General features: G+C 36.6%; 1 long non-coding RNA gene across 1 annotated transcript; it reads right to left on the bottom strand.

The window, feature by feature from the left end:
• Nucleotides 1–9,570: 9,570 nt before the first annotated feature.
• LOC138710399 (uncharacterized) lies at nt 9,571–49,548 on the bottom strand. The gene is made up of 2 exons (XR_011335220.1): nt 49,343–49,548; nt 9,571–9,698 (listed from the first exon to the last, which is right to left on the bottom strand). It is a non-coding gene; the product is annotated as an uncharacterized lncRNA (long non-coding RNA).
• Nucleotides 49,549–72,089: the final 22,541 nt, after the last annotated feature.

The raw sequence follows: 72,089 nt of genomic DNA on the forward strand, positions 1-72,089 counted from the left end.
TTTTATATTGTCCTCCCATCTACGTCTCGGCCTCCCCAAAGTTCTTTTCCCCTCCGACCTCCCAACCAACACTCTATATGCATTTCTGGATTCGCCCATACGTGCTACATGCCCTGCCGATCTCAAACGTCTGGCTTTAATGTTTCTAGCTAAGGCTAGTATTCATAGTCGACACTTTCGATTAAAGTGTCCTTTGGAAGACGCAAAGTATCACTTTTCCGTTGCACAGTCGACACTTTGGTGCAAAGGAACACTTTGGATGAAAGTGTAGTTCCGGCCACACTTTGAGCCGAAAGTGGCACTTTGTATAAAAATGGCGGACGTCTTGGAAGTTGTCGAATTATTAGAACGTGCGGAAGAGATGGCACAATTAGTGGACAATGTACAAATTAGAGATAGGCCTAAAGACAATCCCGTGGAATTTTATAATGATATAGAATTAAAAAAAAAGGTTCCGATTTGATAAAGAAACTTATTGAGATTGCTTATATTTTCGATGACTGGTTGACAAAAACGAATAATAGACGTTTGCCAGTGCCTCCAATAATACAGTTATTAACTGCATTAAAATTCTATGCTACAGATATGTACCATACATTAATATATATATATATATATATATATATATATATATATATATATATATAATATTATAGTTCAGGTATTTCTGTAGTAACATTCGTATATTTATAACCTCAATTCGATGAAGTGATATGTAGGTAGATATGCCTATATAACCTATTTTTTATTACTGAAACGAATTTTTTAACTTAAATAATATTAAACTAACTTCAATCTAATGTAGGCATAATTATTTTAAATTAGCATTGAGAGACCTCATGTGCTGCCTTCTAAGCAGATTCCATAATTATATTGGGTTTAAAATGATTTTGATTTTTGTTGACTACCTGTATTTTGAGATAAGATTTATCTTGATGTTGATATAATCATTACTGTTTTGATACCGGTAATATATATATTTTCACTCCGGTAAGCAATACATCTATTGTCTCTAGTTCATGTGCAGTCATAACCTCACCATGAAAAGAGATCTCATACTATTAGGCCTATTTTGTTTTGCATTATAGAAACATTTGGCATTCAAAATATTCCTGAAGAGCAGGCAATAATGGAAACGAGAGAGAGAAAATAGTAGTAGTAGTAGTAGTAGTAGTAGTAGTAGTAGTAGTAGTAATAATAATAATAATAATAATAATAATAATAATAATAATAATAATAATAATAATAATAGCAGTAGTAATGTGTTTATCTCATTCTTTTTTTACTTCTATTCACTATTCACGAAAAAGACAAAAATGAAAATAACGGAAATAACACGATATATCAATGAAGCAGATACGTATAAAACCTAACCTAACGATATAAATTTAATGATTATATATATATATATATATATATATATATATATATATATATATATATATATATATATACACACACACACACACACACACACACACACACACACACACACACACACACACACACACACACACACACACAAAACTTAAGGGGAGTATAAATGGCCATTTTGTTGAAAATTTTTAATTTTTGTTTTTTTATGCAGAAACATTATTTGGAATTTGCTCTTTAATTAGGTGTACGATTTATTAAATTTGATTGACTGGAAGTATAATTAATTCTTTTTTTCTTAATTAGCTGCATAGGCCATTTTTAGAATTTCATAAACCATTGGTCAGTTAAAAATTAATATCTCAAGAACCTCAAGGTCTACAAGGCTGTGGTTTGACTTAAATTCTAGTGGAAACATTGCTGCATAAGTTGGTAGGACTTTCATAACAGTTCTGATTCTTGTTTACGTTGTGCATGCGATATTCTTATTGTAACGTGGATAATTTTTTCCTTCTTTGTGTTGTTGTGCTAGTTCACTATTGATCTTGCATATCAATTATTAAAATTGATCATGACAAGAGCAAAAGGAGTGTTCAAAAAAGTAAAAAACAAAGGAAATCGGTATTACAGAACTTATCCTTGTGTGTCAGAGGTTGAGAGTGGGGTTAGAAATCAAAGTTCACCTAGTACTTCAGCTCCACACACTGCGACATTTTCAAGTTCTTCCTCCAAAAAGAAACTTGTGAAATGTGATGAATTATATTCAAGTAAGAGAAGTGCAAATGATAACAGCATTAACATCATTATAGATTTGAGTATTCTCAAATCAGTGTTCAGTGAATTTTCAAGTTGTAGTTTATGTGGAGGGAAAATAAACATCACTGAAGATGCCTCTAAAAGAAATGGGTTAGTTTGTAGCTTGACAGTTTCATGTGAAAATTGTAAAAGCCAGAAACAATTTTTTACTTCAGAAAAGTGCAAAAATAATGAATTATTTGAGTCAAACATAAGATATTTTTATGGATTGAGGTGCATTGGGAAAGGGCCTACTGCTGGGAAAATATTATGTGGTATAATGAATCTGCCACGTCCCACTACAAGCATATCAAAACACAGAGACATTTTACTTTTTGTACTTTTAGAGCTTTTTCGCTAGGTAACAGCACAATATATAGTAAAAAACGAGGTAGCCCATATTACCACTCCTAGCCCATATTTCCACCTTCTCCTCTACCGGTATTCTTCAATGCAATGCCGTTAGAATAGCGTCGAAAGGACTGTAAACTCTATAAACAGGTTTAAATTTTTTAATACGAAGCCTTTACTTTTATGAGTGCCGGTATTCTTCGATGTAATGCCGTTAGGAATAGCGTCGAAAGGACTGTAAACTCTATAAACAGGTTTAAATTTTTTTAATACGAAGCCTTTACTTTTATGAGTGCCGGTATTCTTCAATGTAACAGGCGTAGAAAAAATTGTAAACTGTAAAAATATTTATGATTAAAAATCTACACGGCCTTTTTCTTTTCCAATATCGATACAGTTCTCTTATTAATTTTAACACAAGCAGCAGTTCTCATTACGACTTACGCTAAAGATAAAAGAGGCCTGCCATTATATTTTTCTCTCTCAAAATACTCTCTTACATAACACACCATCTCTCGCGTTTGACTCTTTAACGGGGCACCTTGTCCAATATTCTTTGTTCTCCGCCTGCCTTTTCTTCCCTCCGATATTGCACAAGTCACCTGTTTAGAAAATCTCGCAGAAACTAGAAAACGAACACTTTACTTGTTTTTTTGAAAGATGAGACATGACAGTTAAGCGGCCGAGCTTGGAACTACAGTGCCATGTTGCCAATATGGACTACCACGCTGCCAGCTGATGGAAGCTGACGTTAAAACATTCATTGACAATTGACGCGAAGGTAAGAAAACAATACAAAAATCGACAGAGAATCAAAGACGAAACGTGCCAGTGCTAACATTGTGTGCACAATAAATGTAGCCAAGATATCTATTAAGCACTCGCCATATGGAAACTGTAAGTTTGGCAACTCAACCATTGTTACCATAGCAACAGGCCTACCACGCTATGTGACATTCAGTTGTTTCTCCGATCGCAACGCTCCTGTCATGTCCCATCTTCCAAAAAAACAAGTATAGTCACACACTCCACCAGTAACAACGAAGATAATACGTCTAATATAATTTAAACACAATAATTATCGATACACTAAAACAATAATACAACTAAATAATATTTTTAATTCACACAAAGCACGCGCTAGCCAGCCAACTCAAAGTCATTCCGGGCACTGTATTCACCACTGGGCAGTGGTATTCACGTGCAACTTGTAAACATAGACACGGCAACACTGTACCGTTACCATGGTTACACGTCTTTCGTGATTGGTTGATTTGAATGGTTGTCATGGTGACATGGTAAAGGAGCCATTGGTCAGGTCGGAAGTAGTTTTGGACCTAGAGGAGTAGAATAGATTCTACTCCTCTTGTTTTGGACAGACCATAAATGCAAAACCTTCATTAATAGATGGCATTGAGATCCGACTGGTTCTAGAGTTTCTACGACACATAAATGCCACTTTCAGGTAAGTTCATAATTTATTGTAAAACTTTTTACAAATGTATAATAGCAACACTTATTATTTTGTGCGAGACAACGAATTAGATACTATAGAGAGGACAAAGACCTCAGAAAGTTGAAGACAATTGAACATTGGTCCGCCATGTTTCGGTTAGTCAAAACAAAGGGGCGTGGCTCGGATGTAGTAGGAAATGATTGTGATGAAGTTAGTATTATTGTGAATTGAGTTACATATTAAGACTATGTTAATAAGTAAAAAGTAAAATACACACAAAACTTTACGTTTTATAACAGCTGTAGGCCTATGTTTTATTAGTTTCACTAAATATAGCCCAGATATTAAATGACAAGCTATACTCGATGCAACCAAAGCAAAGCACCTAAAGACGGATGAATTTAATCGGCAGAAGAAAAATAAATAATTTTTTTGACTTCGTCACAAATTTAATTACCTTACAGCTAATCTAACCTAATATGAAATTATGTAATTCAGTGCTCACCAGGTGATATCAAGAGAGACGACGTATGTAACTAATGGTAGTAAAATATAGGAAAGGTAGTGGCGAAAATTTAAAAAAAATATCCAGTAATTAAGTTATTGAGAAAAATTCATTTGAAATTGGAATTAACACAGAGAACTTTTGAAAACTGAAATTATTAAAACTACAAATAATCTCTTAGCATGCAACATAATAATTAAAGAATGACACTAATAGAAAGTTACTCATGATCATAACTCACCACATTTATTGAAACGATAAGATACTTAAGATTAACATTGTTATCAGAAACAACAGGAGCCACAGCTAGGTACACTTCTTTTCGCGTGATGGAGACATCATGTAGTCTAATATAGTTTGAAACAAATATTGTCGCGTGATGGAGACATCGTGTAGTCTAATATAATTTGAAACAAGCATTGATCTCACACGTGTCTCGCAACTAAGCAGAGGCTTTTGCAGAATAAAACTGTTCTTACATTATTTTGAACAATAATGACAAATTGTGTGTGATGCAAGTGCTAACTTTCCTTTTTGGTAACAAAAAGAGCCCTACGCATTAATAAAAAGAAAATTGGAGTAGGCCCTATAAACACAATAAATACTAAACTCTTGATGGTACAAACTTATTAATACAGATACTTCGCTTATGCTCAGTCCGTCTTATCTTATAATTCTCTGCGGCAATGGTACCTGTATTGAGAGGGTTTAATTATCCAGCAACGAATATTATGATTTACGGTACATTTCATTTAAATCCGAGGGAATGAGACATTTTTGGAAATTTTAAAGTCTTAATTATTACTTTTTCATTTATAAATCAGCAAAACCTATAGCGAAATGTTTAAATTAAATATTGATGTATCTGAAAAATATAATACATGTACCAACACGTTACAGTGTACCTTTGATAAGCACTCCTTGCGGAGGCTGGCGGTACTATAGACCATGTTTTTTAGGGGACGATCCATAGTACTGTTGGCCTCCGCAGGGAGCGCTTATCAGAGGTCTTTAGCCTCTCTATAGTATCTAACTCGTTGGTGCGAGATCGTGCGTATTTGCTTGCTTTCCGCACAAAACCAATACGCGGTAAGTGTGAAATACCACATTCAGTATTTCCAACGTAACACACATAACAATTTCCCTCTTCTTACCGCTTAAGCGTCATATTCATTTTACTGCTTTAGGCTTTTAACATATTATTTTAAAGACGTTCAATATAGTAATAATTATAAATTGGAAACTTACCACTGCAATTTCACCTAAATTGCACTGTTAATTATTGTTTTTAAATATTTGCAAAAATTAAGTAAACTCTACAACACCACAAAAGTTACTGCATTTGTAATGCAAGTAACATTAAGGAAGCCGTGAAAAAATCAACAAGATTCCAGACTCATCATAGACTGGGGGGAAAAAAAGACAGACGTATATCACGGCCTGCTGCAGTATAGTAAACATAGAAAACATTTTATAGGAACAATGTTGAAGATAGATATATTTCTTTTCCAAAGTTGCCGTCATTGAACAGAAACCAAGATGGAGATTTCATTGCAACTAATTAGAAATTCCTCTTTCAGGTATGTAATAAACGATCTTCGCACTAAATAATGTACGATACACGAGCGGCATGTTGACGTTTTCATGTTCGAGGAAAAGATTGAAAAAGCGAAACGTAGTTCAGGTCAGCTGTGTCTCAGTCGGTAGTTATTATCCGTGTCTCAGTTGGCACTTATCTAATCATTATCATCAAAGAGTAAGAGGTTTGATTCCCATCATGTAATCTGTAACTTAGGCTGGAGAAAGTTGTCCTGGAGTAGTTCTTTCCAGAACTGAATATACAGATAAGAAACTCTATTTCATTTACATATATAATAATAATAATAATAATAATCCGAGACACGATAGTCCATGAAACACAATGACCGACCTCCCGGCTACTGGCCTCACGTCCACATGCCGATGCTGAGGTGGACGATCATCCAATCAGAATGGAGGTATCGTATGGTTAGCACGATGATCCCCCAGCCGTTATACCTGGCTTTCGTAATCGGATTCCGCTACCCATCGTAGCTCATGTGCATCACGATGCTGGGTGGTCAGCGTTCCCATACACTGACCGAAATTTCATGAGAAAATTTCTTCCCCCATGAGGATTCGAACAGCGCGCATTCCGTAACGCGAGTTCTAAGCAGGATGCCTTGGGCCACGACGCCACGGAGCGGGACTTACATATATAGTAGGAGGAGATACGAGTATTTAAATGTCACGTATAATAAACATAATCACATATGTACCAAGTGTACTATTAAACGAAGAGGGAAAATGTTTGTAACAATTTTCATTTACAAAAAATAGATTATGTAACGTAATAAGTGAACGTTAAATTTTTTATAGAAGAATAAACTACGAGGAGTCAAATTAAAACCTTAAAAATGTAATAAAAATTCGAAATTTTGCGCCATTGTCCTGCAAGTTGGCAGTACTGTTACCACTGCTATTAACAATGACCTACAGATGGCAGTATAGTGCAGACAAGCGAAACGCTATCACAGTATCAGCCGTTGATTTTTGTTCTTTTTTTTTTAAATATAATTGTTTCTGTTTCTTTTATGACTCTTTTAGTAATTAACATTTTTTTTTTTCAAATCATTTTGACCAGCCAGAGGCCGTGTACCGAAGTTTTCTTTGTTTTCCTGTTTCCTTTCATTCTTTTCCTTTTATTTAAACTAATACTAACACAACACCCATGCCCCAGGCGGGACTCGAACCCACAACCCTTCGGAGCAAGCGGTAGAGACAGTCCGTGCCTCTAGCGCTTGCACCACCCAGGCCGGCTAATTCAGCAGTCTAGTATATACAGTCACGAAGCTTGGAATGATTTTTTGCATTTCTCGCGATAGTTGCTAGCCTCTTGGAGCGCTGTGAGTACCAGGCCACTGCCATCCTGATCTAATACAGGCCATAAGGCAGATCATGTGACTCAGCTAGATAGATAGATAGATAGATAGATAGATAGATAGATAGATAGATAGATAGATAGATAGATAGATAGATACAATAATTCGCTTGTTTGCCACATTAACGATTGAAGAGTGTGATACCAAAACTCACTCAGTTCATCTGGCCATTTTTATTATGACTATTACACTCCTACCACGTCATACTACTTTTGACCAATAAAACGGTACGAAAAGACGTATTTCAACCAATCATGGCTGCTTATCGCACAATTTTATCGCGTCCCTAGCATTTGTTTAATTTTATCGCGTCCCTAGCATTTGTTTCTTTGTTTGCCAACATTTGAAACTGCGCTGGTCTGGACGTCAAAAAAAAAAAAAAATATATATATATATATATATATATATATATAAAATTACAAACCACTCCAGTCGATGCACAGCAGTTTCAAATATGACTCGCATTGGCATTCAAGAACAAGAATTAATAAAAATCACTGATCATACCTATGCATCTTCTGAAATCCGATTTACAAATAAATGAAGAGCACCATTCGGAAATCCTGAATAAGTTGAATACACCATGTAGGCCTAAATCAACGAGTTCCACTTCTATTACGCACACGTCCAATATAACATCAATTGAACCACCAACCACATTCAAATTTGAAAATTGTACATTCAATAATTATTCCTTTTAAAATTATTCATTCGGAAATTCTGAATAAGTTGAATACACCGAGTTCCACTTCTATTATGCACACGTCCAATATAACATCAATTGAACCACCAACCACATTCAAATTTGAAAATTGTACATTCAATAATTATTCCTTTTAAAATTATTCATGTTTATTTTTTATGTCATCGTCGTTAATTAAAACACTTGTGTATATTAGTTAGGTTATGTTATAGCTTCTGCTATATGATATTATGGATAGTCACGTATCAGAGATTGTTTAATATTAAGATTTATTGAAAATCATCTGTCAAGTGACGTTGATTACTGGGATTCGGATAATTGAAGTGGAATGTTGCATTTTAATAAAAATGAAACTGAATCAACAAAGCCTTCTTGACTAGTAACATTGCCATCGTGTATATATAATCTTTTCGCTGTAAGAAAAATCCTAATGTAAACAATAGCACGTGACTGAAGTGAGGCTTCATTGGCCACTGTTTGGCGCCATAGATTCTCAGTACGTGTTCCCGCCTACTGTTGTACATTCTGTTTCTTGTTAAACATTTCCCGTTACTCATCCAGTAGGCCTAACCTCACTACTATGCATTCGTTTGCTTAGGAAACATTTACTTTATAATTACTGCATAACTTATTATATACCTTTAAGACTATTTGTTTTTCCGCTTTTGAGAGGGTTTCCACTCTTATGATTAATAACCACACACACCGAGGATACAGAAGCCATACTATGACAACTACGAGCTCAAGTGACGCCAGCTTGTTACAAGAACAGAGTTACCGCGGCGTTACTTTTGGTATTCATCCGCGTTCATTGTACATAATAATATATAAAAATAGTTTTTCTTTTACATAGCATTTTACATATGAATGAAGTTATATGTTTCATCGTATTTAACAACTAGAACTCAATTGTTTTATTTTTAAATGATACAAGATTATGGTTTCGAAATACGAACTATATTTTCCTGCGTCATGTGTTTCGACTAGGAGCCAATCACGGGTATGACAACAACGTGCTTATGTTTACATTAGGATTTTTCTTACAGCGAAAACAGTATAGATCGACAACTTCTCGAGGAGAAGGCATTGCTCACTATTGCCATCTAGCATGCATCTAGCGTAATATTTGTAATGTTGAGATGGTACAATAATACATTTGAAGACAGTTGTATTTTCGTAAGTCAATTAATATTTTATTGTATTGGAGTACTTCGTTGCTTCTAATCTTTATATACTTTCTTCTAATCGTGTAATAGTCAATTAAATCCCACTCGAGTTTTGATTTTCTCTAGATAAATCAAAACGTCTAGTTAGATTACTGTTGATAATACAGAGATTTATTTTTCTTAATTGACAGATTGCTTGTTTATATACTCCTTTCTCATCTTATATGTATTGCATAATACTTAAAAATGAAACAAAACACTTCAGCTCACATTTATTACTTTAAAAATACAAGAGAAAAGGAAGCAATGTTTATGCACTTTATAATTTATTCAGTTACAAAAGTTGTTGCATGATCTAGTCACTTGAACTGTCGCAGAGCGTATGGAACTGAAAAAAAAAGAAAAGTTCCCATAAATACTCATAGCCAATTAGACAAGCATAAAGTGTGAAGATATAAGTATAGTTAGCACCAGTGATTTTAACGTATATGGAAATGTTCTAATGAAAGCTGGGCTGCGAGTTACCTAGGTAACATTGAGATACAGAGATAGTATTATGTTCTGCCAGAGTATGATGTTTGTTTTGGTTTAGAAGACAATTATAGTTACTTCCAAATACCAATAATTATTTTCAGTATGTGTTACTTCCAATATAAATCTGGCATGTTGAATATATATATACACCTTTTAAATTTACATTTTGAAAAAAATAAATAAATAAATAATAAAACTTCATCCATTCCCGATATATCATCTTCTACAGCATTATTAGTCATTTTTGATTTTTATACCTCCAAGACAGATCTAATAATTTTCTCACTGAAAGTGTATATTTTTGTTTTCAATAAGGACACACTATTAGACTTATTTTTTTCTATTTAAATCAAAAACCTTTGATGAATCTTCTGAGACTTGTTGAACTACTTTGGAAATTACTATCATCATCATCATCATCATCATCATCATCATCATCATCATCATCATCATCATTTAATTTTACTAACAATCTCTCTATGGTTGGCACAGACCTCTCTCGCAGATACAAGTTGTGGATAATAATAATAATAATAATAATAATAATAATAATAATAATACCAGGCACAACAGCCCATGAAGGACTATGACCAACCAGCCGACTGCTGGCCTCATGTCCACATGCCGAAGCAGAGGTGGATGATCATCCAACCAGAATGGCGGTATCGTGTGGTTAGCACGATGATCTCCCCAGCCGTTATAGCTGACTTTCGTAACAGAATTTCGCTACCTATTATAGCTCCCCAAGTGCTTCACGATGTTGGGTGGGCACCAGTCCCATATACTGGCCGAAATTTCATGAGAAAATTTCTTCCTCCATGAGGACTCGAACCAGCATGCATTCCGTAACACGAGTCCTAGGCTTAGACCATGATGCCATGTTACAGGATAGTTGTGGATAATATGTTTAATAATTTATTATTTTGTCAAAATCCTCATTTTCTGTAATGTTCTTTGGAACATTCCTGCAGAAAGTCCCTTTCAATCTTTCAATAATTCTTCAAACTGAATCAAATTAAAAGTCATTTGCTTTGCTAGCTCTCTTCTGCACTTTCATATTTTTTTGTAAAATGCTGGTGGAAACATTTCCTTAGTTTATATACAGGACTCTCCTTTCAAAATTTTCCAGTTCAAATAATTATTTATTTCAAATAAATTCAATTTAAACAAAAACGAGTCACTTTAGATATTGAGGGAGAAGTTTAAATCCAGTGTTAATTGCATTTTAGATTTCAGCGCCTCCCACTCTCATCCCCCCTTCGAAATTTCAAATGGCACTCCTATATATTTTGATACTTAAATTTGAAAAAGTACTCAATTGTTTATACACTCATTCATTTGTTTCGTATCTTTTGTTTTCTATCAATGTCTGGCAACCTCAATTGTTTTTAGAAGGCACTAAAAAATTCGCCATTTCCTTGTTGGATCTTTTAATTTCTAAATCTGCAATCATCTTTCATGTCTTTAGTTGCTCCACTTCTTTTACTCATATTGCTTTACGCAGATATATACTAAATTTCGAAGAAAAGGAACCCTAAAATAATAATAATAATAATAATAATAATAATAATAATAATAATAATAATAATAATAATAATAATAATAATAATAATAATAAAAGACAATGAGGAAATATCAAACAAACAGTCTGGCCGACAATGAAATGAAATTACGATTACAAATTCGTATTCTTCAGAACCAGAATGGACAACATGCAGTCTGCCATCCAGGAAAAATCGAAACTATCACAAAACAATATGAACTCCAACCTACCACCTGCCACCCGAAAAAAAAAAAAAAAAGCTAACTAACAACCATCAATAATAACTTCCTAAAAGTCTGGGTCCCCCCACAATGCAGGGTTTTGTAGTTTATAGACCCAGCACCGCTTGTACGGCTTGCACATTAGGTTTCAAAGTGAAGGACAAATGTGAAAATCAGTGGCGCTGCTTATACAGTATATGGCATGCAATGACACATATATCAGGGGTTCACAACCAGAGTGGACCAAGTCCGTTTGGAATAGTTCTGAGAAATTGACCTTAAAGTTCCTAACTCACGCTTAGCAACCTTCATCTTCCACAGGAAATGCTGCCCTCTGTGGAGTAACAAATGAGTTATAGACTTCATTTGTTATGGCAATTTTTAAGCTAAATTTTCTTCATCCGAAATTGTATTAATCCACAAACTGACCACTGGTGGATTGGTCCACTCTGGTTGTGAACCCCTCATAGATAGGAAACAGACAGTTCAAATCAATACAACTATGAAATCTGCATCGACATGGGGAACTATTAATAATGGAATTCCTCAAGGATCAATATTAGGTCCCCTACTTTTTCTAGTGTTTATAAATGATCTTGCCCCCCTAATAAAAGATGTAGGTCATCCCATATTATTTGCAGATGACACAAGTATAGTAATTACAGCCAATAACTCCAACACATTCTAATCTTCAACAGAAAAAATTCTCTTCAAAATATGTGACTGATTCTCAGTCAATAAATTGGTATTAAATTGTAACAAAACTAACATAATTCAATTTAAATCCTGTCCAAATTCAACCTCGCAAATTTCTAGCGCAATAATTAACAATAGATCCCTATTAGAAACAACAACAACCAAATTTCTTGGCTTAAAAATCGATGTGTTAAATTGGAAAAATCATATTAAAGAAATTACCCCCAAACTAAATTCAGCTTGTTTTGCTATTAGATCTATGCAAAAGATAGTACATATCAATACCTTAAAAACAATATACTTTGCATACTTCCACTCGGTAATGAGTTTTGGAATAATATTCTGGGGAAATTCCACAGATAGTAACAATATATTTTATTACAAAAAAGAGTAATTAGAATAATAGTAGGTGCGAAATCTAGGGAGTCGTGTAGGACTATTTTCAAAAAACTACAAATAATGCCCATGGCTTGTCAGTATATCTTTTCATTAATAGTCTTCCTCGTATGTAATCGTGAAAACTTTGTAACTAATTCAACAGTTCATAGCATAAATACACGTCAAAAAAATGACTTTCATACTCCATCGGCAAGTCTATCGTGCTATCAAAAAGGAGTGCATTATATGGCAGTAAAAATTTTTAATAGTCTCCCTATCAATATAAAAAAAATGAAACTCAAAACATAAGATTATTTAGAGCCAAATTAAAGAAGTACCTAATTTCTCACGCCTTCTATTCTGTAGGTGAATTCATGACATTTAATAACACTTCATGAAATTGATACTAAAACTTGTGTTGTACTAGTAGACAATATTGTAAATCTCATCTGTATATATTTCATCTAGACTGTGACTATAAATTAAGACTTTATAATAGTATTAAGTTTTTTGACTTGTTCCATATTCTAGCTGTAAAGCAATGTATGAATACCATGGAATGTTAATAAATACAATACAATACAATACTGTTGAACTTATTGTTAGACACATCCTTACTTCTATACTTATAAGGAGAAGACACGCTCTGTATATCACCGAATGAAATAAGATTGTGTGAGATGAAAGTACAAGACCACCTGGTATGTGTGGCCAATGACCCTCGTTTTGGAAATATTGGTTATTGTTTGTGACATACTTCTGTTAGGTGCCTAATAGGGAAGCATTAGACTATGTAACAGCGTAGCTCATATGGTTAGGTGCTGAGTTGTTATCCAGGAAACCTGAGTTCGAATCTTAACTGGTCCTATATTTTTTTCTTTTAATAATGATTAATAGTGTGATCACAGTAATCTATTTATGTATATATTTCTCAATGTAGTGATCGCTTCATTATGTTTTAAACAAATTACTAATTAACTAACATTGTATTGTAAAGGACAAACAATGAAATATTGCTCATGTAGACAGGTAAGATGTGTCACTGGTGGCTGTTCTGTTTCTGTAGAAGTTATTTCACTTAATTTTGTACATGATTCATTATGATAAATGTCATAAGAACACACAACATACATATTTCCTGCACCATACACAGCAAATGAAAGAAGGTTGTCCACAGTCACACACATTTCTCCGCACTTCTGCTACAAAACAGATATCCTTCACATTCACAAACATTTCTCGTGCGTTTATTAATTTTGACGCATACCACGCATATTTCAACATGGCTTTGAATATAGGAGCTGACAACTGAAAGTGAATTAAGGAGTGAATTTTGAGGGCATCCTCCACTGAAGCAATTTGTCGTCCAGTTTGTAAAACGAAAGAGCCATTTTGCAAATATTTGATCAAAATCTTCACCTGTCTAAAAGAATAAACATCACAGGGTTGGCATAATACAGTACATTTGTGTGAAATCACTTTAAGGCTGCACGTTACTTCATTTTCTTCATTTGTAAATATTTCATAATACAAAGAAGGATTCACCTGCCCTCCCCACGAGTCCAGAATTAGAAGAAATGGCTGCTCTTTCACATATGTCTTCATTACTTTCTCCAAGTATTGCTTATAGAGTTGAAATGTCAGCTTTCCTAATGATGAACATGTTACACATATATTTCCGAATTTAAAAACGAGTTCATCTACTTAACGTTGCACTCTTGGGCCAAATTGTCCTTTTGGTTATAATAATAATAATAATAATAATAATAATAATAATAATAAATAATAATAATAATAATAAATAATAATAATAATAATAATAATAATAATAATAATAATAATAATAATAATAATATCAAGCTTTAAAAAATGAAAAGGCATTAGGATTCGAACTCAGGTTGCCTGGATAACAACTCAGCACCTAACCATATGAGCTACGCTGTTACACAGTCTAATGCTTCCCTATTAGGCACCTAACAGAAGTATGCCACAAACAATAGCCAATATTTCCAAAATGAGGGGTCATTGGCCACCCATACCAGGTATGACTTTAAACAGTACGTCTTGTACTTTCATCTCACACAATCTTATTTCATTCGGTGATATACAGAGCGTGTCCTCTCCTGTTAGTAGCAGAATGAAAATATTACTTCACTGTACAGGATAGTGACAAAAGAAAAATAAAAGGAATATAATTTTTTCATTACACCTACTGTAGAGAACTACATCTTTAGCTTTCCATTGCAATCTGAAATTGAAGACTTGAAATAAAAAAGACTCTAAGTGCCATAATAAGAAATTTTGAAATTGTGTGCAAAATGGGATCTATATGCCAAGCCCTATAATGCATAAAAGGCTCGAACTGCCACAAATGAAAATGTAGTACCAAATGCAATCGACAGATAGCATGCGGTTTAACTGCTGCTGCTGTTAACATATGAAAGGCTCGCGCTTCCTCCTCATGGTTAGATTAAATGGCGGAAGTGGCAGATGTTTGTAAGAGTTAGAATGGAAAGAAACGACGAATTAAAGGAGAAGATATTGTGGCTACAATGAAAAAAAGCTGAAAAATGGAGGAAATGAATACATCAGTTCAAATAATAAACATGTTCCTGCAAAAGCTTGTCCAGCACAGGAGGTAAGTCTCATTACTGATCGCTAACTTACACCCTACCTGGACAGACTGTTTATTCTTGTTCTTTTTGCATGAAAGCAACAATAAGATCTAACTAAATTATGTTGGTTGTGACAACAGAAAAAACTGGTAGACCTAGTGAGGTATAGTGCACAGGGTTCTCCATCTTGCTTTCAGAGTCAGTGTGCATGCAAGTTTAAATGCAAGAATTGAGTTTTTTACGACGCTGTATCAACATCTAGGTTATTTAGCGTCTGAATGAAATGAAGGTGATAATGCCGGTGAAATGAGTCCGGGGTTCAGCACCGAAAGTTACCCAGCATTTGCTCATATTGGGTTGAGGGAAAACCCCAGAAAAAACTAAATGCAAGAACCTGAGCTATGAACACAAGGTCAGGCTGTTTGAAGATTTTTATGACCTGGAAGATATTGAAAAGCGAGGGAGTTACTTGATGGGGCTGATGCAAGTATCACATGTTAAAAGAAGACGTCATGGTACCTATGATGACCCTTCACATAGCAGGAGACAAGCAACTATTGATTACACTGTTCCAGATGGGCAAGGTGACTTAGTGCAAGTTTGCAGAGGAACATTTTCTGAAATATTTTCGTTAACTGAGAAGAAAATCCAGGTATTAACCGAAAAGAAGAAGAATTTGACTGAAATGATACAGTACCTGACAAATGATGATCACAAACAGTTTTACAGAAGCACTACAGAATAAACTTTTACTTTATGAACAAAAAACTATTTTTGTTTCATTTGTTTGTCCTTTTCACTATCTTTTTGCTGATTCTGAAGTATGGAACTTAAGAGCCTTTCATTAAATTTCCACTTCCAGTACGTTTTTCATACTATTACAATATTACTTTTGTAAGTTCCTTTGGACACTAGCTCCATATTATGCTTATCTTTCAAATAAAACACATTAATACTGAAATTATGACCATTAATTACCTAGTATACTTAAAACTCATTTTCCTCAAATTCTTGTTTATTGCACTTAGAGCCTTTTTTATTTCAAGTCTTCAATTCTTTTCTTTAGTTGGTTATTTAACGACGCTGTATCAATTACTAGATTATTTAGCGTTGGTGAGATTGTTGATAGCGAGATGAGGCCGAGGATTAGCCATAGATTATCTAACATACACCTTATGGTTGGGAAAAACCTCGGAAAAAATCCAACCAGGTAATCAGTCCAAGTGGGAATCGAACCCACACCCGAGCACAACTCTATCCTGCCTTAACCAACTGAGCTACACTGGCGGCTGTCTGAAATTCTCCCACTTATTACGAATAATACATATTAATTATTGTTACAAAATGGAACTGTACAATTAACATTACTTTTGTTGTAAGCAAGTGCTTTTCTTCTGGAGAAAAAGGTGGTGGAACTCTGTCTAAAAAATATAACTTAAGGAGAGACGATTACTATTCACTCCATGGGAATTTTGTAGTTTGTAAAATTCTTTTTGTCCAACTGTACGATTGTCAAGGCCTAAGTGGAGTTCAAAGAAAAATTATGTTATTAACACATTTTTTGATTCCATGACGAAAGATAAAACAAAAAGGCCAGAATGGTCTGGCACAGTCTGCCAGAAAAAAAAAAAAAGCACTTATTGTAAGCATATTATTTTCACTAGATTAGGTTAAACTGAGTTTGTTTAAGACCTAAGTTAAAGCTTCAGTTATTACTAGCAACTATTTCCATTGCATATTTACACACTGTAGGCTTTTTGAACATGGCTACTCTCACAATCCTTTTGTAGCATTTTGCATTCTACATTTCGTAACCCAGGAATATGGAGAATTTAAAATGCACTGTTAAAATTACGGACATTGTGGACCCTCACTTCTTCCTTAGCTATACTAGAAATCACCCACTGAGGTTACTAAAAGCATTATGGGAAAGCTGTCATGTCCCACTTTCCAATTCTCAAGCGTAGTCATTCAGGTGCACATTGAAGGACAGTTTGTTGAAATAAGAGGGATTGCTGACTAGAACTATGATTTTCAGTACGTCACTACTATCATCATTTCACGGGATACTGAATGCAGGAATGTCAAGACAATAAACAGATCGATACTACTATCATGTAATACATCAGCCTGTTTTTTTTTAACTAACTGTCTCATTGCGTACTTGCAGATTATGTATAGTATCTAGTATCTAAGATATACAGATATTTAACTCTCCTGTCAGCTGCATTACTGTCTGGTAGCATCACAACACCCATGTCAGAGTCAGAATCATCACAATTGCTGTCACTATTGTCGTCATTGGAAGAATTTTCTAAACTTACGAAGACACGTGAATAATATTCTAACAAACAGTCTGTGTCCCATATATTATACTGCTCAACACTTCTGGTGTGAGAAGTATAGTTTCTCCACTGCTTGAGTGTTACATCATTCACACTAGATTCAACAAGTTTCCGTATCTAGTAATTTTTTTTATATTTTTTTTTTTAATCCACCACCAACAGAAGCAGGCTTCCAATTACAGGCGGCTTACATAGATATATACACAAAATACATAAGAGAAAAAAAAAACAAAACAAACAACACAAACGAAAGAAAGAAAATACATAATGGTTAATAGATGCTATAATGTAATATTGCAGTTAATATAGTGCCAAATGTCAATATAATGATGCAAAATTATTTAAAAACTAGAGTAAAAACATTATAATACACTTCTTCATAATTTAAATATCTAAGGAAATACAATTCTTTTTAATATTGTATGAAATTTTTCAATTGTTAAACTGAAATCCAATTGAGAATCACAGTTTAAAGACAGAGAGTTGTGAGTATTACACATAACAAACAATGGAGAGTTCTTGAAGAAAACAGTTCTAGGAATAGGAATAATAAAAGGTTGCCTATGACGTAATTCTGTTCTTTTTACATTGAACTGAAGGAATTTAAGAAAATCACAGTTATTGAATATACCGTTAACAGTCTTATAGAGTAAAATTTGGCTATTTATTAATTGTCGAGATTTTAAAGTTTTATAATTAAATTAAAAAAGTAACTGATTATATGAAATTTGCTTGTCATAAGACAAGTGATGTCTTTTTTTTTTAAATATAAATAACGTAAAAATCTTTTCTGTATCCTTTCTATTTGCATCTGATGGGACTGGAACTGAGGTGACCATATTACAGACGCATATTCTAGCTTACTTCTAACTTAGAGTTTTATATAGAGTATCAATAATATTTATATATTTTTAATTCTTTTGTATTTCTGATTATAAATCCCAATTTTCTATATGCATCAATTACCACGTGATTTAAGTGCATTTTAAAACATAAGTTGTGTGTAAAATAAATACCCAAATCCTTAAATGATTCTACTCTAGGTAACTTCACAACAATAATTTCATACGAATTTTGAGCAACTGTCTTATTTTTAGAATATGTCATAAAGCAACATTTATTAAGATTTAACAGAAGAAAATTATCGATACTCCATCTATATAGTCTGTCCAAATCATCCTGTAGAACAAAAACGTTTTGTTGTTTGTCAGTGACTTTATACAATTTAACATCATCAGCATATAGTAAACATTTAGTGTGCAAAATCTGTTTAGGTAAGTCATTGATATAAAGTAAAAAGAACAAGGGACCAAGATTAGATCCTTGGTGTACACCTGAAGTTACTGTGAATGGTTTTGATTCTACTTGATTGAATGAAACATACTGCTGCCTGTTTGTAAGATATGACGTTATTAACTGTAAGTATGAAAAAGATAATCCATAACTTGAAAGTTTATTAATTAAAATTTTATGGTCAATTTTATCAAACGCTTTGGAAAAGTCAAGGTTTATCACGTCAAAATTTCTGCGATTATGTAACGTATTAAATGCCTTTTGTGTAAAGTTAATTAGATTTGTTGTGATGAAAGAGAGATGGAACGGAGAAAAATTCTCTCCGGTGCCGGGATTTGAACCCGGGTTTTCAGCTCTACGTGCTGATGCTTTATCCACTAAGCCACGCCGGATACAATCCCGACGCCGTTTAGAATCGTCTCAGATTAAGCTCCATCTCTTGAGTTCCCTCTAGTGGCCGCCCTCTGCACTACGTCATAGATGTCTATGAACGCAGGACCGAAGTCCATACATGTGTTGAGGTGCACTCAAATGAGTGACTGAGGCCGGGATCCGACGGTATGGGCGCCGTCTTAAATCACAAAGTGATTTATTACGCATATCATATATATTTTGATGTACCGAAGTACATATGATATTTCCATGCAGATATTCTGCGTCATCACATGATGAAAGAGAGATGGAACGGAGAAAAATTCTCTCCGGCACCGGGTCACTCATTTGAGTGCACCTCAACACATGTATGGACTTCGGTCCTGCGTTCATAGACATCTATGACGTAGTGCAGAGGGCGGCCACTAGAGGGAACTCAAGAGATGGAGCTTAATCTGAGACGATTCTAAACGGCGTCGGGATTGTATCCGGCGTGGCTTAGTGGATAAAGCATCAGCACGTAGAGCTGAAAACCCGGGTTCAAATCCCGGCGCCGGAGAGAATTTTTCTCCGTTCCATCTCTCTTTCATCATGTGATGACGCAGAATATCAGCATGGAAATATCATATGTACTTCGGTACATCAAAATATATAAAATATATATATATAGATTTGTTGTGGTTAGATATGTTGTTTTCTTGTGCAACTCTTCTTTTAATCCGGTTTAAAACCTTTCCTATAGCATTCAGTTCGCAATGATACCAAGGTAAGTGCAACATTTCATACCCATATTTCTTCAATATTTCGTTGATTACGAATTTGGGCTGTTATAGAGCACTACTTTCAACAATTTTGTCTTAAGAATGGCAGGGTCCCACTGTACACTCTTCCTTGTGAGCCAGACCTGATATTGTTCTTAGTTCAGATTCTTTCAGTTTTCTTAGAATTAATAGATACATTCTGCAGTAAAACTTTGCTCTGTAGTGGAATATTTGGAAGGACCTTCTCTTTGAAATACTTTTCATACATAGGACTGTCCATCTCGACATGGTAATTTCCATCCTTCCCATGACACACCAATTTGGATCTGGGAATGAAGCCATTCTTGATACCAGTTTGAACTAATATGCAGTGGCGGCCGCTCTTTATGTGCTGCAGTGCTGCATTAATTTTCTGTACCTACCATAATCTTATTTATATTTTCTTTATTTCATTTGTGTTACGTGGTCCAATGCACGAAGAATCGGGAACTGCTATTGTCTATAGCTTGTGCGTCGTCTGCAAGTCCCAGTCGGTAATGTGCTGACTTCCTTATCGCAATGAACTGCAGTGAAATGCAGCGAACCTTGCACATGCGCAGAGAGCTTACATTCGCTTGTTGTATGACGTAATCTATGGTTTCCCATTATAAACAGTGTGAACTACAAGCCAAAGCAGCGAATTGAAATGACTCCTTCGCATTGGAGAAACTACAACCAATCACGAGTGAGTGACTGTTTATATAGATGGGTTGCAATCTACAAACAACGCGAACATCACGACATCTCTGAGAAGCAGTCATGTACTATTTGTGAGTGTGTGTCTATTTTACAAGTCGTGATTACAGAATGTAGGGACAACTATTTTATTCTTATGCTAATTATTAAACTTTCCTGTAAAACTGAAACATACTGATTATAACATTTATTATTAGCTTATTTATATGTACTATATTTAATACAATTTAATTAAAAGATACTGTACTCCTATTCTGCTCCTTCAACCTTCCGACAGATGGCTTGAATGCACCGGAATGCTATTTGAATTAAAAATTTTGATTATTGGTGCCGACATGGAGGGATTGAACTCCAAAGTGACTGACAGCAGTGTTTCCAAATGGACGGAAATTCCGTCAAAACTGACGGAATTTCAATGTAGCGGATGGGAAAAGAATGGATTTGACTGGTGACAGATTTTCTGGCGGAAATTACGATTTACATCGTATTTTAACTTTTTTACCTGTTGTCATTTTAAATTGTTTAATTTTTTAGGGAACGTAGACCAACCCAGCACATAAACTGCAGAACTAGAGGCAGATGATGTGAATGAATTATTATTATTTTAATCAAGATGATAATAAAGTTGCGTTACTGTTTGCTTTCATTTTTATATAGATATATTAAGTGGGTCTTGTTTTTTTTTTATTTTAACGGATCCTGACGGATTTCCAGGTGTTAGACTGACAGGGATACAATTTATGTGTTGGGAACACTGTTTGACAGATTCTGCAGCATGAACTTCATACTACTCCACTAGTGAGTAGATCAACCAAATTTTAAGAACATTTTAAAAGTAAATTTCCCATATTGTAGCACACTCTCATTTTCAGCCACGAGCCACCACTGCTAATATGATGCATCCATCTTTCCTTGATCGCAACTTATTCCCTTTAATAATCAATTTCCTTCTTGCTTCTAACTCTGAGATTAATGTTGTGTTGGTCCAAGATTTAGAAGTAGAGGGTAAATGTTTACTCCAAGTTTAATTGTCAGTATGTATATACAATACTTCTGTTTTCAGCTCTATGGTGTTTGACAACATGCAGGTAACTATCAATAATGAATTTCTTTCCAGCTTCATAAATTCAAAACCCATTTAATCAGAACCCTTGTCAATGTGGATATTGCTATACTTGGACAATCATGATCAGCATCGAGTACAAACTTTATATCTATTAGAATGGGTAATCTATTCTGCCTAACAGTGTGGCTTTAGAAAGGCACGATCTACCACAGACCATCTTTTCCAACTGAGGCAGATACTGGAAAAAATTTATGAATATAATATAGTACTGCATCAGCTTTTTACGGAATTCAAGCATGCATATGACAGTATAAACCGAAATCAATTATTTAACGTCATAAGGAATTTAGCATCCCTTCGAAACTGATAAATTTAATTAAAATAACACTACAGAAAACTAATGTCAATCTTCTTAATGTATCCAGCTGTTTGCTGACAACATAAAGTCCATTATAGTCCACTGTAGTCTATTCAGTTGTTGTTTTTCACGAGAAATGAGGGGTATTTTGATCGGTGTTCATTATAGATGCCTGTTCCTAGTAGCCAGAGTTGGGGTGTAGTCAATATATACAGTACTGCAGGGCTGTGTCTTCTGCAACTGGTACTGATGATTTTAACTTACTTCTTTTGTGGTTTATGGATGGACAGTATAGAAGAATGTGTTCCAGATCTTCATCATGATTATTACACCACAGACAAGTAGGATTATCAGAAATGTGAAATCGGTGTAGGTACAATCGAGTGACAATGTGACCTGTTCTCGCCCTTGTTAAAAATGTTTGAACATGTCTGGGCAAGTTTTTGTACATTTCCAGGTCATTTGGTTTCTTTTGTACAGACAGTAAAATTTTCCCTTTGTCAGAAGAGAGCCAATTCTTGATCCATAGGTTTGTAAAATGAGACTTTACTGAAGCAAAAGCATTGGATAGAGATATCACTTGACACAGAAATATCAGAGATATCACAGAAAACTAATAAACAGATACAATTTAATGGAAGAATGTCGGAGAGATTTGAAACTAAGAGTGCATTGAGACAAAGGGATGCCCTGTCAACTTTATTATTTAACTTGGCCTTGGAAAAGTTAGTAAGAAGTATACAGATTAATCCAGGGGGAAGCATCATGAATAGATCCTTACAATATCTGGCATATGCAGATGATCTAGTAATGATAGCTCGGTCCTTATCAGTACTGAAAGAGGCCAATGAACAAAAGCATTTAAGTATTTAGGGCCACTGATCACCTATGACAGGCATGTCAATTGATGCCCACAGGAGCAAGCGCGCGCTTTAGAGCCCAGGAGAGCCTGAGCGCTTTACAGCGGAAAGCAAAGAGACAGACAAAAGAGGTGGTATATGCCACTTGGTCGAGCTATATTCAGGGATGGTCAGCACTGATTCAATAGATAAAGGGAAGAGAACTTATTAAAACTGTATCCATGTTCATTTTTAGATTTGTCTGAGAAGTACAAATGCATTATAAGAATGTAAGTTTTAATTTAATGCTCATTTTTCACAAGTTTGATTTTTTTATTCAAAAGAAATATTTTCTCAACTTTTCGTATAGAAAAGTGAAATTTTCAGGTATAGGCCTATTTATTTAGTAGCCTTACAGAATGTTTTCGTAAATCTAATATACCGTATATAGGTATTACTGAAGATAGTGTATTGAAAATTTTGAAAATATTTGCATGGAAATTGTTTGTAAGGAAATGAATTAACAAAGCAACTACTGTTACATCATAAGCAAAAGATACGTGCCCATGTGTTGTAAAAATGTCAGCTCTATAGCTTCAGCAGATTTCGAGAAAATAATTTAATATTCTGATGATAGGAAGTTGCTCACAAATATCATCTTAAAAGCATAATGCCATAAGAGTTTTGTTATATAATATTAGTTACACTTAAAACAGATACAGTAGGTAACTTTGCTTTGTACTGTAATATTGTTTTGATTAGTTTATTGATTACTTTTGTAAGGCTAAAGATACCATCAATATAAATTCCAACTTTTCATGTCATACTCAATCTTTCTCTTTGGAATATCACTTTCTTTGTGAATGATGTGTTTCATCCACTTAATACAGTATAATATTATACTACTATGGAATTTAAGTGAATATTCCTTCTTAACTCTCTATTATGTTATTAAGATTTAAAACACAAGTGCAATATTAAGAAATTAGTGTTAGTACTTTTGTTTTACAGGCAATATAGATAACATCAAACAGAAAGAAGCCATATAAAAATAATGACATAAAATTTCACGTTCCGTTTGAAGTTTGTGCACCACTGTTTTCTTAATCCAACAGGTTGCTTATTCATATACACAACCCTTCCTCTTTCCATACTTAGCGCTTGCTGCCCGCGCTCAACGTCAAGGTCAGAAAAATGTGCTTGCTTTGACATCACTGACCTATGATAACGACTATAGCAAAGATATAAAAGAGAGAATTGCAGCAGGTAATAGATGTTTCTTTGCTTTGGCAAAAGTAATAAAAACATAGTACCTATCGAAACAAACCAAATTACAAATCTACAACACAGTAATAAAACCTATAGTTATATATGGATGTGAAGTCTGGGTTATGTCGGAAGAAATAAAACTACAGTTGGAAAGATAGAAGAGGAAGAAATTGAGGAAAATTTATGGACCAATAAAAGATAAAGATGGATGGAGAGTAAGGGCAAATAATGAGATAAATCAATTGTATAAGAGACCTAATATAGTAACACAGATAAAAGTTAAAAGAATAGAATGGGCTGGACATATGATCAGAATGGATGGTGATAGAATGATTAAAAAGATGTTTGATAGAAATCCAGGAGGAAGAAGGTACAGAGGAAGGCCGAGGTTAAGGTGGTTGGACTGTTTGGAGGAGGACCTGACTGAGAAGGATGGGAGTAGAGCTGTGGACGGAGCGAGTAGAACTGTTGAGTTACTCGGTTCTATCGGTTTATGTGCTTGGCAGCGGAGCACCGAAGTTACTCGGTTAACCATACTCGTTACTGGCCAGTTCAAATGTTCAAACAGAATTCACGTGTTTTACTTAATTCTAGCAGACAACAACGTAGGTACTGTTGTATTTAAATATTTTCTGCTGCAGGACAAATCATTTTCTTATCCCCAAGGTGGGCTGAAAGGCCTCTTGTATTGAAGAGGAGTTCATCCTATTATATGACCTGTCAAGTGAGCCTAATGAACACTGACAGTCTGAACATATTACTGTACATAATAATAATAATAATAATAATAATAATAATAATAATAATACTATTATTATTATTATTATTATTATTATTATTATTATTATTACTACTAATATTAAAGTCCAGGATAACAGAGAAAGTATGAAATTGAACGGGTTACATCAGCTTCTTGTTTATGCAGATGACATGATATATTAGGAGAAAAAATCACAAAAAATTAGGGAAAACACGGGAATTTTACTTGAAGCAAGTAAAGAGATAGATGTCAAAGTAAATCCCGAAAAGACAAAGTATATGATTATGTCTCGTGACCAGAATATTGTACGAAATGGAAATATAAAAGTTGGAAATTTATCCTTTGAAGAGCTGGAAAAAATTCAAATATCTTGGAGCAACAGTAACAAATATAAATGACACTCGGGAGGAAATTAAACCCAGAATAAATATGGGAAATGCGTTTTATTATTCGGTTGAGAAGCTTTTATCATCCAGTCTGCTCTCAGAAAAGCTGAAGGTTAGAATTTATAAAACAATTATATTACCGGTTCTTCTATATGGTTGTGAAACTTGGACTCTCACTTTCACAGAGGAACAGAGGTTAAAGGTGTTTGAGAATAAGATGTTTAGGAAAATATTTGGGGCTAAGAAGGATGAAGTTGCAGGAGAATGGAGAAAGTTACATAACGTACAACTGCATGCATTTTATTCTTCACTTGATATAATTAGAAACATTAAATCCAGACGTTTGAGATAGGCAGGGCATGTAGCACGTATGGGCGAATCCAGAAATGCATATAGAGTGTTATTTGAGAGGCCGGAGGAAATAAGACCTTTGGGGAGGCCGAGACGTAAATGGGAGGATAATATTAAAATGTATTTGAGGGAGGTGGGATATGATTATAGAGACTGGATTAACCTTGCTCAGAATAGGGACCGATGACAGGTTTATGTGAGGACGGCAATGAACCTCCGGGTTCCTTAAAAGCCATAAGTATTATTATTATTATTATTATTATTATTATTATTACTATTATACTCACCATCATATTACAGTGTTTGATTAATATTAAACTATGTTAAAAAAGGAAGTGCATTATATTTTTCTTCTATTTGTGTTACCTTAGCAGTTATCATTTTATTTGTATTTATTTCTACGAATTATGTTACCTAATTACTTTAATTTATCAATAATATTACTCTTCACCAAAGAGAACATGGTTGTATTGAAGGCTAGTAATGTTATAAAATAAATAAACATTATGTTCTTCAGTTTAAGATTCCATGTTTTATTGATTATTTTATCCACTTTCTGTAGTAGTAAATAATTCTGTGTGTTATTTTTAAGTGTTTTAGGCAGCGCTTCATGGAGCCCATTTCTTTCTATCTTCTTTTTTACTTAGCTTCAGCGTTTAACGTTTATCTCACATGTTAATTTATTTGCTGTCGTCTGTCATATATAACAACACTAAAAGTTAAATAGGCCTTTCATACAAAATAACTCTGCAAATAGTTGTAATCACGCAAATGAAATTTGCAACCGCCATTTTGCAATGAAGAGAAGCACTTTTTTCTCATCAATTGGCAAAGTGAAAGTTCTTTACTACAATGCTTTTAAAACACGCTTGCTTTCACTTTCAAAGCACGTTCTAAAATCGACTCAAATCTAAATTTTAAATCTGCCGCCACAAATTTGTACTCGGTTTCAACAAGTAATGACGTCACAGTAACTGCTCCAAACCGAACCGCTCCATCCCCAGCCCTAGATGGGAGTTAGAAGATGGAGGAAGAAGGCAGAAAATAGAGAGGAATGGGCTGTCATCGTTAAGGAAGCACTAGCTAAACTCTAAGAGCTGCATGCCAGTAGAAGAAGAAGAACCTATTCTGCCTGTAAAAGCAATGCACTTGCCTCCTAACATCAGACTGATTTAATGAACGTTTTTTTCGTTTTCCTTCTTTTAATGAAAACTCGCACAAATGATGTGCATGAAATGCTATGTGCCAGAAATCATCTATGCACGATAATATAAACAGACCTTTAATGTTATAATAAATAGTAATGTATTCAAACAAAATGCTGGTGACAATAAAACTTTCATTAATAGCTCACAGCTGACAAGAGTGACCTTATCTTACACTACACTTATTCTGGCTTTTCATTAATTAAAATTGAAATACTTAAAAAATTAACAACGGATTTTTATAGAAAAAAGTGGGCACCAACAAAGCACAGCTCCTTTGCAGAATGCACTCACCAAGAAAAAAGTTATGAAATTTCTCTAGCCTCAGGGAGATATTTCAAAGAGGACACTGTACCAGAATGGTTGAGCATTTAAAAAGTTGTTTAGAAGCGAGTGAAGACGACATCTTTTATGTAGTCCACACGAGAAATAATGAGACACACCTAATCATTAATTTATCTTCTACAGCTTACACTTAATACAAGAACGTGGCTAAATCAAGGATTCATTATGAACCTCAAGAGCAAATTTGAACAAATGTGGATTATATACAAATGTCGCCAAAACAATTCCACAATAGAGTAAATGAACAAAGCAGAATTTTGTATCTTAACGTATAACTCAAGAAAAATGTTTTATTCATTTTATACATTTCAATACTGACAGTTTTGATATTACTAGGATTGGGGAATCAGACTGGGCTGGATGTGCACAGCGAATTTTTGCCCTTGGTACATACACTATCGACTTCTATGCACCAAGAGATATCTGATAAGGCACTGAGACTCAAAGAAATGGTGTTTGCGACAGAAAACCTTTGTTTCACCAGCGCCAATCAACTTCTAATAATAATCTTTCATGTCTTGCATAAAAGCCAAGAAAGATAATTTCCAATAAGCTTGGCTTGACTTTTTGAGGGCTGGACCCAGAATAGATCCATGCACTTCGGCTTATTGTGCGTGCTATATATATATATATATATATATATATATATATATATATATACAAAGACTGTCCAAGTCCGAAATTTGGCCCAGGTGACATTCGTGAATCCGATGCTGACAAGTACGCCATCCTTACTCAGCCCTGACAGACCCAGGTCCCATTCCTAGACGAGCATAAATGATAAGTCTCAAGGCTCCGAGTCCCACTGCTTTAAACACCCATAGTTACTGTCATCCTCTGAGGAGTTTAGTGCTGAGAGGAATGCGGTTCCTACTACTCTAGCACGGTACTGAAGTGGGAGGGAACAGTGACAGCGGCAGTCTGGAAGGAGGTACAATCATACTGAAAACATTCGCCCAATTTACGAAAGCAGTATACCTGTTAGTTTTCTAACGTATTTTTGGCGAGATAGAGATACAACCATTTGTACTTACGTGTTCAGAGAAGGAAGGTATTGTAGAAATTTTTATTTATTTATTTATTTATTTATTTATTTATTTATTTATTTATTTATTTATTCTGATGAAGTTAAGGCCATCACATCACCAGAAATACAAACACAATGAAATAAATAAAAAGAAAAATCATAATACAACTTCAATAATATAAATGAAAAGAAGAATCATACTATAAAATTTAGTGATTAGTAGAACTGAATTTAATTTGTAAAGTATTCAATTTAAATATATTGTACTGCTGAACTCACTTGAGAAGTAAAACTACTTGATTTCTATTTTAAGATATCACCAACAAATGATTTTCGCATGACATTATAGGAGTCTGTTTTTCACAATACTAATCACACATATTCTAAAATTCCAATAGAATAAAACCAAAAACTTTTCCACAGCATGTTTCCTTAAAAATGACTTGTAACGGTGAAATATTAATATGAGTAATTCATATAATATTAACATAGCTAACATCAGGGAGATGTTTGAGCAAAAATTGCAACAATATATTTAATATATTAATAACAAAACCATATAGGCTTAGGTAAACAATATGTATATGAAATATTCACACACTACTACAAACTGAAGACTGCATATTTTTTAACGATTAATACTTCCCACTCTGCTCGGCTTGGCTGTAGCAACAAAAGAATCTATCTGCAACCCTCCGCACCGATGGCAAGAGTACCTCAGGTCCCAGCGCTAAACTCGTCGAAGGAAGACAGTACCACAACAAGACCTTCGTCCCAACCTATTTTAACTACTGCTGATGATAGATGAAATGTGGGATAATGAAGAGTGTCAGTGGAATGATAAAGACAAGAACACTCTACAACATCTACTTTGACCACCACAAATTCCATCACGATCTGGCAGAGATTCGAACCCGGGTCCTCTGGATGCAAGACCAGCTCACTAGCACTATACCACCACAAATAAAATCTTTTTCAATGAGTAGTGCATGTTTATTTTCCTTTGATACAAGAAAAGTGAAGGGCTTTTCCTATTTAAAAAAAAGTCTTCATACATGATTCCTACATACTGACAGAATCTGCTTGAGAAGTATGGAGGGGATTCGAAAAAACAATTTCCTGATGTTGATATTCCAAGTCGTTCAGCTGCTCATCGTCAATTACCCAAATTTTGTGAAACTCGAAATTCTATAGACAAAAATACCTAACCATACATACCAAGTGATTATCAGACAACTTTGGACATTGTATTTAGACTAGAAAATTCTACTAAGAAATCTATTACGGAACTTTCTCAAAAACATACATTTTCAGCAGTGGCGGCTCGTGGGTATTGAATTAAGGGGGGCTGCATACAAAAATAAACCAAGCAACTTACTTTATTGAAAGATTAGTTCCATGTGCCTTATCTTGTAAGTTGTGTTTAAATGAGATAGGCTCATGTCAGTAGATTTACTGGCATTTAAAAGAATCCTGCGGACAAAATTCCGGCACACCGGCGACGCTGATATAACCCCTGCAGTTGCGAGTGTCGTTAAATAAACCATAATTTAATTTTTTATATGCAGATTTGAACCTTAGAAATATCTAACTGGCGATGTTGTAGTTGGTTGTATAATATATATACATGATACATCAATAAATGAAAAAAATAACTGAGCCAGAAATTGAATTCAGGATATTCAAGAGTACGCACCAGGGCGCTTGCCTCATTTATTGTGATGTTAGATGTTTCAGATTCCATTATGGTTTGAAAACATTCTAGCAATGGCTCCTTCTTCTCATGAACAACATTTACTGTTCTTATTTTAAATCCATCTTGTTGTCCCAGCTGATGGAAATGTCTTTGAAACACATTAATCTAATACAAACTGTGTGGAGATCGAGAGAAGAAAGCAGGGATACTGGATAAATTATCAAAAAATATGCGAGCCTTTATATTTTGTTTAGCGGCTCTTTCCATTATGAGATTCAACTGATGGGCACTTAATTTCACGTTTCTCCTGAATTATTGAGGTACTGAACTGAATAGACTGTAAATATTGTACAGAATTAAACATTGTTGCACTTGATGTATTCACAACATTAAAGAAAATGTAGGCTATTTAAAACTGCGCGCTACTGACGAACTGCTGCAAATTTTGCAGCGCCTGGAAACTCTGGATTCACGGCCAGAGGCAGCAGGGAGGAGGGGTAAAACTAAGGCACAAAGCATCCGAGACGAGACTGGCAGCTCCAGGGGAGGAAGTGGCTTCATCCTATAATCCTTGTCTCTGGTTTCGCTCTGGCAGCACCAGGGGAGAAAGTGACTTCACTAACGATTGCGTGCATGTCATTGAGAACGAAATTTTTAAAAAAATTCGAGCTGCTAAATAGAGACTGTATAATAACATTTAATGTATTTCACAACATAAAACGAGACAAGAGCCACAAATGTCTGGGGGTGCTGCAGCTCCGCAGCCCCTCTTCGAAAGCCGCCCCTGATTTTCAGTGCAGAAGGCAGCAAATATTAAAATTAAAACCCTGTAAGTTATGTTCACAATCAAGAGACAGATCCAATCCTTATTTTCTTCTCAGATGATCCTTAGTTTCATATGTGACCTCCACGATCCTCTGACCTTACATCCTGTGACTATTATCTCTAGGGCACACTGAAGAAAAGAGTGTACACAATAAACTCACACAACCTAAGCCAGTATTAAACTTATACAGAAAAGGTATGAGGACAATTTCAACACTTTTTTCTACAAATCAGATGTGTAGAACACTTTCTAATACATCATCACTGTAAATAGCCATGACAGATGTCTACAGGTGTGCAGAGGACGTGCAGCGGACTCAACCCAAGTTGATGAACCAGCACAATACCGCTCACTAATGGTAGTAGCAATTAAATTATATTTACGCTTTAACAATGAGTAACTTTTGTTCATATATTTTTCTGTTTTCGCATTTTTTTGTTATTAACATATATTATGCTGTAATAACTTTAGCCCTTATGGTGATATATTTAAAGCTAACCTCAAAATCGTTTACAATTTTTTGCATTAACTTAGAATACCAAAAAATAAGGAAATATATGTTCTTCATACTCATGATTTGTATTCAGAATTCTTTTCAAGTGAAAGGGTTAGCCTCTATAACACCATGATAATGACTACAGCCCAGATCCATATGCAAAATCCGTATTACATGCAAACTAATTTGACATAAGAAATATGGTTTTCGTCGATTATTGTATGACTAAGGAGCGGATTCCTATGTAAATAAATATTCTTTTTGCGTGTCATGAAATACAATTAACAAAGTTAAACATTTCGAATATTAAGTTTCAAGTTTAAAACCCGAATTTTATTTCACATAAAAACACATATTTTCACAAAAAAATTATGTAAATACATATTTTCAGAAAATATATTATAAACACATAAATCTTGGAATCTTTTTACTTAAATATTTTTTTTACAAGAACTTTTAAATATTTTAAAACTAAATCAATTATATCACTCAGAAGTACGTTATCTTTTTTAAGAATTCTTGGTTGCTTCGTGTTTCTAAGTGCTGTGTGGTGTATCCGTGATCCATTTTTGTAATAGTTTTGCCTCAAGTTCTGAGAAGTGCTAGGCAGCATATCAGTGTTATTATTAGAGAATAAATTAACATGGACAAGGAGGAGAGATCTTGCAACACATAATTAGGAATGTTTATTGTTGATGAAGATGATTTCATTCCATGCTTTGTTTGTGAAACACAACAGATAAAAGCTCGAGTATGAACATTATTTAATTTAAACAAATCTCTCGCCTCCTGCTCATGTCTATCAAGTAAGGCAATATATCTTGTTGTGATTACCTGTTATCGGGCTTCGTCAATTGATATCCTTCAAGATATACTGAAAGATGGTTATTTAAAAAACGATTTGGCTTTCCTATTAGCAAATTTAAGCTTTTTGTGTGACACCATAAAAAAACTCGAAACATTCAGAAACCTGTTGTCTGAAACAGGGAGGTGCATGCCGTGAAAATTAAACTAGACTCGCTACTAGGTACAGAAGTACAAGTTCTAAGGGACAAATTCCAGAATGTGTTTGGGAAAAACAGTGGATATAAAAAAATGTGTAAAGTTGCTCAAGTATTGGAGGATGTGCCTGTAGGTGAAATTGACGGTGTATGTGTTTGTGACATTCCTCTCTTCAATATGCATGTCTGACGTCCTGTGATGTGGAAAGATCGTTTTCGCAGTATAAGTCGTTGTTCTGAGATAATCGGCATGCATTTGTGATGGAGAATTTGGAGATTACCTTATTTGTTCACTGCAATTCTCGGCCAACTACTAGCACTCAAGTGTGGTTGGTGAGTACCTAGTAACATTTTTTTTTTCAAGCTAAGTAAGGTATTTTTGTCACATTAAAAAAAAAATATTTTTAGCAAATATTTTCCTACTTTTTAGCAATAAAAAATAAATATATTTAAATTTTTTAGCACATAAAAATCTGCTCCCTAGTTATGACAATAGTAATCGTAATCACTTAATACATTTGTTAATGCAAATGATAGCATAACTTTAAGATTTTTTTACATTGCATGTATATTTCCCCTATTTCGGTATAAAATTTATATATTCTAATGTAGGGACTACTTATATTTTCTTTTGTAATGTAAAAAATGGCATATTCAGCAATTCTTAGAAGCTTAATGAATAATTAAGAAAGTGGGCCTATTCATGCCCTGTAGAAATGCGGTATTATGCTTAGTTCATTTGTTTTAGTACCACATAAATCAGTCTATCTGAAACAATAACAAAAATGGAAGCACAGTTTTTGCCTCTGCTAGAGACCTCGGCCTTAGTTCAAATTTTTTTTTATGCCCTCACCCCTGAAACATACGGATTTTGCAAAAAAAAAAAAAAAAAGACTTCACTGCTTGCCAGTCCACAGCAAACAGCGGATCAGTATTCAAGTATGCAGAGGGAGTTCGGCAGTGAAGAAATATTGTAGTAGAGGCATTGACACCGACATCACAAAACAGTTTGACTATAATTATATGTGTACAAAACCGCCTTTGCTTATCATAAAATAAATAAATTTTCATTAACGTTTTCGATACTTGTGTATCATCTTCAGATGTGAAATGTTAGATTAATATGATGAAAACCTTGCCTATTAGATGGAACTTAATGTGGTAATTTTCGGGTCATATTAGTGTGATTGCTTGGACTTAACTTAGGTTGATCTATGATATACATGCTATGTTAGGTTAAATCACTGCGAGTCATATGATATGATCTAAAATATAAAATAAAACTGTTTAAGAATTGTAACCACTATTAGCGTAGTTATTGAAATGTGAACACTTTGTACAAACACTTTAAAAGTTTAAATCACTTTGAACATGTGTTGGCTGTATTTGCCGATTTAAATCACTGCAAGTCATGTGATATGATCTAAAATATATAAAAATAAAACTGTTTAAGAATTGTAACCACTATTAGAGTAGTCATTGAAATGTGAACACCTTGTAAAATCACTTTGAAAGATTATAATCACGTTGAACATATGTTGGCTGTATTTGCCGATTTAAAGTTCGTTGAATAGGGCAGTTTCTGTTGATCTTGATGTTTGACGTTGAACTAAAGCACAGTGTCGTTTTGTCACTAACATGTTTATATTTTGTTAAAATGGGTGTTGTTAAGACGTTTCATCCAATTGTAGTTGATGAAATTGATGTAAATCATACTGATACAATATGGAGGTTGTCAGGTCCATAACCTGACAACCTCCATATTGTATCAGTAATATATCTATGATTTATATCAACTTCATCAACTACAATTGGATGAAACGTCTTAACAACACGCATTTTAACAAAATATAAACATGTTAGTGACAAAACGACACTGCGCTTTAGTTCAACGTCAAACATCAAGATCAACAGAAACTGCCCTATTCAACTAATTTTAAATCGGCAAATACAGCCAACATATGTTCAACGTGATTATAATCTTTCAAAGTGATTTTACAAAGTGTTCACATTTCAATAACTACGCTAATAGTGGTTACAATTCTTAAACAGTTTTATTTTATATTTTAGATCATATCATATGACTCGCAGTGATTTAACCTAACATAGCATGTATATCATAGATCAACCTAAGTTAAGTCCAAGCAATCACACTAATATGACCCGAAAATTACCACATTAAGTTCCATCTAATAGGCAAGGTTTTCATCATATTAATCTAACATTTCACATCTGAAGATGATACACAAGTATCGAAAACGTTAATGAAAATTTATTTATTTTATGATAAGCAAAGGCGGTTTTGTACACATTTAATTGTAGTCAAACATTAATAGCTTATCGGCAAACTTCAACATGAAATTGATCACATAACAGTGTAATAATGGCGAATACTGAAGAAAATAGTCAAGCAGTAGTAAACCTTGAAGCAAACATTGAAGAGATCTACAAGAAGTTGGAAACTCTACAGAAGGAAAACGACCTAATGAAAAGTAAGGTGAAATATCTAGAAGAAGATCAGAGAAGAGAGACCTTAATATTTTTTGGAATCGAGGAAAAGAAGAAACAGGTATTGGAAACATAGAAACTGTAATGAAAGTGTGCTGGGATTGGTTCAGGATTGATGTGAGTGATGGACAAATAAAAGAAGCATACAGAATTGGGAAAAATGGAAATAGACCTATACTAGTTAAATTCTCAAGTATAATGGCAAAAGAAAAATTTTGGGTTAACGAAAGTACTTAAAAAACTCAAATATTAGACTGGAACATGATTTGGAATATGAAGTAAGATGCAGGAGAAGAATATTGATTCCTTCTATGAAGGCTGCAAGAAAAAATGGTTATTTCGCTAGATTATACATAGACAAATTAAAGATAAATGGGGAGATGTTTGATGTGGAATTTTGTTTGGATAATTTGAACCATGCAGAGATAGGGACAATGAAAGAGGAAATAAGGAACATTATAGTAAAACATACGATCAGAGAACTATTTGGAAAATTAGAAGGTGGAGAGGTCCACACATGAAAGAATAGCAAGTGATGGAATGAACCAGTCAGCAAATCACATGAACCACAAAGAGAGGCCAGCGACCAGAGTAATGCAAAGCGCAGCAACAGCAGCAGACGAGAATGTCAACAAGCGATTGAGGAAGAAACAAGAGACTTGCACTAAAATAATGATGACGGCATCACGTAGACAGAGGTGAACAGGACAGTGTACAAGAGCTGAGAACAGCAAAAAGAGTTCAGTGAATCCAGCTGGAAGAACAAATATGGGTCAGCAATTGCAAAAGGGATCGAGAGATGAAGAAGAAACTAAGATAAGAAGTCAAGATTCTGCAAGAACTGGAAGGGATGAAGTAACATTAGCAACACCGAATACAGCAGTGGCCGGCATGTTCCGTGCTCTGTGATGTCATACTACGGAGTCACCTTGCTCTTTGCTCGGCAATCTCTGCTTACTGAACACAGCGTGGAGAGAAGGTTCAACTGAACAGTGGTGGTATGGCGCCTATGCACTGACAGAGAGCGATCCATTCTTCTGAGATAGTATGGGAACAGCACAATTACATTTGTAACTGTACAACTGTGATAAATCAATGTAACAAAATATTTTGGTTTGTAATCAATTTAATAGGCCTATACTTACAATAACATGAAATTCATAATATAGCCAGTTACAGAAGCTTTTGCATATATAAACGAAGCTCCGAAACTGCTATAAACATACAAAATTAGAAATAAATACTTTAAGCCAGTGATCGGAAGAATCATTGATGTCATCCCTCAGAACAATCGTGCTCTCTTTTAAGAACATCGGCATCCAGAGCTCTGAGGGCGAAGAATAGCTTCAACACTGAACTCTACAGTGACGACCTATAGGCCTACATCTAATTTCGTGCATATGATTATTTTATACAATTTTTCTCGCTTTTGTTTTCTTTTGGAGACAAAAATGGTTTTTATATTAAACATTTCTTAGTGCATTTTGGGAAAGCCATTGATTAATTCCCAATATACTCAGTCGGTTTAAGAGAGCAGTGTATTATGATAACAAATGGTTGAAATAATTTTAGTTTTGTCCTTTAAATGTGTATAAATTTGATCCGAAGAAATGTAACTTTTCGTTCTGCAAAAGAAAATTTACAATGTTACATTTATTCGGATCAAATTTCTGCACATCTAAAGGACAAAACTAAAATTCTTTCAATCAATTATTACTCATAATACACCACTCTCTTAAACTGACTGAGCATATTGGGGAATTAAACCAATGGCTTTCACGAAAACCCTATGAAATATTTCATATAGAATAACTTTTATCCCGATAAGGAAGTAAAAACGAGCCAAATTGTATTTAACTTGTTTGTTGAAATATTTCAAAGAAAAAGCCCCTGAAATTAATGGCATTACATACAAGTCATCCTGTATAGATACAATAAAATGTATGAATAAAATTAGAACTTAACCAATTCCCCTGAACCACTTATTATTATACAACTGTAATAGCTTGCCGCTGAGCGATTGCTGTGCTCCTCTTCAGGTGCTCATCTAGCCTGACCTTGCTCCGACGTCACAAATGCACAACCTGCCGACCACTGGAATAGAGGTATGTCAGTGAGAAGAAGTAAGGGACAGAAAAGTTATAACTTAAGAGGTTGGTGCAGAAGTGACATAACATGGGAAAGTGATAAAGTGAAAATAGTATGCATGAGGGACAAAACTTAGGAAAGAGATAAAGTGAAAAGAGTGATGGTGACAGAAAAGGCAGTAAGGCAAGGGAATAATAGTGAAAAAGGATAAGATACAAGTAAAACGAGGGAGTGATAATAAGTAAGTAGTGATGCAAATAAACCTAATAAAGTGGGAATGGAAATGTAATGAACCTGTAGAAACTACTTCGTCTGAAAATGTACTGAAAATAGTGAATAATCCACATCTTATTAGCACTGCTGAGGAGTACTTCATAGTAAAAAACCATAATCACAATATACAGCTGCTTAACGAACAAATACCAAATTTACATAACCCCCTATACCGTATTACAGAATAATTGTTTATCGACTAGTTCAGCCTGTCACTTCCTTCCGTACTCCATTCATAGAAAATTCAATAGCTCAGTCTACCATGTAACGTCAAGCTGAGAAGACCGCAATCATCTGAAAACCTCCACTGTACATCTTTCGTAAGTATTAACTTTTAAAGCCCCTTCAGGCTTTAATCACTTAACTTCTCTTCAAAATTTTAAGACATATTTTTGATTAATTTTTTTCAGATATTATGCCTCTCACCACGGCGAATAGACCGAGAGTTTCTTTTACATCCACTTCACTACAGTCTTGTAATATATTGAACTTTATAAAGAACAAGCCTTAGCCTTCAGTTTTACACAATAATAATTTTAAACGATTTTAATGTTACAGCTCAGGCACACTGCCTGTCTTTTTAATATATTGTATAAATTATAATTATATCCACTGGAAGGCTTTCTATCTGAATGTTAATTTAATGCCATGAACGCCATTTAACCTCTTTAAGAAATGTATGCATGATTAGACTATTTATTTGTGTATTATAGATGTGTTTAAATATTTTTCACCATGTTCAAATGTTTGTTTTGTTAGTAAACTATCACCTGAAGATGAGTCGAAAGTAAGTCGAAAATATTCGTGACGTATATTAATATTGAATCTTGATGTAACAGAATACATTTCTGCCATCTTAACATGATAAGTGATTGATTGAAAATAAAAACTAATTTATATGATATTATTTCACAAACTTATCTGAACTCAATATGACTTTTAAATTAAAAAAAAAAAAAAATTGAAAATGTACAGATTAGATTAATGGGAATAAGTGGGTCAGTGAACCTTAATGATTCAAGTGAATAAATACGTTGACAACTATGGAAGAATTCAACTTAATGTAAGCAATGTGGGAACAATTAATAAGGAATTGAGAGAAGGGATTGTTAGTTAGGTTAGGTTAGTAAGAATAAGATAGACAACTGTGAAAGGAAGAAGTAAGGAGAAAATGAAGGGAGGGAAACAGAGTTCAGAGACATGACAGAAAAGTGATCAGGGTCATTTATATGTAGTAGCCAGATGTTTAAAAAAGTGTAAGCAGAATATGTATCCCAGGAATTGATGGCACTGTATGCAGAAATGTGAAGGGCCATCACGACTGATGTAAGCTGGTGGAACAGTGGCGGTTTCTTGGGGGAAGGAAGGGAGGAACGTCCTCCTCACATTTTTCTTCTTTTGAAAGTAAATACGAAATGAAATATAGGCCTATGGCTTGAAATTCGAGGAAGATTCGATAATTTTTAAGTTCACAGCTATAAGAAAACCTCGATTGATCGAGTTTTAAACGACGCGCACTCAAGTCTGCTACAAAACTGTGAGAAAGATGCGAGATTGTTTGTATGGAGGAAAGTCAATCCTTTCCTCCTTTACTGCTGTTAACACACATACATAACAGCACACTAGCGGCGAGAGACAGAAGCAGAGTTTTAAAGCAGGTAAATGAACGGAGAGGGAGGAGATCCTCCTCTGAATCAGCGCATGGGCGGGAAATAGAAACTGACTGGCCTTGCAGCAAGCTCGCTACCGTTGCCATCTAACGATGCTGCATTCAACCAGCCTTTAACACATCTAGGAGGAGGCACAATAAAAACAGTTTTAACACAAAGCTATGAAAGATACTATATTAACTTTTTTTTTAATTATAAAACAAAATATATTATTCATTGCACTTCATGTAAGCTACTATTCATGGTTTGAAACTTTCAAGGATATCTGAAAGATGAAATTAGATTTATATAAAACAAAGAGGAAGTAGTTCTACGTTAGTATCGCAGATCTTTTTGGCCCCTGAAATTCACTTCCATTCATTGTCTACTAGACAGAACAACAGCCAAGTTGTCAGTTTTGTACACATATATTTGAAATTGAAAGTACTCCAAACTTTTTTTAATATAAAAAATTAATCGGCCACCGGCAGCTTGGAACAATAATGGTAGTATGACTTTACAAGAACTGACATTCTTCAAAAGCATGTGATACTGAACTTGTAAAATGTACATGTGACTACACAGACCACGTGGGTGGGTGCAGTGTTCTCGCTTTCCTAATAGATTATTTCCCATTCCCACTTCTGAAAAACGGTTCTGGTTATGTGTTAGTAGCTAGTCTCTTCCAACACGTGTGATGCTTTAGTGTGCGCGAAAAATGCTAGAAGTTTGTGAATTTCCTTGTAACTGTTAATTTGTGCAATTATCCAACAATGAATGGAAGTGAAAACATATTTTGGACAATTTAGGAAACTCAGTTTACAAGAACAGATTATTGCTATACAAAAGAGAAGGCCAACTCTAACACTACCTGGTCTTACATGTATGCATGTAGACTAATTTGTAGTATGTTTCATTCAAGAAGGTGTCATTTTGCGCTGTTAACTTCTTTCCTCCTCTCAAGAAATATGCAGGAGCCGCCACTGTAGTGGAATAAATGTATTTAAATAAGTGCTTGCAAAAATTCTGTTCGTAAGATAGCAAAATCGTTATGTAGTGAAACAGCTGTTAGTTGGGAGACCGGAGGGAAAAAGACCTTTAGGAAGGCCGAGACGTAGATGGGAGGATAATATTAAAATGTAGATTCATTTTCCGGGCTGAGAGGCCGTGGTCTATTAGTTGGTTTTATACCAGACGTTTCGTCTGCAACTGCGGCAGACATCTTCAGTGGAGTGGTATCCGAGGTCGCAAGACTCTTCTCGGCGTACCTGAGGCAACTGATCCTGTGTCTGGTTGTGCGGGCGTATTTATAGTGCGGCTCGCGGGCCGAGGCCTGTTGTCGCTGCGGTCCGCGCCGCTTTGTTCGCTGCTCCCGTTCTGGGTTCCGTCCTTTTGTTGTAATGGCTTCTTATCTGTTCTGTTTAGGACCGGGTACCAACACTTGTTTAGCTTTACGCCTTCTTCCTTGCGATTAAAGTTGTTGTTATGTTTATGTATTTCGATCGCTTCTCTATGTAGGCGGGGGAAGAAGTGCGTCGTCGTGCTCAAGATGTCCGTGTCCTTGAATCTTATGTTGTGATCGCCCTCTTGATAGGCATGTGCTGCCACTGCCGATTTGTCGATCTGTCCTAGGCGGCAATTCCTATTATGTTCTGTCAGTCTCGTCCTGACGCTTCGCTGTGTAGTACCGATGTAGACCTTCCCGCACGAACACGGAATCCTGTAAACTCCGGCGGACAGCAGCTTATCTCGTTTGTCCTTGGATGACCTCAGCATGTTCCGGATTTGCTTGGTCGGCAGGAAGGTCGTTTCCACATCATGACGCTTCAGCACCCTGCTGATACGGTCCGTCACATTCCTTAAGTAGGGTAGGAAGACCGTGCCCTTCTTAGTCGCTCGTTCCTGTGACCGCATCGACGGTGTTACCCTGGGGCGCATGGCTCTCTTTATCTCCGGCCTTGAGTAGCCATTGGCCATGAGTGCTGTCGATACATGGCTCAGCTCCCGTTGGATGTGTCGTGGCTCGGCTACCCGCCTGGCCCTGTTGATCAGGGTTTTCATCATGGCCCGTTTCTGATCAACAGGGCCAGGCGGGTAGCCGAGCCACGACACATCCAACGGGAGCTGAGCCATGTATCGACAGCACTCATGGCCAATGGCTACTCAAGGCCGGAGATAAAGAGAGCCATGCGCCCCAGGGTAACACCGTCGATGCGGTCACAGGAACGAGCGACTAAGAAGGGCACTGTCTTCCTACCCTACTTAAGGAATGTGACGGACCGTATCAGCAGGGTGCTGAAGCGTCATGATGTGGAAACGACCTTCCTGCCGACCAAGCAAATCCGGAACATGCTGAGGTCATCCAAGGACAAACGAGATAAGCTGCTGTCCGCCGGAGTTTACAGGATACCGTGTTCGTGCGGGAAGGTCTACATCGGTACTACACAGCGAAGCGTCAGGACGAGACTGACAGAACATAATAGGAATTGCCGCCTAGGACAGATCGACAAATCGGCAGTGGCAGCACATGCCTATCAAGAGGGCGATCACAACATAAGATTCAAGGACACGGACATCTTGAGCACGACGACGCACTTCTTCCCCCGCCTACATAGAGAAGCGATCGAAATACATAAACATAACAACAACTTTAATCGCAAGGAAGAAGGCGTAAAGCTAAACAAGTGTTGGTACCCGGTCCTAAACAGAACAGATAAGAAGCCACTACAACAAAAGGACGGAACCCAGAACGGGAGCAGTGAACAAAGCGGCGCGGACCGCAGCGACAACAGGCCTCGGCCCGCGAGCCGCACTATAAATACGCCCGCACAACCAGACACAGGATCAGTTGCCTCAGGTACGCCGAGAAGAGTCTTGCGACCTCGGATACCACTCCACTGAAGATGTCTGCCGCAGTTGCAGACGAAACGTCTGGTATAAAACCAACTAATAGACCACGGCCTCTCAGCCCGGAAAATGAATCTACATCTATAGACTCCGGCCGTGAAAGCCTACACTGCAATATTAAAATGAATTTGAGGGAGGTGAAATATGATGATAGAGACTGGATTAATCTTGCATGGGATAGGGACCGATGGCGGGCTTATGTGAGGGCGGCAATGAACCTTCGGGTTCCTTAAAAGCCATTTGTAAGTAAGTAAGTAAGTGAAACAGCAGAATTAGGAAAGGAGTTGACACAAGAATAAATACTGAATTTATTCCATGCACCACTGACTTATTCTGCTGTGGAGAGGACATTCTCAGTGTACAAAAATCTATTTTCGGATATATGCATAGGAGCTTCATCATGGAAAACATGAAGATGATATTAATTAATCATTTCCTGCCATTTTCAGTTTTAATGTGGGCGATGTATAGAACTGTATAGGCCTACGTAAGTAATATAGTGAAATTGATTCTAGTTGTTTAATCGTATTTTATTGCAATGTACAAATCTCTTCACTTTCCTTCTTCCTCTTTCTACTTTTCTGTTTCTAGTGCTGACCTACTATCGTCCTCCAGTGGCTTAAGGAGGGAAAGCTGGTAATCAACAATGGACCCGTTGACCAACAGCAGGTGTGGTCCTCCAGACATTGTGGGGGTTGTGTGTGAATGAAGTAGCCACCAAAACGTTAAAATAGGTGTTCACTTAAATTGGCTACAACTTGCCATTTAACCACTCCAATATGAAATGAGTACCATTAAGGTAAAATTATCCGGAGATAAAATAGTCCCCCAATCGGATATCCGGGCGGCAGGGTTGCCAGATGTCCCAATTTGGCGGGACATGTCCCAATTTCCATATAAAAATCCCAAGTCCCACTTCGATTTGAGGCGGGATGCAGAAAGTCCCTCCTTCAGAAAATTAACATCACTTGTGTAATTTTCTCATTACCTAGTAACTATTTTCTTCTAGGTCTAAATAGTTACATTAAATTTAAATTAATTTTCGTAACAATGTAGGCCTACATTTGCACATTGGAAAAAACAAATATTTCGGCAAGTGTAAGGTTTGTGACAGCGAATTCAGTGGTGAATATGATATTATTTCTTAACATTTAAAAAGAGACTTTCATCAGAAATGCCTGGTACAGAAAATGCTAAAGTTCAGTGATAAATATGTATATAAACTCTTAAAATGTACACTGTATGTCAAACGGTGGGCTTGGGGCACTAATATACTGTCACAAAATAAATACGAATTTAAATTTCAATACATTTTATGCCATTCTAATCAATTAATAAACATTGAAATTTAATGTATTTTGTGACATGTGATGATATCTTTTGGAATTTGCGCTTTACAATTATTAATAATAAACAGCTTGGAAAATCTATGAGACAGAACTACTGTTAAGTCATTATGTTAATAATTTGGCATAACATATTATTGTCACAAGTCTTCAGAAAGATGCGAGAGGAACGTGATGTATAAGTACAAAATAATACTGTAAGTTAGCCAGATAAATATTGTTTTCACAGTACGTTTTCTTATTAAAATTCATATTAGTCACTTCAACTGCACGCAGACAGATAATTTTTATTCCTTTTTTTTTTTTTTTTTTTTTTTTTTTTTTTTTTAACAAAACGTAAGTGATGCATATAAAGAAGAAAGTATGTCCCTCCTTGGTGTATCTAAAATCTGGCAACCCTTCCGGGTGGGGACTACTTTAATGGTACAGAATCAACTAAACATCTTACAATGGAATGCTGGTGGTATAACATCAGCTAAGAAGACTGAACTAGCCAATATACTTTCAGATAATAATGTAGATATCTTCATTGTTCAAGAAACAAACCTTAATGCTGACCAATTAAAATATTTTGATTTTAAAGATTTTAGTACGAAACTGTTACCCAAAGGTAGACAGATCAGTAGGGAATTCTCGCAGGTATATCAAAGAAATTAATTACAAATTTTCAAATCATAAAAGAAATGGATAATCAAGACAAATTAGAACTAATAAGAATTGAAGTATGGAAAAATCAACAACATTTCAAAATCTACAGTGCCTATAACCCACCTATTAATCCTCTTGATCTAAATTTGTTTGATATACAACCTAAAACTATCATAATTGGTGACTTTAACGCTCACTCCCAACTTTGGGGCTACAATAATGTAAACCAACCTGGAAAAATGATCATGGATCTCCTAAATACTACAACTGCAGAAATTGTCTACAGAAAAGAAGATCCTCCTACTTTCATACATTATTCTGGTTCTGGCACAAATCCAGACTTATTACTTGTAACATCAGATATCCATCACGAAACCAAGAAAAAAATAATTGAAGACCCTGGATCTGGCCATAGAGCCATCATTGCTTCTATCCATCTCCACCAAAACCGAAGAAAAGAAACTACAATAACAAAACAACATGGAATTTTAAGTAAGCAGATTGGAAACTATTTACAACAGAACTAGACGAACACCTCAGGCTCAACACACCCCTAATGGAAAATACAAACTCAGATAGATTGAACAAATATTTCTGTGAATCTATTCTTAAAATTCCAAAAAAGCACATTCCACGAGGCAAATATTAATTACAGAACCAATAGCGTTAAAACATATAAATTTCTGAAGAATATCTCCAATACACAGGAAAATAGTAGCCAACCTATTATTCATAATAACAAAACGCTAACAGATAGTAGAGATATAGCAAAAGCATTTAATAAACACTACTCAAACTCTCACAGATTACATCCCAATATAAAAAAAAAACCGACAAATTTATCAAAAGAGAATTACATAAAAATAATAAAAACAATATTACTAGTAATATCACAAAACCTGAAATATTTCATCAAAATTTTACTTCCAAAGAATTAACTATAGCTATACAAAATTTAAAAACCAAGAAATCTCCTGGCCCCGACAACATTCATTCCGAATTTTTTAAGCATCTGGGAGAAAAAGCCAAATCTGTACTTTTATCCATTTTCAATTTATCACGGAACACCTCAATTCCCGCAGCTTGTAAAAAAGCAATCATTGTACCAATTCACAAAAAAGGGAAACCTATTCATGATGTTAATAGTTATCGACCAATAGCACTATTAAGCATGATAGCAAAAACTATGGAGTCAATGATCTCCAACAGATTAACTTGGTATTTAGAATCCCAAAATCTTTTATCACCAAGACAAGCCAGCTTTCGATAACTACACTCTACTAATGAACAAGTCATACACCTCAGCCAAGAAATAAAAGACAGTTTTAACAAGAAAGAAGATACCTTGGCAATATTTATTGACTTTCAGTTAGCATATGACTCTGTTTGGAGAAATAAATTATTACTAAAACTCCAGAAATTAGGTATCTCCAGCAATATGTTCAGATGGATATCAGAATTCCTTAGTCAAAGATTCATTGCCACTAAATTCAATAACTCGCTTTCTACTTACAGACAAACATATAGAGGTCTATCTCAGGGCACTGTCCTCAGCACAACTTTATTCAATATTTATATAAATGACTTACCCTACCTATTAGAGGAATCAAACATGAAAACAGCACTATTTGCAGATGATATAGTTTTGTAGACTTCCGGATCTTACAGACATAGAGACAAAATTCAAAATTCTGCTCTTAAAGCTCTAAATCAACTACATGAATGGAATACATCAAATTTGATGACACTCAATTTAAGCAAAAGTAACTACCAAATATTTTCACTTGGTAAAAAATAAAGAGAATTCAATACCGGTATCCAATACAATGGCCTACACCTTCCTAGGACTTATGAATTCAAATATCTTGGAGTTATTTTCGATAGTAAGTTAACATGGAGCAAACATTTGAAATTACATTTCTGAAAAAGCTCGTCAAAGATTCTCCCTTCTAAAAAGACTAGCAGGAAAGAAATGTGGATGCTCTAGAAATACTTTGAACACTACATACAAAATGTTTATACAGCCAGTGCTGACATACTGCGGAGAAATTTTAATTACTTCACCTTCCATAAACGAAATAGAATATGTTCAAAACCAAGCTCTCAGGCTCGTTACTGGTGGAATCAAAATAACTCCAATATATTCTATGAGATTTCTCACTAATATTAACAGCATCAAAATGACAATAGAAGAAAAAGCACTGATTCAATATGAAAACTTATCAGATTACCAGGAAACAATTGGCATTCATACAGTCCTCTCTGTAGATCAAAAACTCAAAAAAGTTTCATATCCATGGTTCAAGAATTAAAACAGAAAATCAATATCCCGAATTTAAAATAAAACTTACAAATTAAACCAAACCCTTTAACTCTATTAAATATAGAGTATAATCTAAATTAAACACAAGAAATACTGAAATCAGAAGTAAACACTGAAATAATGAAACAATTGTCTTTAGAGACAATTAATATTAGGTACCCTCCACAAAACTGGCTTCATTTATACACCAACGGATCCTTGATCTCCAGAGAACAAGGTGCCGGTGCAGGTGTCATGTGCTGTCTCTTCTCAGTTTATAGATCTCTTGGATATGGAACAACAAGTTTTGATGGAGAAATCATTGCAATAAGTGAAAGTCTCAGGAATCTTCTATGCCACATCAATAAATTTAAGAATGCAGTTATATTGTCAGACTCCAAAGCAGCTATTCTATCAATAGTCTCTAAATACACACCTTCATCTCTAACAGCAGAAATAACTAAAATGCTCTCTCAATTAATAGCCTATCACTCAATAAAAGAATTGTATCCCAATGGGTACCATCCCATTGTGGAATCCTGGGAAACGAGAATGCGGATGCTTTAGCAAAGAAGGGCAGCACTGCTACTTACAGACTTGTTAGTAAATCTATGTATTACTCTGTGAAGAGATTTATTAAAACTACATACTTGATAATACAATCTCAAGGAAAAAAAAAATGGAACTCTCTGCATCATAAAATCCACAGCTAATTCCCGATTTACCACGAAAATCGTCTATCTGGATTTAGATTGGCAACAGGCCATGACTGTTTGACCAAACACCTGCATAGAATTTGAATATATCAGTCCCCTAACTGCCCATTGTGCAACTCAAACCAAGAAATGGATTCGGAACACCTCAAAATCTGTGCTTCAGTGGCTGATCATGATAATATCTTTGAAAAATATTGAAGTGCAAGAGGTCAAATGAATTTATTGTCAAACGCTTGGCATTAGAAAACAACAACAACAAATTTAAAAAAAATTGTGGCTGCATTGAGGTTTAAAAAACTGTTATCTTTTTACTCCATTCAAAAGTAAGAACATATAGGAGCATAATTTTTCGAAATTTATATTGCATATATTCTAAGATTTTACAATTGCTTAATACAATGCAACAGATAGCAAATCAATAAATGCAATCTCGAACAAAAATAGAAGTCTACATTATTAAGATTCAGAATTGGATACTTCAAGTCAATGAAAATAGTCACTGAAGTAAAAGCTTTTCCTCTCTGGTCTAGAGAAGAACCAACACCTACACAGCTGTTTAAATGTCAGCCTAATTAAAAATAACATTGAAACAAAAAGGTCAAACACCTATAAATCTATTTAAAAATATAGTCTTTTGAAAAACGTTTGAGGCAAAGGAAACAACATGAAAATTAGAATGCATAACGCTAAAAAGTAATATGAGACTAGCTGTGTTTGTCACGTAGTAAGTTACGAAAGTTGAGTTGAACTTACTGAATAAAATAAATTTAGAGGGGATCATCGACCCATATTAGCTATAAACAGGAACCAGTCTAATTTCATCTCATAAATCAATAAGTACTTGAACCCGGATTTATATGCATAAAGTCTGAAATATGTATGTAAATACGTTGTATAAGAGCTTTCATTATTTTTCTTAACTAATATTCTTGACATTTAAGTGCATTTCCAAATATGTCAGAAGTTTTAGGAGTATCTAGGTGGATAACAAGGACCCCCTCACTAAAAAGACACTATATAGTATAGCATGGAAAAGAGGGGTTTGGGTAAGATAGTGGCAATCTTAGACACTCGTCAATATATGTAAGGCATACCAAAAGTCTAACTTAACCTAACCTAACCTAACCTAACCTGTAATTGATTCGACCTTGTGAAAACTCGCCTTTTCTCTGTGATCAGTAAAGAAATGTACGAAAATGAAATGTGCTGCAGCTGTCACCTATCCCTTCCCCCTCAATGGAGCGATCCCTCCTGCACCAACCTCTTCGCCAGCCACAGCACATATTCATTCATTCATTCATTCAGTGTTTTGCCCAAGGGAGATCTTTCACTGCAAACCCAGCTTCCTCCAATCTTTCCTATTTTCTGCCTTCCTCTTTGTCTCCTCATATGATCCATATATCTTAACGTCGTCTATCATCTGATATATTCTTCTGTCCCGAATTCTTCTCCCGTTTACCATCCCTTCTAGTGCATCCTTCAGTAGGCACTTTCTTCTGTTAGTGACCCCACCATCCGTTTTTCTCTTCCTGATCAGTTTCAGTAACATTCCTTCTTCGCCCACTCTTTCCAACACAGCTTCATTTCTTATTATCTGTCCATTTCACACATTCCATTCTCCTTCATATCGACATTTGAAGTGCTTCTATTCGCTTCTCTTTACTTCGTCGTAATTTCACAGCAAACGTTCCACCCTTATTTCGGTGCGAAATTGGTGCCTGCACACAATTTTTCGGATAACTTTCAGAACACGGATTCCTTCTTTCCATCTTAGGCTACTTCAAAATTCGTCCATACCTGTGCAGTAACTGTCAGCGCGTCTGGCCGCGAAACCAGGTGGCCCGGGTTCGACTCCCGGTCGGGTCGAGTTACCTGGTTGAGGTTTTTTGCGAAGTTTTCCCTCAACTCAATACGAGCAAATGCTGGGTAACTTTAGGTGCTGGACCCCAGACTCATTTCACCGGCATTATCACCTTAATTTCATTCAGACGCTAAATAACTTAGGTGTTGATACAGCGTCGTAAAATAACCTAATAAAAATAAAAAAAAAATACTTCAAAATTCCAACCTTGGGCACATAAAAATAAATTATTGGCACTGAAAAGTGCCTTTTCGTAAGCATGAAGATGCGCATTTGACAAACGCAGGCAAAGCTGCTCTTTTTAGTATTTTAAGATATAATTAAGTATCAGTGAGGAATCTGTATACTGAAATTTTCCCCCAATATAAACACGTCTCTCTTGTCCGTAATTTTAAAGGACTTTAGTCCCTTTTCTATGGCTGATAATTTTGCTCTCAATATTGAAATATTATCAGCATTTCTAATTTGGTAATTTTTGCCAAACCAGTAACTAATAAATTATAGCTGCTATGATCGGCTTCCTACCACGCTATCACTCTCATCTTTTCTCAATTCCACTGGTTCCATCGTCAAGATAGGTTAACATCGCCTTTAGAGCAATGAAACTAGACCTTACCTGATCTTATTAGAGCAACTAATAACACAAATGTTGCTACATTTGCCATTACATTTTCCCTAGCTTTCTTTTTCTCTTCTGCGGGATCCATCCTATCAGGTTGTGCCTGTATTCTAATCATATTTAAATCTCACAAACCAACAATACTTCGCAATTACTCAATACCAATATACATTACACTGTATTTATCCAACAAGCAGTGTCGCCAACTCGATTCTTAAAAACCCGCTAAAATATAATGCACAAACTGCTAAATTACTATATTAGCAATGCAAAATGTTTATTTTACCGCTGTGTGTTAAAACGTTCGCTAAATCCCCATAAGGACGTCCGAGATAAGAATAATATAAGTTTTTATAAATTTTACCCGCTAAACTAACAATCAAAAACGCTAGATCTAGCTGGAAAACTGCTAAATTGGCAACCCTGCCAACCAAAAATAAAAAAATACATATCACAAAAAAAAACTGTACCGCATGTATCACATTGTACTGTACAACGAGCACAGAATAATATTTCTTAGAATTCACTTTTTCCTTTAAATTAAATTTTTCAAAATTTGAACATTTTCACACATATTATTTCATAATTCCACAACCATTAGGGGCAGAATTCTGAAATGTTGTACAATGATTTAACATGCATTTATACAAAAGGAGACTACAATAATGTCCATTTATTTGAAAATAGAAAAATTTAACTTATTAAAATAAACAACTCTACATGTCTGAGAGTAGTCTACTTTTCATAAATAAGTGTTTATTACATGCAGGAAAAATATTAAAGATGTCAGAGAGCCCATTACAATGTTATAATTACAAAATGTAACTGCAGATTTTTTTTTTTTTTTTTCATACTTTGATAAAACTGGTTTGAAAAATATTATTAGTAACCTTTTTTTTTTTTTTTTTTTACACTTTTATCAGATATTTAAGTTCTAATAAGTCTTGTTGTGGTACCCTGTAATTTTTATCCAATTGTGAGTTCATTTTCTTACAAAATTTCAGAAATTTAGAGCCTGCATTTTTTGATAATTTTTGTGGTCGTTCACGTACCTATATCCTTACATAGGTTATTTTTATTTACGACGCTTTATCAACATCTTAGGTTATTTAGCGTCTGAATAAGATGAATGTGATAATGCCAGTGAAAGGAATCCAAGGTCCAACACTGAAAGCTACCCAGCATTTGCTCATATTGGTTAAGGGAAAACCCTCAACAAGATAACTTGCACCAACCGGGAATCGAACCCGAGCCACCTGGTTTACGGCCAGACGCGCTAACCGTTACTCCACATGTGGACATTACAGTACTGGTAGTGTATAATAAAATTATCGAATGTGAATGTGAGGCCAACAGCCAGCTGGTCTGTCTGGGCCCTTCCAGGGCTGTGGCACCACAATAATAATAATAATAATAATAATAATAATAATAATAATAATAATAATAATAATAATTACCCTATTATTGTATGTGAGTGTTCAAGTACAGTATGTTCTTTCATGTCCTTCCAGTCAAAATACTAACAATATGGCCTACCCGAGAGTTCTGCGGAATTTTGGATGCGAGTGTCGAAATACAATTTTAATATTTTATTGCTATTAGTTTTTCACTGGGTTTGAAACGGAATTGTAGCCTATTGGTTTTATCCGTATTTAGTTTAAGTCCATTACTAGTGAACCATTTATTTGGTTTATCATTTGTCTTCGAAACAGACCTGCTTTTTATAAGCTACAGCTCATCGTCTTCTTGTATAAGCAGTAAGGACACAAGGAGCAGAAATAAAGAATATTACACAATTTTGTTCATTAAGAAAGCACTCAAAACATACAAGATTTTTTATTCAGAAAATATATTAATTACACATTAAATGAAAGGAAAACATACTTTTCAATAACTCCAAATATAATAATAATAATAATAATAATAATAATAATAATAATAATAATAATAATAATAATAATAATAATAATAATAATAATAATAATAATAATTCATTTTGTTCAATAGACCAATGGAAAGAACATGTCGAAAAGATGGATAACACTAGATGGCTAGACAAATTTTTGCCTATGTAGGCCCACAGTACCAAGACGAAGGAGAAATTTGGGAAAACCACAAAATGCTGGCATGAGACCTTAATGAATCCACTAGGGTCTAACATGTGAGGTCCAGGGCATCATGATGATGATTAAACGTTTATGTCTTAAACTAAGGTTTATTAACATTGTACCATCAATTACTTAGATAGCTTAACTTCCTATATCACATTATTTATTAAATTCCTACATGTCAGAGATGGTCCCTTGCATGAATTTTAAATTAGGCAGAAACTATTTCATAGCTTCATGGCATGCTAAGTGGTTTACTAGCATCCACTTTTTATACTTTCGTTGAACTTTTATATTACAGTAGAATAAACACAATGTTACAATATTGTTCAGTTCTACAATAGCTTTAACTATAAAGTGTTATTCTTTAGACCTATATTAAGTACGAGTAGTAAGGTTACAGGCTGTTTGTTCTTGAAATTTCACAGTAGCCTAGTCTTTATTTATAATTTGTGAAATAAAAAACATTTAATTTACATTTAACTTGTAAACTACCATATGTCCCACTGTATGATAATATGTTTTTATAATACTGGTACTGTACCGGTATCTTGTTGATGAATAGTCCGATTTTTCCACATAAGAATGATGTGGAGTTAACAGACATTTGATAATTGCATGAAAATTGTATACAAAGTATATGATTATGTTCGTGACCAGAATATTGTACGAAATGAAAAATTTAAAAATTGGAGATTAATCCTTCGAAGAGGTGGAAAGATTCAAATATCTTGGAGCAACAGTGACAAATATAAATGACACTCAGGAGGAAATTAAACACAAAATAAATATGGGAAATGCCTCTTATTATTCGGTTGAGAAGCTTTTGTCATTTAGTCTGCTGTCAAAAAATCTGAAAGTCAGAATTCATAAAACAGTTATATTACTAGTTGTGAAACTTGGACTCCCACTTTGAGAGAGGAACAGAGATTAAAGATGTTTGTGAATAAGGTTCTTAGGAAAATATTTTGGGCTAAAAGGGATGAAGTTACAGGAGAATGTACAAAGTTACACAATGCAGAACTGCACGCATTGTATTCTTCACCTGACATAATTAGGAACATTAAATCCAGATGTTTGAGATGGGCAAGGCATGTAGCACGTATGGGCAAATCCAAAAGTGCATATAGAATGTTAGTTGGGAGGCCAGAAGGAAAAAAATCTTTGGGGAGGCCGAGACATAGATGGGAGGATAATATTAAAATGGATTTGAGGGAGATGGGATATGATGATTGAGATTGGATTAATCTTACTCAGGATAGGGACCTAAATCAGCAATCACGAACATCTCATAAGAAACTGGGAACTAATTTCTAACACATACGTCATCCATCACTGTTATCACTAGCCAACAGTATATGCATGATGTAGTACAATGGTGTGGGAAGTGACAAAACTCCACTCTGTTGTTTACCTGAATAATTTTATCCGGAATTCAGTACCAAATTAATTTTTGCTACTTTGTAAAAATCTATCAGTAAAATTTTGCATTGCGCAGAGGTAAATTTTTCTTCTTTGGGTTGTAGAATCATTGATTAGATCTACCAATTTTACCAAATCTACGTAAAGATTACAGTGTGTAACAATGATTTTAAGTTAATTTTTTTGCTGTTTCTAATTCAGTATGTTGTAAAACACAAAAAAACATCAATTTCTCATGTGTGAAATTGTTTTTAGAGATATGGCATCGATTTTCTTAATTTCAAGAAAATATCTTCCTTTTGTACAATATAAGTGAGTTTACAATAATAGTTTTTTTCTATATTAAGGAGAAAACATATACAGGGGCTGAGCAAATGTGCAGAAGTTATGAAAGTACATTAAAACACTTACACGTCATAAAAACGCATACACAGAGTGTCTAAAGATGTATTCTTTTTCCTACTCTCCCTTTTGTAGGATAAAACACTTACACATCATGGAAAGATATTCACAGTGTCTAAAAATGTATTTTTTTTCCTACTTTTTCTCTTGTAGCTTACATCAGAATCTGATCAATCCCCAGATGTAGTAGCCAAGCATCCACTCACTATACTATACTTGGTAGTCTATCTCTTTTCTAACAGTTGTAGGTCTTGATGGAATCTTTCGCCCTATTCCTCTGAGTATTCATCCATGTGTGACTTGAAAACATCTGGATGCGACTGGAGGACATGTAACCGGAGTGACTTTCTGCAACCCATTGCATTGTAATTCTTCAGAAGACATTGCACCACCTCCCTGTAATTGTCCACTCTACGATTACCCAGGAAACCTTTCACTATATCACGGAAGCTTTTCCAGGTTCCCCTTTGTATAGGTAAAAGTTTCACAAGGAATTTATCATCGTGAAGTAATTTCTTCACCAGGGTACCCACAAAAATTCCTCCCTTGACCTTCACCTCTGAGAGTTTGGGGAAGACAGATACTTGAAGATATCTGAATTTGTATCTAGTGCTTTTACAAATTGCTTGATGAGGCCAACCTTAATGTGGAGCGGAGGCATCAGAATCTTGTTTTCCTTCACAGAGAGTTCCCACCTGTTTTTCTTACCATCCACAAACTCCATCTTCAATTGCCATTCATTGGTGTGAAAATGCCTGGCTATATCCCTTCTAGCCTATAGGCAGAGAAAACAGGGATATTTTGTGCATCCACCTTGTTGTCCCATCAAAGACGCAATAATTTTTAATTCACTAATTACATTCCACTGTTGTTCTGCGTAGTTAACTATCTGCAGAAGCTGCTGGACATTGGAGTAATCTTCTTTAAGATGGGCTGAATGAGCAATTGGAATTGAGGGACACTTGTTGCCATTTTGGAGGAGGACAGCTTTCAGGCTCTAGCAGGAACTGTGAATGAAGAGCTGCCAGACCTTTGGATCATACGGAAACCCCATTTCTTTAACAGGTCCCCCACATTGTGGCAATAACACAGTTTGTCAGCGAGAGTGAAGTATTGCGAGAACGTTTGGTGACACTTCCTCTTGTCCGGATACCTTGCAGCTCCAGTCCAAAATGTTCCACTACTTTTAATCTTGATGTTAAAAGTTCTGCACAGGATTTTATTAATCCTAAGTCCCTGATTAAATTGTTTAACTCCTTTTGAGTGGGAAAGTGAGGCGTAGCCTCTGCATCCTCTGAGAAGTCTTCCTCGCTGACACGATTCACTATTGGAAAAGTCAGACTACTGCCGTCCTGGAGGAGGAGAAACCAGAAGCTCCTCGTTGTGTGCAATAGGCCTGAGTGATGATGGTAGGTCCGGATATTCGAACACATTGTTTTCGTACCTCTTCTGTGATGAGATAAGTCAACAACACAGAAATAGCAGATATTCTGGTGATCTGCTGTTTCATACCAGATGAGAGGTATACCAAACTTCATTCTGCTGCTCTCTCCTCGAGAATGAATCTACAGCTCCTACACACAACATGTGGTGCCCATTTTTTGTCTTGATCACCCATAGGTACGCCGCAAAATGACTTGTAGGCTGAGTGGAAGTTGTTGGCATACTTGATTCTGTTCTTCACCACTCCGGAGGTTGGAAGACTCGCACACGTAACAAAACCAGTCTGGATCATGCTTAAAATCACTGGGAGACACCTTCATTAATCAACCTTGTTTGTGAAGCAGTAAATTAGATTAACTCTATAAATATAAGTTGAATATTACAAAAATAATACAGAAGACGTGCTAAGCAAATATTACGTAAACTATTAACTTTCATAATTGACCACTAGGAACAGAGAAACGATTACAAGAAGGTAGGAGTACCCAATTTATCTTATTTGTGATCTAATTTATACAATAAATGCATAAAATTTACTTAAACAAACCAAAAGGTTTTTTTGTTACACAGTGTTACATATATATACAGAATATATCTGTTATGGTAACAATATTAGAGGAGAAAAATTCGCTCCGGCACCGGGGATTGAACCCGAGTTCTTGGTTCCACATACCAAGTGCTCTCACCATTGAGCTATGCCAAAGTACAATCCACAGCACCGGATCGAACCCCCCTCCTCCAGTGTTTTTCCCTTGACTCCAAGTTGGGCATGTATGTTGACATTTTTTTTATTAAGTCAACTGCCATTATACAAGGAGCGCACTCAGTTGAGTGACTTGGTGGCCGGGATTCAACAGTAATATGCACAGTAATCTGTACAGAAATATGCACTGTTGCTAGTAGAATATACGTAAAGATGATTATTTTTTGGTCGTACAGAATACATCTGTTATGGTAACAATTAATATTACAGGAGAAAAATTCGCTCTGGCACTGGGGATCGAACCCGAGTCCTTGGTTCTACGTACCAAGCGTTCTCACCATTGAGCCATGCCAAAGTTCAATTTTTCTCCTCTAATATTAGTTGTTACCATAACAGATGTATTCTGTAGGACCAAAAAATAATAATCTTTATGTAGATTCCTCTAGCAACAGTGCATATTTCTGTGTAGATTACTGTGCATATTACTGTGGAATCTCGACCACCAAGTCACTCAATTGAGTGCACTCCTTGTATAAAGGCATTTGACATAAAAAAAGTAAACATACATGCCCAACTTGGAGTCAGAACACAAAGGGAAAAACACTGGAGGAGGGGGGTTTGATCCGGTGCTGTGGATTGAATTTTAGCACAGATCAATGATGAGAGCGCTTGGTACATAGAACAAGGACCCAGGTTCGATCCCCGGCGCCGTAGCGAATTTTTCTCCTTTAATATTAATTTTACCAAAGCTTTTTCTCGTTATTTTGTCTCTTATGTACTACTTGCATTTACCGAGTTTCTCTTTCCGCTTATCCATAATTGCTTTACAAATACCAGCGCATTATACAAGTATATGCAGGAGCGCATATTTAAATGATTGCTCAGTTGGAAAGAGCGCTCAGCGCACAGAGCTGAGAGGTCCTGGGTTCGATTCCCTGTGCCGGTACAAATTTTTCTCGTATTAAATAGTAATAATACATATTGGCTACTTCATAGTAGACTGTAGTATTCAATGAGGTGGGCGAGACCTCATACAAAATGAATATGTGATGTAAAACCTAACGTGTTACAGCCTCAGTCTTTCGAAACTAAGAAACTGAAAAGACAATTACTTTAATCAAACCTATACACAGCAATTCACAGGGTAGGAGAAGAGACAACAGAAAAAGTGAAACAGGGACAACAGTACGACAAGGATGGCCTTTATCATCTACACTGTTCTACATCTAATTGGAGGATTTAGTGAAGAATTGTTTTCAGAACATGTGAGGAGTGATAGTAGCAGGCTGAAGAATGATGTGTATAAGATTTGCTGATGATATGGCGTTGCTAGCAGAAGAGAAGATGGTACTAAGGGATATTCTACTAGATGAAAGAGTGATGGAGCGGAGAAAAATTCTCTCCGGCGCCGGGATTTGAACCCGGGTTTTCAGCTCTACGTGCTGATGCTTTATCCACTAAGCCACGCCGGATACAATCCCGATGCCGTTTAGAATCGTCTCAAATTAAGCTCCATCTCTTGGGTTCCCTCTGGTAGACATCTATGACGTAGTGCAGAGGGCGGCCACTAGAGGGAACCCAAGAGATGGAGCTTAATCTGAGACGATTCTAAACGGCGTCGGGATTGTATCCGGCGTGGCTTAGTGGATAAAGCATCAGCACGTAGAGCTGAAAACCCGGGTTCAAATCCCGGCGCCGGAGAGAATTTTTCTCCGCTCCATCACCCTTTCATCATGTGATGACGCAGAATATCTGCATGGAAATATCATATGTACTTCGGTACATCAATATATATATGATATGCGTAATAAATCACTTTGTGATTTAAGACGGCGCCCATACCGTCGGATCCCGGCCAAACAGTCACTCATCTGAGTGCACCTCAACACATGTATGGACTTCGGTCCTGCGTTCATAGACATCTATGACGTAGTGCAGAGGGCGGCCACCAGAGGGAACCCAAGAGATGGAGCTTAATCTGAGACGATTCTAAACGGCGTCGGGATTGTATCCGGCGTGGCTTAGTGGATAAAGCATCAGCACGTAGAGCTGAAAACCCGGGTTCAAATCCCGGCGCCGGAGAGAATTTTTCTCCGCTCCATCACTCTTTCATCATGTGATGACGCAGAATATCTGCATGGAAATATCATATGTACTTCGGTACATTAATATATATATTCTACTAGAGCTAAATGATGGCTGTCGGCAGTATGGAAAATTTTATGTTACGGTTTATTTAAGGACGCTCGCAACTGCCGAGGTTACATCAGCTAGTCGGTGTGCCGCAATTTTGTCCTGCAGGAGTTCTTTTACATGCCAGTAAATCTACTGACATGATCCTGTCGCATTTAAGAACAGATTGGGCCGGGATCGAACCCTTAACCTCGAGTACAGAAGGCCAGCGCTATACCAACTGCGCTATCGAGGCCGACGGCAGTATGGAATAAAGATAAATGCCAACAAGACGAAGACCATGGCCATAGGAAGAAAAGTAAAGAAGGTAAACTTCCGAATTCTAAATGAGGCAGTACAGCAAGTTGACAGCTTCAAATACTTGGGGTGCAGTATAACTCAAAAGGAGTACAGCAATAGCAAAGGAAGTTTTTAATAGAAAAAGAGATCTTCTGCGGATCTCTGGAGAAAGAAATAAGAATGAGGAGTGCTTTGTGTGGATTGTAGCATTGTATAGGACAAAAACATGGACATTACGACGAAGTGAAGAGAAGCGACTAGAAGCATTTGAAATGTGAGTCTGGAGAAGGATGGAGCATGTGTAATGTACAGTCACAATAAGAAAAGAAGCTGTGTTGGAAAGAAAGAGTAGATGAAGAACGAATGATGCTGAAACTGAGCAGAAAGAGGAAAAGGAATTGGTTGAGAAGAAACTGCCTTCTGAAGGATGTACTGGAAAGAATGGTGAACGGGAGAAGAGTTCGGGGCAGAAGAAAATACAAGATGGTAAACGACATTAAGATATTGATGGCTTAGTGCACACATGTTGTAAGTACTATTTTCTTAGTTTTGAGAAAAACGAATTTTAATTTTCAATACGTAATTACACAACAATTAACATCTATTCTCAAAAAGTAAACATAACATATAAAAATGTGCATTGTCTGTTATTAATTTGCTGTCCAACAATACAGTCCTCTAACAATGGATACAAATTAATCATGTATTAAATAAATTGTTGTATACACTTAACACATTTATCAAAGTAAATATGTTGCACTTTCCACTTTTGTGTATTATTAAATAAAATACAAATACATTTAATAGAAAGCAATAATATTAATTTATCTTGAAAAGTGCACTGAGAATATCTGTCACACACATTTGCTTAATTTTCATTTATCTTATAATTTGTTCTTCCTCTTCTGACACCTCTGCAAGTTGGTTGGTAGTTGAAATACCTTCAATGAAATGTTTGTATTCTTCTTGTAACTCTGCTCTGTTACTTACTTCTGGCTTTTAAGGAATCCGGAGGTTCATTGCCGTCCTCACATAAGCGTGACATCGGTCCTTATCCTGAGCAAGATTAATCCAGACCCTACCATCATATCCCACCTCCCTCAAATCCATTTTTATATTGTTCTCCCATCAACGTCTCGGCCTCTCCAAACGTTTTTTCTCTCTGGCCTCCCAACTAACACTCTATATGCATTTCTGGATTCGCCCGTAACGTGCTATATGCCCTGCCCATCTCAAACGTCTGGATGTAATATTCCTAATTATGCCATATGAAGAATACAACGCGTGCAGTTCTACGTTGTGTAACTTTCTCCATTCTCCTGTAACTTCATCCCTCTTAGCCCCAAATATTTTCCTAAGCACCTTATTCTCGAGTATCTTAGCCTCTGTTCCTCTCTCAAAGTGGGAGTCCAAGTTTCACAACCAAACAGAACAACTCGTAATATAACTTTTTTATCAATTCTAACTTTCAGATTTTTTTTTATAGCAGGCTGAATGACACAAGCTTCTCAACCGAATAATAACAGGCATTTTCCATATTTATTCTGCGTTTAATTTCCTCCCGAGTGTCATTTAGATTTGTTACTGTTGCTCCAAGATATTTGAACTTTACCACCTTTTCAAAGGATAAATTTCCAATTTTTATATTTCCATTTCGTACTATGTTCTGGTCACGAGACATAATCATACTCTCTATTCTGTAGTAGTGATAAAAGACCTTTCGTCTTCTGTTCACTTACGGGCAATTTATGGCTGTACTTTGATTTCAGAGAAACATTAGACCAATTCACTAGGTTTATCTCCTGCAATCTTCTTCTGTTTTCTTTGGCTTATGTCAATGTAAAAAAAAAAATGTTTCTTCTGAGAGATCATATGTATACTGAATAATCTCTTTTGCTCTTCTGCGTTCTGATCCATTTCATTTTCATCCAATTTACCTTTTTTACCATCAACAGTTTCTGCAACATTATTTATTACGTTCCTTGTCAGCTCCTTCCTATTATGTTAGAAACTTTGTCACACATGTTGTGAATGGGTCAGTTTGACCCAGGATTTGAAAAATGGATATAATAGTAAAACATCTTTCATTTATGCCTTGGTCCAAAAAAAGCAAATAATATCCTATTTTCCAATGTGTGAACACAAAATAATTACGAATTTAGTCTATGCAAATGTTGCAATAGGCCTAAAATGTTTGCATGATCTTGGCAGAGGAATGCTTTGCACCTATTGCATTTTTATAGTAATTTGATCTTTCTTCGGTCTACATTTCTTTTTGTTGCACTTTCTTCTGAACTCGTTCCTGGAACATTTTCCAAACTTAGTTTTATCTTCTGAGGCAGGCTTCTTCTCATCTTTTCTTTTTCTCGCATTGCTTGTGTTAATTGTAGGCGTAGTCCAATTCCTTCAGGAACAATCTTCATCTGTACAATTTATTTGGATTGTACTCGCATGAACCTACAATGCATAAGCATTTATTCCTGCAATATCGAGTACATTATAAAACACACAATCAGATCATCTTTTGGAACTCCTTTTGCAAGAGTAGGTACTGGCACGTTTATCCGTGGTGTCAATTCCTCCCTTCGTTTTGTTGTAATGTAATATGATTTCAGGCTTTCTGTGTTCTTCTGAAGATAGACTGCAGTCGTGATGCACTGTGGACAGCAAAATCACTGATTTATTCTTCTAAGACACATACGACACCATAGTTACGTCGGACTGAAATCTGAAAATGGTTGGACACCCTGGTCTCGTGCAGTTCAGCTGCATATCTTATGGTTTGTTTTTTCTCAGAGTTCTGACGAAAGTCAGATTCCTCTTGAGACGTTCCTCGGCCAAAATATAATAATCTGTGATGCTACAGCCCACGAAGGGCCAAGACCGACCAGCAGAAGCAGAGGTGAACGATCATCCAACCAGAATAGAGGTATCGTGTGGTTAGCACGATGAGCCCTCCAGCCGTTATAGCTGGTTTGCATAACCGGATTTCGCTACCTATCATAGCTCCCCAAGTACATCACGATGCTGGGTGGGCACCGGTCCCATACATTGGCCGAAATTTCATGAGAAAATTTCTTCCCTCATGAGAACTCGAACCAGCGTGCATTCCGTAACGCGAGTCTTAGGCAGAATGCCTTAGACCATGACGCCACTGTGCGGGACCGGCCAAAATATAGCCGGTAAAAAAATTGTCCGTGGTGATGTTTCAATCAGTCTTTTCAATGCTACCAACATTTCTGCCTTTGTTTGTTTCTCGAGGTCCACTTTCTGGCTTTGCTTTGCACACTTCTGCTGCGCAAACATATTATGCTGTTTTTATATCACAATTTTATACCATACTTGCCTCTGGATTTTGAAAGTGTGTACTGGTGGAAGGGATATTTGTCTCGAAATGGCACCAACTGCTCATGTACTGTGACATCTTGGTAGGGTAAGAATATTTTTGACATGTAGAAAAAAGATATAATAGCAGCCAATTTATCATGACGTCATCTAACTGGTCGGATTGATTTGTTGTCAAACCTGAGAAACCTGCTAGTAGTATGAAAAAATTGAAGTGATACTGTTGCACATAAAACAGGTCTACTATACAGTACATACTGTCCCATAGTTCTTGAAGTGATTATCCAGCAGATCTATACACACCGGCTAATATCAGTGTGAGTGAGTGAGTGAGAGTGTGTAAGAGTGAGTGTGTGTGTAAGAGTGAGTATGTGTGTGTGAGAGTGAGTGTGTGTGTGTGTGAGAGTGTGTGAGAGTGTAAGAGTGTGTGTCACAACACAACAGTACGTAACTCATAATTAAAATCAAAATCCGTGACTGGGTCTAAATGACCCAAACACAATAAATGTGTCAAAGTGAAAAATATGACGAAGTACTATATTTTTGTGGCTAAAAGTAATAGGAAATATTCCTAATGATGTTTTTTAGGATTACTCAAAGTCCTGTCACATTATCGCTGTTTTTGTAGGTTTGTGTTAATTTTAGTAAATGCAATGGGTCATTTAGACCCATTCACAATAGGAAGGTTAAGCTCACAGAAGTCATCTTAGTGCATTACAGTAACTTCATATGGGGACGGATTTCTTTTGCTGCTGAGATCAGAAACGCCCATTCACGAGTAGTGTACACTTTCATGTGCTTCTTTTTACGTTCATTTGTTGCAGGCATAGAGTCGACTTCCAAGTAAGAATGTCCTGACTCCATAAATTTTAAATCAATGGTTTCCAAAATTTCCTTTCGGTTTACCACATACAACATTGCAGCGGTGACGAATTGATTCCACTTCTGTCCTCCGCAAATGTCACTGAATGTTGTTAAGTGAGTAATAGACACAGGCAAACTGTAAATTTTTTTCAGGAGACAACAACCAATCTCTACCCTGCCTTTTCTCCCACTACACTAGTCATAAAGGAAGCAAAACCCACCATTTTACTGGGATCCATTGTGGTGAAATTGTAAACATTAAGTTTACGTTTATAGTAAATGTCACAATCACTTGCATGAGGTTCACTGAGAATAGCTTGCATATCGAAAGTGATGGATCTGAAGGTTATACCATCTTCAATGGCTCTTTTCTTGTCCTCGGATTTCATTTGCATTGACTGATTTTCTCGTTTATTTGTGGTTGTCCTACTCTTCTTATAAGGGGTCTTTATTACTGACTGTTTGATATGCGTTACATTTAGAGAATTTGTCCTTCTTTGGAATATGAAAGGACAATGGTGGACCCTATGATTTGAAAATACTATGATAAACGAATTCAGAGACAGGTGTGACACTTTCCATTATGGTATTGATCCCGATATAATCGGTAGATAAGTGCCAAATTCAAATCATGTGCTAAATACAGCTTTCAAGAATCTTTACGACAGTAATGGGACTCTAAACGAGGAAATGAGTCAATGAGAGTTTTTACATGAAGTTTTTGTTCTTCAGGGATTGGATTGTGTGCTGATTGTCTCTGTATGAAATTCAGTAACACTGAACTAGAAATAAAGCTTAGAACTCAAAATAATCATCTGAAGTTAAATCAACACTGAATGAAAATGCCAATAAATCAAATCACAGATGTTGAAAAAGTGTACAATGATTTAACATTAACAACACAAATGTTGTAACTGTGAACTTAACACACTTGTCTATTGGTTCTTAAATGCACAGATGTGACAAGCGCATTTATCACATTTGTGCACGTAGGCTACAGTAAATACAACATCTTGCCAACACAGAACTATATCAAACTCTTAGAATTCACTTCCCACATTTGTACACAGTAAAGATACACCTCAGGAGACTCCGATTTTGTACTTAACTCAATTTGACCAAAAAGTGTGCGCTAAGCCATCGATATATGGATCAAATGGGGAGACACAGAGGATGGCAGAAAATAGGAAAACTGGAGAATGCTGTGTTTGCAGTGAAAGACAGACCTGCCCATGTGCAGAACACTATGAATGAACGAATTATTTTTCTTAATTATTAGGTTTAAAGAGATAGACAAATGAGTTACAATTCGTAAAGTGCTCACATTTAAATATAGGTACAGCAGTGGTCGGCATTGCTTGACTCGTGTGTCAACCCACATTATGCCAGAAGGGCGGAGGGGTAAGACATGACTCCGTCCCATTAGTAATCACTTGCTCATTCAATGTTACGCAGTTTGGGTATACTCTCCCGCCAATCTTCCCCTTTGCTGTTTATGTGGGCTGCACTTTATATGACGTAATCTTCGCTGACCACTGGTTTACAGTAACCATCGAAATCATAAAATTTCACACACAACAGTTATCTGAATATATTCAGTTAAAATAAAGTTAATCCTCAGGTTCTATATATGTTTTGACGCTATTTCCGTCTAATTTTCGGTAACAGATACTGTACTTGTAGCCTACATTCTAATGAAATTATTTCTAAATTTTAAATAAATATATGTGGATGTTGTTACACGACAAATATATTTCATATTCAGGTCCATACTTCACTTTTCATCTAAGAAAATTAAACATTTATACATTTCACAATATTGTATAATATATTAATCTTTTATTTAACATAAAATAAATTCTTTTTTATTTTATTACTTACCACAACATAAACAATCTTCAGCGAATTAGTAATAAAATTGTGAATTAAACTGATTCATGAATTTATACCAATCAATTGTTTGCCACAAATGAATATTCCATAATTAAGCTATCAGTCATATTTGTCAGTTTATTCTGCATGACACAACAAATTCACGAAGAAAATCCTCCGAAATTAACGTCTATAATTAGATAGTTGTGATGACACTTAAAGTCAATTTACAAAGACGAAACAGTGTTAAGTTTCTAACAAAGCAATGCTGATATAAGAACTAGCTATTTTTCACTTTATCACAACTGTCACTTCGAACTGTAACAAACTAAAAGTAAATCAAACTACAGGGATTTGTGTGTGTCGTGTGTGTAAAGAATGACAATTGTTTCCATATCAATCAGTCGTAATAATAAATATCTCACAATGCCGGCTGTTTCTATGGAAACTTCAAGACAAACGTAAGCTGAGGCGTGATGTTCATGGAAGACAATCAAGCAAAATCGCTAATTTCGTATTATAGAAGGTGAGTTACCCGTCATCCCACTCAACTCTCTCCATGGGGCTACATTAGAGTTCCTCACATTATTAAATTCTAGTTACGATCGGGTATTGGTAAACCACCGCCGCCATCTTGACTTAGACCATGCGGCCTACTCCGGTCCAACATTCTTCACCTTCCTAAACTACTTTTAGACTGATACTTCCAGTACTGCTTTCGGAAGGCTATGACTGTCCAGTCTCTATCCATTACTTTTAAATTTGAAGGATCCAAGCAAAAAACATGCTAATTCACTAATCTTAAATTTTACAGGGTAGCTTTTCCAATTCACTGCGGGCTGAAGCAGGGAGAGCATTGTCACCTCTACTTTTTAACTTTGCTCTAGAATACGCCATTAGTAAAGTTCAGGATAACACAGAGGGTTTGGAATTGAACAGGTTACATCAGCTTCTTGTCTGTGCGGATGACGTGAATATGTTAGGAGAAAATCCAGAAACGATTAAGGAAAACACGGAAATTCTACTTGAAGCAAGTAAAGCGATAGGGTAGGAAGTAAATCCCGAAAAGACTAAGTATATGATTATGTCTCGTGACCAGAATATTGTACGAAATGGAAATATAAAAATTGGAGATTTATCCTTCGAAGAGGTGGAAAAATTCAAATATCTTGGAGCAACAGTAACAAATATAAATGACACTCAGGAGGAAATTAAACGCAGAATAAATATGGGAAATGCCTGTTATTATTCGGTTGAGAAGTTTTTGTCATCTAGTCTGCTGTCAAAAAAATCTGAGAGTTAGAATTTATAAAACAGTTATATTAGCGGTTGTTCTATAATTTATGGTTGTGAAGCTTGGATTCTCACTTTGAGAGAGGAACAGAGATTAAGGGTGTTTGAGAATAAGGTTCTTAGGAAAATATTTGGGGCTAAGAGGGATGAAGTTACAGGAGAATGGAGAAAGTTACACAACGCAGAGCTGCACGCATTGTATTCTTTACCTGACATAATTAGGAACATTAAATCCAGACGCTTGAGATGGGCACGGCATGTAGCACGTATGGGCGAATCCAGAAATGCATATAGAATGTTAGTTGGGAGACCGGCGGGAAAAAGACCTTTGGGGAGGCCGAGACGTAGATGAGAGGATAATATTAAAATGGATTTGAGGGAGGTGGGATATGATGGTAGAGACTGAATTAATCTTGCTCAGGATAGGGCTCAATGGGGGGCTTATGTGAGGGCAGCAATGAACCTCCGGGTTCCTTAAAAGCCAATAAGTAAGTAAGTAGGCATTTCTTAACATTAACATACTGATAGGACATCATTAGTTGTACTCAGGGATGTATTTCAGACCCGGTTGGCCCAGGCTGCGTCAAGGTATATTTTTCGAGGACAGTTGGCACCAGGACACATTTTTTTCTTTCTATTTTTTTTCTTTTGCCAAAAGTTGTAGCCTATTTTATTCACATTTAAACATTTTCACAGTGAATTGTACCCCGCAGACCAACAACCTAGATTTGATTCCATATATTTTCTTTCACATTACGTAAGTATTCCTGCGTAAATGGTAGTCTGAAATTAATAAATATTAAGGAAATCAATATAAAATAAAATAATAATTATTCTCATAAATATCGCAAAAATGACAATAAATACTATAACAATACATCCAAATTTGTCTATAATAATAGAAATGTAAAGAAAACCTGCACTAAAAAAGATTTAAAAAAATTGGTGGTGGTGGTGGTGACGAAATAAACAACAACTACCGATACTACGACACCGAAATTCCAGAACCAGGGTACATTTTGCTTACAAATACATCACTCGTTCTGCTATACCCCAGGCGGGCGCAGGGTGACTTGACGGTCGTTCAATATCAAGACGATAAATGTTTCCAAATCAAAAAATGCCGCAATGGTGAGAAGAACTTGATAAAAATAAAAAAGCCTTCCGAATATATTTATACAGTTACGATCACGTGTTCACATCTCGGCACTTGAATTAAAATCTCTACAAGAATTCCTTCTAGGCAACATATGACCATTACTTCCCTAATGGAAGAAACACAACTCTTCTTGACACTTATTTTACAGAATAAAAGAAGCAGTGTCAGAGTTGGCAGACGAAGCAGTGTCACAGTTGGCAGACGAAGCAGTGTCACAGTTGGCAGACGAAGCAGTGTCAGAGTTGGCAGACGAAGCAGTGTCAGAGTTGGCAGACGAAGCAGTGTCAGATTTGGCAGACGAAGCAGTGTCACAGTTGGCAGACGAAGCAGTGTCAGAGTTGGCAGACGAAGCAGTGTCAGAGTTGGCAGACGAAGCAGTGTCACAGTTGGCAGACGAAGCAGTGTCAGATTTGGCAGACGAAGCAGTGTCACAGTTGGCAGACGAAGCAGTGTCAGAGTTGGCACACGAAGCAGTGTCACAGTTGGCAGACGAAGCAGTGTCAGAGTTGGCAGACGAAGCAGTGTCAGAGTTGGCAGACGAAGCAGTGTCAGATTTGGCAGACGAAGCAGTGTCACAGTTGGCAGACGAAGCAGTGTCACAGTTGGCAGACGAAGCAGTGTCAGAGTTGGCACACGAAGCAGTGTCACAGTTGGCAGACGAAGCAGTGTCAGATTTGGCAGACGAAGCAGTGTCACAGTTGGCACACGAAGCAGTGTCACAGTTGGCAGACGAAGCAGTGTCAGATTTGGCAGACGAAGCAGTGTCACAGTTGGCAGACGAAGCAGTGTCAGAGTTGGCAGACGAAGCAGTGTCAGAGTTGGCAGACGAAGCAGTGTCACAGTTGGCAGACGAAGCAGTGTCACAGTTGGCAGACGAAGCAGTGTCAGAGTTGGCAGACGAAGCAGTGTCAGAGTTGGCAGACGAAGCAGTGTCACAGTTGGCAGACGAAGCAGTGTCAGATTTGGCAGACGAAGCAGTGTCACAGTTGGCAGACGAAGCAGTGTCAGAGTTGGCAGACGAAGCAGTGTCAGAGTTGGCAGACGAAGCAGTGTCAGAGTTGGCAGACGAAGCAGTGTCGGTGTTCCCGGAGGCAGTGTCAACGGTGTCGTCAGAGGCAGCCATTTCCGTATTGCTACATGTAGCTGTTTCGGTATTGCTAGCTGCAGCTTTTTCGGTATTGCTAGGGGCAGCTGTTTCGGTATTTCTAGGGGCAGCTGTTTCGGTATTGCTCCCTGCAGCTTTTTTGGTATTGCTAGGGGCAGCTGTTTCGGTATTACCAGAGGGAGCTGTTTCGGTATTACCAGAGGCAGCGGCTTCTGTGTTGCCAGAGGCAACGGATTCGGCGTTACCAGATGCTCTGGTGCAGCAGTTGCCTGAAGCGGCAATGTAAAAGTTGAGAGATGCGCCGAAGTAGCACTTGAGAGAAGAGAATCAGAAACAGTTCAGAGATGCTGCGGAGTAAATCTTGAGAGAATGGGCGGAGTAACAGTTCAGAGATGCGGAGAACTGATATTTGAGAGTAGAGGACGAGTAACAGTTCAGAAATGCTGCGGAATAACAGTTAAGAGATGTAGTGGAGTATCACTTCAGCGTAAGAGGCTCAGTAAGAGTTCAGGGATGCGGCGGAGTAACCCTTCAGAGAAGGGGCTTTGTAACAGTTCAGAGATAGGGGTAGAAACAGTTCAGAGAACCGGCGGAGTAAAATCTGCTAAAAGAGGCGGAGTAAACAGTTCAGAGATGCGGCGGAGTTAAAGCTGTGAGAAACTGCGGAGAAACAGTTGAGACATGGAGCGGAGTAAATGCTGTGAGAAGTGGCAGAGTAACAGTTGAGACATGCGGCAGTGTAAAAGCTGTGAGAAGCAGCGGGGTAACAGTTGAGACATGCGGCGGAATAAAACCCGTGAGAAGCGGCGGAGTAACAGTTGAGACATGCGGCGGAGTTAAACCTGTGAGAAGCGGCGGAGTAACAGTTGATACATATGGCGGTGTAAAAGCTGTGAGAATCGGCGGAGTAACAGTTGAGACATGCGGCGGAGTAAAACCTGTGAGAAGCGGCGGTGTAACAGTTGATACATATGGCGGTGTAAAAGCTGTGAGAATCGGCGGAGTAACAGTTGAGACATGCGGCGGAGTAAAACCTGTGAGAAGCGGCGGTGTAACAGTTGATACATATGGTGGTGTAAAAGCTGTGAGAATCGGCGGACTAACAGTTGAGACATGCGGCGGAGTAAAACTTGTTAGAAGCGGCGGTGTAACAGTTGAGACATGCGGCGGAGTAAAACCTGTGAGAAGCGGCGGTGTAACAGTTGATACATATGGCGGTGTAAAAGCTGTGAGAATCGGCGGAGTAACAGTTGAGACATGCGGCGGAGTAAAACTTGTGAGAAGCAGCGGAGTAACAGTTGAGACATGCGGCGGAGTAAAACCTGTGAGAAGCGGCGGTGTAACAGTTGATACATATGGCGGTGTAAAAGCTGTGAGAATCGGCGGAGTAACAGTTGAGACATGCGGCGGAGTAAAACTTGTGAGAAGCGGCGGAGTAACAGTTGAGACATGCGGCGGAGTAAAACCTGTGAGAAGCGGCGGTGTAACAGTTGATACATATGGCGGTGTAAAAGCTGTGAGAATCGGCAGAGTAATAGTTGAGACATGCGGCGGAGTAAAACTTGTGAGAAGCGGCAGTGTAACAGTTGATACATATGGCGGTGTAAAACCTGTGAGAAGCAGCGGTGTAACAGTTGATACATATGGCGGTGTAAAAGCTGTGAGAATCGGCGGAGTAACAGTTGAGACATGCGGCGGAGTAAAACCTGTGAGAAGCGGCGGTGTAACAGTTGATACATATGGCGGTGTAAAAGCTGTGAGAATCGGCGGAATAACAGTTGAGACATGCGGCGGAGTAAAACTTGTGAGAAGCGGCGGAGTAACAGTTGAGACATGCGGCGGAGTAAAACCTGTGAGAAACGGCGGTGTAACAGTTGATACATATGGCGGTGTAAAAGCTGTGAGAATTGGCGGAGTAACAGTTGAGACATGCGGTGGAGTAAAACCTGTGAGAAGCGGCGGTGTAACAGTTGATACATGTGGCGGTGTAAAAGCTGTGAGAATCGGCGGAGTAACAATTGAGACATGCGGCGGAGTAAAACTTGTGAGAAGCGGCGGTGTAACAGTTGATACATATGGCGGTGTAAAAACTGTGAGAATCGGCAGAGTAATAGTTGAGACATGCGGCGGAGTAAAACTTGTGAGAAGCGGCGGAGTAACAGTTGATACATAGGGTGGAGTAAAACCTGTGAGAAACGGCGGTGTAACAGTTGATACATATGGCGGTGTAAAAGCTGTGAGAATCGGCAGAGTAATAGTTGAGACATGCGGCGGAGTAAAACTTGTGAGAAGCGGCGGAGTAACAGTTGAGACATGCGGCGGAGTAAAACCTGTGAGAAACGGCGGTGTAACAGTTGATACATATGGCGGTGTAAAAGCTGTGAGAATCGGCGGAGTAACAGTTGAGACATGCGGCGGAGTAAAACTTGTGAGAAGCGGCGGGGTAACAGTTGAGACATGCGGCGGAGTAAAACCTGTGAGAAGCGGCGGTGTAACAGTTGATACATGTGGCGGTGTAAAAGCTGTGAGAATCGGCAGAGTAATAGTTGAGACATGCGGTGGAGTAAAACTTGTGAGAAGCGGCGGAGTAACAGTTGAGACATGCGGCGGAGTAAAACCTGTGAGAAACGGCGGTGTAACAGTTGATACATATGGCGGTGTAAAAGCTGTGAGAATCGGCGGAGTAACAGTTGAGACATGCGGCGGAGTAAAACTTGTGAGAAGCGGCGGGGTAACAGTTGAGACATGCGGCGGAGTAAAACCTGTGAGAAGCGGCTGTGTAACAGTTGATACATGTGGCGGTGTAAAAGCTGTGAGAATCGGCGGAGTAACAGTTGAGACATGCGGCGGAGTAAAACTTGTGAGAAGCGGCGGGGTAACAGTTGAGACATGCGGCGGAGTAAAACCTGTGAGAAGCGGCGGTGTAACAGTTGATACATGTGGCGGTGTAAAAGCTGTGAGAATCGGCGGAGTAACAGTTGAGACATGCGGCGGAGTAAAACTTGTGAGAAGCGGCGGTGTAACAGTTGATACATATGGCGGTGTAAAAGCTGTGAGAATCGGCAGAGTAATAGTTGAGACATGCGGCAGAGTAAAACTTGTGAGAAGCGGCAGTGTAACAGTTGATACATATGACGGTGTAAAACCTGTGAGAAGCGGCGGTGTAACAGTTGATACATATGGCGGTGTAAAAGCTGTGAGAATCGGCGGAGGAACAGTTGAGACATGCGGCGGAGTAAAACTTGTGAGAAGCGGCGGAGTAACAGTTGAGACATGCGGCGGAGTTAAACCTGTGAGTAGCGGCGGTGTAACAGTTGATACATATGGCGGTGTAACAGTTGATACATATGGCGGTGTAAAAGCTGTGAGAATCGGCGTAGTAACAGTTGAGACATGCGGCGGAGTAAAACCTGTGAGAAGCGGCGGTGTAACAGTTGATACATATGGCGGTGTAAAAGCTGTGAGAATCGGCGGAGGAACAGTTGAGACATGCGGCGGAGTAAAACTTGTGAGAATCGGCGGAGTAACAGTTGAGACATGCGGCGGAGTAAAACTTGTGAGAAGCGGCGGAGTAACAGTTGAGACATGCAGCGGAGTTAAACCTGTGAGTAGCGGCGGTGTAACAGTTGATACATATGGCGGTGTAACAGTTGATACATATGGCGGTGTAAAAGCTGTGAGAATCGGCGGAGTAACAGTTGAGACATGCGGCGGAGTAAAACCTGTGAGAAGCGGCGGTGTAACATTTGATACATGTGGCGGTGTAAAAGCTGTGATAATCGGCGGAGTAACAGTTGAGACATAGGGCGGTGTAAAAGCTGTGAGAAGCGGTGGAGTAACAGTTGAGACATGCGGCGGAGTAAAACCTGTGAGAAGCGGCGGAGTAACAGTTGATACATACGGCGGAGTAAAAGCTGTGAGAAGCGGCTGAGTAAAACCTGTGAGAAGCGGCGGAGTAACAGTTCAGAGATGCGGCGATGTCACAGATTCAATTAAGGAGTAACTGGCAAAATTGAAGTTCGCTATGAATTAATGAAATATTGATTCTTAAATTAAATTTTTCAGTGACTGTACTAAAATACTTATCTAATTATTTTACATGTTTATTAAAGAATTATTATGTTGAAAACTTGTTATTCCTCAATTCGATGTCCACTTAGAATTACACAGATGGCGGACTTCGTCTTGGACACTTGACACATTCTTCAATATATGAATAAAATTACGCGAATTATCAATGTTATAAAACAGTTTCAATCTCGGATCATGAGTGCTTTATATGCGTGCCTTAAATTCTGTAAACATTAATTAGTCCAAAGCCAATATCAGGATGAATCCGTGCAATTTCCGCAAATGTCTTGTGAGCTGCGTGATTTTAATTTAAAATTACGCTTAAACATCAATGTTTTCTGTCTGTTATAGTAGTATCATTCATTCTCAATAACGGGTTTCTGATATTACATAATTCTTGCGGAACTTGGAGCGACAAAGATTCATAGAGAATGACATTTTGATTAGAAAAATCAAATTGGAAGAACATATATATTCAAAAGCTG

Source organism: Periplaneta americana, chromosome 12 (genome assembly GCF_040183065.1).
Source record: "Periplaneta americana isolate PAMFEO1 chromosome 12, P.americana_PAMFEO1_priV1, whole genome shotgun sequence".
Taxonomy (NCBI): domain Eukaryota; kingdom Metazoa; phylum Arthropoda; class Insecta; order Blattodea; family Blattidae; genus Periplaneta; species Periplaneta americana.